This window comes from Apodemus sylvaticus, chromosome X (assembly GCF_947179515.1).
Source record: "Apodemus sylvaticus chromosome X, mApoSyl1.1, whole genome shotgun sequence".
Lineage (NCBI taxonomy): Eukaryota > Metazoa > Chordata > Mammalia > Rodentia > Muridae > Apodemus > Apodemus sylvaticus.
In genome coordinates, this window is record NC_067495.1 from 2982730 (window position 1) to 3054818 (window position 72089).

The 72089-nt window shown below is 38.9% G+C and overlaps 2 pseudogenes; both read right to left on the minus strand.

Moving 5' to 3' along the window:
* Positions 1–21462: 21462 nt before the first annotated feature.
* On the minus strand, positions 21463–23667 carry LOC127675467 (heterogeneous nuclear ribonucleoprotein A3-like; annotated as a pseudogene).
* A 21561-nt stretch (positions 23668–45228) lies between these two features.
* On the minus strand, positions 45229–46271 carry LOC127675815 (sorbitol dehydrogenase-like; annotated as a pseudogene).
* Positions 46272–72089: the final 25818 nt, after the last annotated feature.

Here is a 72089-nt window from a genome sequence, read left to right on the forward strand (position 1 = left end):
AAGGATTAATTGTTCAGAGTATATCTTAAGAGTTTCTATTGCTATGAGGAGAAATAATGATCATGGCAACTCTTATAAAGGAAAATATTTAATTGGGGCTGACTTACAGGTTCATAGGTTTAGTCTATTATGGTGGAAGTGTGACAGCAGTGTACAGGCAGACATGGTGCTAGAGAAGGCATTGGGAATTCTATATCTGGATCAGCAGACAGCAGGAATGCCACATTGGGCCTAGATGAGACCTCAAAGCCCACCTCCAGTGACACACTTCCTCTACCAAGGTCATACCTACTCCAACAAATCCACACCTCCTAATAGTTCCACTCCCTATAAGATCAAGCATTCAAACACATGAGTGTATTGGGGCCATTCCTATTCCAACCATGGCAGAGTAGGATTCTCTTTCATCTAGTAATTGTCTTGCACCCAGCATGAGGCTGATATTTGAATACCTTCTACTGGATCGGCTTCACAGATATTATACAGAATGAAAAATTGGTTTTTAGGCTAAATTTTTGTTTACTGTATTAGTCACCTTTCAATTACCAAGATACCCATGAAAATCAAGCTGTAAGAAGGAATGATTGTATCTCATAGTACAGAGGATTCACTTCATGTTTATTTGGCTCTATTGCCTTTGAGCCTGTGGTTTGGCAGTAATATATGATGGGGACCAGACTAGAGGAATCTGCTTACCTCGCGGCCAATGATAAATATAGAGAAAAAGATATTTGTGTTCCATAATCCCCTCTTGTGTATATATCCCTAGTGACTTGAAACCTATCAGGCTCCATCTCCTAAAAGCGCTACAATCTCCTGATAGTACCATAAGCTGGGAACCAAATGGTTGGAGGATACTTATATAAACTATAGATTTTATTAATTTTTGTTTTGATAACATTTTATGCTCCATAGTATAAGGATCTCCCCTGTTCTCTTCAGAGTCCCAGTTGCTCATATTTTGCCCCATCTGTTTTTCTGTGTTTCTCTTTCTGTTTTCTTCTTTCTCTGTCACAGTCCCTCTGCCTCATCTCCATTATTTTTCTGTATTAGTCAGGATTTTCTAGAGGAACAGAACTAAGGAAGTTTTAAAGAGAAATTCTGTTTACACGCAGAGATTGAGTAGTTAAGACATGGCTGTGTGCACAGTGGAGAAGTAGAGAACACACTCATGAAGAATAGGGCCTTACTTCTATACATGCTGGCTTCCTCTTTCAACTTTTTCCACTTGGGCTTCCAGCCTGTTAAATGATGTCAACTAATGCAGAGTACATCCTTCCTCTTCAGTTTCTGTTCCACATGTCAGTAGTCTCTGGAAATAGTGCTATAGAGGTGCATTTGGCTGCCCTAGACATCATTTCATCTTATTAAACTGACAATCAAGACCATTTCATTCTCTTGGGAGGATATGTTGGCAACACTGAGTCACTTTACCAGATATTTTGGTATATATTCCCTAATCACAGTGCAACAATCTAAAATCAGAAAATCTATGCTATTATAATGTTATTACTTGATCCACATTCCTAATACACAAATGACAGGTGTTCCAATAATGACCTTTGGTTTGCTTAGAATCCTGAGTCTATTCTATATCAAATAGTGCTTCTGGTCATTGTGTCCTCTTAGTCCCCTTTGACCTGGAACAATTCCTCAGCATGCTCTGGTCTGTTGTCTCTATGTCATATAGAAGAGTACATGCCAGTTGCTTTGGAAGCTATCCAAATCACTCATCAGCATGTCTGCCAGTAATATTGTATTAGAGAGGCAAATGATAATTTTGGTCTCAATTTTTATATTAGGCTTTGACTATTCAGTTAAGTTGTCATCTACCAGATTTGTCAACTTGAAAATCACCATTCTTCTCTTTGGAAGAAGTCTGTAACTTTGAAAATATATTTCAAAGCTGTTTAAGTGGCCTACTCCCCATCAAATTTTCAACAAATTGGGATTTCTAAATGGCCCTTAAAATTGTAGTCCAATTTTGAGTATTGAGAATGGCTATTTAATTTTAAAATAAGCTTTTATTTTTAACAGACACATGGTGATTGTGCATAATTATGGGGTACAGTGTGACATTTCAATACATATATAATGCATAATGATCAAATCAGGGTAATTAGTGTATTTATTACCTCAGTCATATAATTATAGAGTGATTGAAAATTCAAAATCTTCTATCTTCACTAATTTAAACTATTCAATTAACTATTATTATCCACAGTTATATTACTGTGCTTTAGATCATTATGTTGTTTTTACTGTCCAACTGCACCCCTGCACCCACTAACCATCTTTATTTCATCTTTCCTGTATATTTTTTCACAGTCTGGTAGCTACTCTTCTTTTTCTTACTGTTGGGTGTTAAATTATGCACTCACTAATAAGTGGATATTAACCTAGAAAACTGGAATACCCAAAACATAATCCACACATCAAATGAGGTACAAGAAGAAAGGAGGAGTGGCCCCTGGTTCTGGAAAGACTCAGTGAAGCAGTATTTGGCAAAACCAGAACGGGGAAGTGGGAAGGGGTGGGTGGGAGGACAGGGGGAGAGAAGGGGGCTTGAGGGACTTTCGGGGAGTGGGGGGCTAGAAAAGGGGAAATCATTTGAAATGTAAATAAATTATATCCAATAAAAAAAAGTAAAAAAAAATATGTACCTTATACAATGTATCTTATCTATCTTCCTTTTCAAACTATGTTTTTGTTAATTAAATAATTTCATTAATTTTTATGGTTAAGTAATATTCCATTGTTTATATATAACACAGTTCTTTATTCATTCATCCACCAGTGCTGGCTATTGTGGAGAGTGCTACAGTAAACAAAAGAATGAAGGTATCTTTCCAATATACTAATTTCATGTGAAAATTGTGGCACATGTGACTGTTTAAGGTCAGCCTCAGCTACATGGTGAGTTTCAAGTTAGTTGTGAAATATATTGAGATCTTCCTTAAAAACAAACAAAACAAAAACCTATACCTCAACAAATAATTTGAACCCCTGGAACATATATATTCATTCGGTGTTGAGGATCATTCATACTACTTTTTGAAGATGATTCCCACTACTTCCCATAATATCTATAGTAATTTACATTCCCAATCCACAATGTATGTGAGTTCTTATTTCTCATTGTAGAATGGCTTTTTCTATACCCCTTTACTAACTGAATAGTTCTCACATTTTGTTTCAGTCTTTCCCTATGCTTCTCAAACTCCTAGCCTATCTGCTGCTCCTCTCCTTTTATTCACTACCTTTGGTTTCTTGTTATATAGGAGCCTGTGACTTTTGCCTATTTTGCATCTATCCCCATTTTTGCCTCCTATCCACATCATCTCGCTTTTGTCAGAAATGATATATTGTGAAAAATTATATGGCCAACAATTGCCCCACATCTTTTTTTTTCTAGTGTGTTCAGTCTTATAAGGAAGTTGCCAAAATAATCATTAAGTAAATATTTATATAGTCCCCCCACAACAAACAACTACAAATAGTATTTTGTCATTATTTCTTTCTTTTGATTGGTATTATGCTGTTTTGCTCCAAGTACTTCTGTATTATATATTAGGATGAGTCCTCAATAAAAGCTAAAGAGAATCCATTTCTCTCTTTAAAACAACAAATTTTTAATCATCCTACTTCTAAGTGATCATACTTAAGAAAAGTAGCAGTAATTTCTCATCTTCATGTGTTTGACTCATAGTGTAGTTGTTTGAAAATATAGCCACAGGGTTGGAGAGATGGCTCAGTGGTTAAGAACACTGACTGCTCTTCCAGAGGTTGTGAGTTCAAATCCCAGCAACCCCATGGTGGCTCACAACCATCTTTAATGAGTTCAGGCGCCTTCTTCTGGTGTGTCTGAAGACAACTACAATGTACTTACATTAAATAAATAAATAAATAAATAAATAAATAAATCATTAAAAATATATAACCACAGATGATTTGATACTTCTCCATTTAAGGGACAGAGTCCACTTACATTCTAGTATTTCTAATAAATACAATAAGTTGGCAGCATGTGACTTTGGAACCTGAGTCTTCCTTCCTCTTTCTGTCTTAGTTTATTCATTCTGAACATCTGTCTTGTGTTGGGGAACCATCCATGGCTTTATAAAGAGAACCATATAGAGAAACCATAAACAGTTTTTTATAAGGTCCAACAGCTTAGTTATTCAAAGGTTTAACCTAGTGTAATGGCTAATCTTAACTGTCAACTTTACTACATCTCTTACTGACTAAAACCCAAAAATGGAGTGGCACACTTGTAATGAATTTTTGCTTAATTTGAAGTGGAAAAAAAGCTATTTGTAATCCAGATCTTTGAAGTTGGAAGACATACTTTTAATCCAGACCTCTTGAGCTGGGACTACCTACCTGTAATCTGGACCACACACCCCTTACTGGAAGCCTCTGTAAGGATATGGAAGAAGGAAGCTTTTACTCTTTGCCTGATTGCCCTCACCTTGTTAAAAACACATCCATTACTTCACTGGCAATATAACCTAGTTCTTTGAAAAGACCAGCTGAGATATACAGCCTTGTAGACTAAGCAACTACTATATTCTTGGACCTTAAGTTTATAGGCAACCATTTCTGGATTAGTGGACCACAGCCTGTAAATTATTCTTAAATTTTCTCTTTCTAAATATATAGGGAGATTAAATTTGTAAGTTACATTACTCCAGAGCAGTGGCTTTCATTTTCCTGGTGCTGTGACCCTTTAATATAGTTCCTTATGTTGTGGCTACACCCAACCGTAAAATTATTTTTGTTGCTGTTTCATAACATTTGCTTCCCTACTCTGATAAATTGTAATGTAGAAATCCGTGTGTTTTTCGATGGTTTTAGGCTATCCCTGTAAAAAGGGTCAGTCACCCTCCAAAAGGGATGTGACCTACAGGTTGAGAACCTAATAATCTTAGCTTGCAAAAGGCCTTTGGTTCAATGTTTCATGTCATATCACACATGTACAAGCACAGGAGGAAGATTTCATGTCATAGGAAATAGGACTCTAGTCAAAAACCATGTGAGTGAACTTGTGAACACATTTTTAGCCTTAGTCAAGCCATTAGTTGATAGCACTCCTTTATACTGTCTTGATTTCAATTATGTGGAAGATACTGAGTTAAAGAGACCAAATTCTTGACCCAAAAAACATTTTGTCTTAAAAACATGTTTTGCACATATGGTTGTAACATCTTGTTGGTATCTTTTAGAGTACAATGGTATCACATTTACACATTTTTTAACATTGACATATTGATGAGTTCAAAACAGTCCTTTCAATTTGTCTGTTAGTGTTGCCTGATTTCTTGGGCTCATTTAACTGATTCTTTTCCTACTACCTATATTATTTAAATTAGAGAGCTGCTGAGATTCAAATTAAACATAATAAGAATATTTTAAGAGTTCATAAGTAAAGACTAATAGTGTATACTACAGGCTTATAACCCCAGAACTCTGGAGGATAAAGCAGGAGGATCACAATTTTGAGGCCAACTGTATTACATACACTATGTAAAAAAACAAAAAACAAAAAACAAAAAACAAGAAACATAGGTAATATTGTGTACTTTTCATCACATCACATTCAGAATGGTAATGCCAAGTTGCCCTGTTGATTACATTTAGTGTGGTTATTTAGGCAAGATAATTACCATCAGGTCCTTCCATCATAAAGCTAGGTTTCTATTTTTGCAACACATGAAAAAAGCATGTAGTGCTTTGTCCTTTAATGAATGGCCTGTCTCATACAGTCTGTTTACCTTTAATGAATGGCCTGTCTCATACAATCTGTTTACCTGACTTTTTAAGCATCTGTTGGTGTCCTTTGTCTGAACTGATTATTACTTTGGGAGATATGAAAGTGTGATTTGTCCTAATGACATCAATTTTCTGTACTAATTAGGTATATTTATATTTATAGATCTTACTTTCCTCTTTCCTTTCCTTCTTCTCTTCCTACCTTCCTCTCTTTAGAATCTTTATGTGCTTATATACTCTCCTTGTCTTAAAGGAAAAGTTTACAGGGTTCCACCTCTAGACACAGGCTTCCAATGACTGTTCAGAGAAAGAGAATTAACCTTTCTCCAGTGATGAGCCATCTTATCTACAAACTCGGAGTGGTCAGCTTGAAATGACATACATACAAACAACAGCAACAACATCTCTCTCTCTCTCTCTCTCTCTCTCTCTCTCTCTCTCTCTCTCTCTCTCTCTCTGTGTGTGTGTGTGTGTGTGTGTGTGTGTGTGTGTGTGTGTGTGTGATGTATTTAGTAACAGAACTTATGGGGTAGTCTCTATATAGTAAGGGAATTTGTTGACTTACAGTTTATAGTTCAACTCTCCAACAATGATCAGCAGCATTGTGAATGGAAGTCCAAGGCTCTAGCAGTTGCTCAGTCCCACAAGGCAAACAGGTGAAGAAGAGAGAGCTAATCTTCCTTCTTCCAATGTCCTTATGTAGGTCTCTAGCAAAAGGTTTGACTCAGATTAAAAGTGTGTGCCACCATGTCTGGATCTGAGACTTGCTTCATACCAGATGACCTTGAACTCAGAGATCTCCCTGTCTTAATCTTCTGGGATTCATAGCAACTATGTCTCAAGATCTCCATGCCAAGATCCAGGTCAGAATCTTGTATTTCCAAGCCTCCAAATTAGGATCACAGGTGAGACTTCCAGTTCTGGATTGTAGTTCATTCCAGATATAGTCAAGTTGACAACTAGGAAAAGCCACTACAATTCACCCCTTTTCAACTTGACAAAAATAATATCTCATGTCCACATGAAACAATAACAAGATCATGAATATGCCTAACATGATAAAACTATTCCTCAGACAATTGCAAACACATTTGTAAATTTACAATGGGGCAATGTCCCTTGGGAACATTGTTTTAGTGTCTCAACTTAAATACCAATTGACTTTAAAGAAATTAGAAAAACAACAGATGTATTCTTAACAAAATGAAACAGAAGCATTCATATTATATTATAATTCTCATTTCTGCAAGGTTTCGGGTTATGTGGCCTTAGCTGGTATTTATAACTACCTTCCTTTACTACCCATTCTGTATTTCCTCCAACCTCAGAAAGCACTTCAGCAGGTCTTGGAGGAGTGACCCATACCTTCATTCCTGGTGGGTCTGTGTCCTTTTTCATGCTGCTTGGATTAAGCTGTTGTAGTCTCCTATTGACTTTAATCACAGGACATGGTAGTATTAAGAGACTCCCTAATGGATCTCCTGCACTCCAGACATAATCATGCTTGCATCTTTTGTGGAGAAGCAATCCAATTTCCCTATGGTAATCTGGATCTATCGCCCCTCCTAACACTGTTATTCCATTCTTAGCCTTTTGGTTTAAGGGCATTAGAAGCTCAAAATGCCGTTCACCATCTGTACCAAAGGAGCTGGGGCTGTTCCACAGACAGTCCTCTGTGCACGGTTTCTGCCAGGGGAGAGTTGTTCTCCATAGAGTGCTCTGCTAACCAGGCTCAGATGTGAGATCTCCATTTGCTCTACAGTGACTGTCAAAGGCAGGCCAGGCCAGGAGCACACAGGGCACAGAAATGGTGGAGCAGCTGGGACAGGGTTCTTCCACTTGCCATCTGTACCCAGGAGCTGGGGCTGAATAGCCCTCTGTGCACAGGTCCTGCCAGGGGAGATCTGGTCTCCCAGGAGTGCTAACACGGGCTTACAGACCCACATGAGGGACAAGTTCAAGCCATAAATAGCAAGACAAACTAACACCAGAGATAACCGGATGGCAAAAGGCAAGCACATGAACCTCACCAAGAGAAACCAGGCTACATAGCATCATCCGAACCCACATCTCTCACAACAGAAAGTCCTGGATGCCCAACACACTGAAAAAGCAGTATTTGGATTTAAAATCACTTCTCATGATGCTAATAGAGGACTTTAATAAGGACATAAACAATTCCCTTATAGAAATTTAATAGAACACAGGTAAGGAGGTAGGTGCCCTTAAGGAGAAAACACAAAAATCCCTTAAGGAATTCCAGAAAAACACAACCAAACAGGTGAAAGAAGTGGACAAAATCATTCAGGATCTAAAAACCAAAGTAGAAACAATAAAGGGAGACAACTCTGGAGATAGAAAACCTAGAAAGAGATTGGGAGTCATAGATGCAACATTAACAACAGAATGTAAGAGATAGAAGAGAGTCTCAGGTGCAGAAGATACCATAGAAAAATTGACACAAGAGTCAAAGAAAATTCGAAATGCAAAAAACTCTTAACCCAATACATCCAGAAAATCCAGGACACAATGAGGAGACTAAACCTAAGGATAATAGATGAAGAAGAGAACAAAGATTTCCAACTTAAAGGGCCAGTAAGTATCATCCACAAAATTACATAAGAAAACTTCCCTAACCTAAAGAAAGAGATGCTCATGAACACATAAGAAGCCTACATAACTCTAAATAGAGTGGACCAAAAAAGAAATTTCTCCCTTCACATAATAATCAAAACACCAAATGTACTAAGCAAAGAAAGAATATTAAAAGAAGTACAGGAAAAGGGTCAAGTAACATATAAAGGCGGAACTATTGAAATTAAATCAAACTTCTCACCAGAAGGGGAAAAAAGCCAGAAGATCCTGAACAGATGTCATATAGATGCTAAAAGAACACAAATGCCAGCCCAGGATACTATAACCAGGAATACTCTCAATTACCATAGATGGAGAAACCAAGGTGTTCAATGACAAAAACAAATTTACACAATATCTTTCCACAAATCCAGCCCTTCAAAGGATAATAAATGGACCCCCCAAAAAGGATGGAAACTACACCCTAGAAAAAGCAAGAAAATAATGTTCTTTTAACAAATCATGAAGAAGATAGCCACATAAACATAATTCCAGTTCTAACAACAAAAATAACAAGAAGCAATCATTCCTTTTCCTTAATATATCTTAATATAAGTGGACACATTTCCCAATAAAAAGATATAGACAACCAGACTGGATACTTAAGCAGGATCCAACATTTTGCTGCATACAGGAAACCCACCTCAGTGACAAAAACAGACACTACCTCAGAGTAAAAGGCTGAAAAACAATTTTCCAAGCAAATGGTCCCAAGAAACAAAATGGAGTAGCCATTCCAATATGGAAACAAAAATCAACTTTCAACCAAAAGTTAACAAAAAAGATGAGGAAGTATACTTCATATTCATCAAAGGAAAAAAATCTACCAAGAAGAACTCTTAATTCTGAACATCAATGCTCCAAATGCAAGAGCACCCACATTCATAACAGAAACTTTGTTAAAGCTCAAAGCACACATTTCACCTCACACAATAATATTGGGAGACTTCAACACCCCACTCTCATCAATGGAAAGATCATGGAAACAGAAACTAAACAGAGACACAGTGAAACTAATAGAAGTTATGAACCAAATGGTTTTCACAGATATCTATAGAATATTTTATCCTAAAACAACAGAATATATACCTTTTTCTCAGCACCTCCTGGTACCTTATGCAAAATTGACTATATGATCGGTCACAAAACAGGCCTCAACAGACACAAGAAGATGGAAATAATCCCATGCATTCTATTAGATCATCAGGGACTAAGGCTGGTCTTCAATAACAACAAAAATAATAGAAATCCATAGACACATGGAAGCTGAACAACACTCTACTCATTGATAAATTAGTAAAGGAAAAAATAAAGAAATTAAAGACATTTTAGAATTTAATGGAAATGAAGCCACAACATCTTGAAAATTATGGGACACAATGAGAGCAGTGTTAAGAGGAAAACTCATAGCTGTGAGTGCCTCCAAAAAAAAAAAAAAAAAAACTGGAGAGAACATACACTTGCAGCTTAACAGCATGGCTGAAGGTTCTAGAACAAAAAGAAGCAAATACACCCAAGTGGAGCAGAGGGCCGGAAAAAATCAAACTCAGGGCTGAAATCGATCAAGTAAAAACAACAACAACAACAACAAAAAATATTCAAAGAATCAACCAAACCAGGATCTTGTTCTTTGAGAAAATCAACAAGACAGATTAACCAAACTAACCAGAGGGTACAGAGACAGTATCCAAAACAACAGAATCAGAAATGAAAAGGGATACATAAGAACTGAAACTGAGGAAATCCAAAAAAAATCATCAGATCCTACTACAAAAGCCTCTACTCAACACAACTGGAAAATCTGAATGAAATGGACAATTTTCTAAAAAAAAAAAAAAAAAAAAAAGTTAAATCAGGATCAGATAAATGATCACAACAGTCCCACAACCCCTAAAGAAATAGAAGCAAACACTGATAGTTCCCCAATGAAAACAAGCACAGGACCTAATGAGTTTAGTGTAGAGTTCTATCAGGCCTTCAAAGAAGACCTAAGGTCAATACTGTTCAAACTATTCCACAAAATAGAAACAGAAGGAACACTACTCAATTCATTCTATGAAGCCACAATTATTCTGATACCTAAACCACACAAAGGCCCAACAAAGAGAGAACAAAACACCAATTTCCTTTATGAATATCGGTAAAAAAAAATACTCAGCAAAATTCTCGTGAACAGAATCCAAGAATATATCAGATCCATCATCCATCAGTATTAGGTAGGTTTATCCCAGGGACACAGGGATGGTTCAATATAGGGAAATCCATCAACATAATCCACTACATAAACAAACTCAAAGAAAAAAACTGCATGAACATTAGAGGCTTAGAAAGCATTTGACAAAATCCAACACCCCTTCATGATAAACATCTTGGAAAGATCAGGAATTCTAGGTCCATAAGTAAACATATTAAAAGCAATATACAGCAAACCAGTAGCCAGCATCAAACTAAATGGAGAGAAACTTGAAGCAATTCCACTAAAACCAGGGGCTAGATAAGGCTGTCCACTCTCTCCCTACCTGTTTAATATAGTCCTAGCCAGGGCAATTAGATAACAAAAGAATATCAAAGGGATATAAATCTGAAAGGAAGAAATCAAAATAGCACTATTTGCAAATGATATGATAGGATACTTAAAATGACCCTAAAAAGTCCACCAAATTTTACAGCTGATAAACACCTCCAACAGAGTGGATAGATATAAAATTAACTCAAACAAATAAGTGGCCATCCTCTACTCAAAGGATAAATAGGCTGAATAAGAAATTAGGGAAACAAAACCTATCACAATAATCACAAATAATATAAAATACCTTAGTGTGACTCTAATTAAGCAAGTGAAAGATCTGTATGACAAGAACTTCAAGTCTCTGAAGAAAGAAATCAAAGGTCTCAGAAGATGAACACATCTCCCGTGTTCATGGATTAGCAAGATTAACACAGTAAAAATGTCCATCTTGCCTGAAGCAATCTGCAGATTCAATGTGATCACCATCAAAATTCCAACTCAATTCTTCATAGAGTTAGAAAGAGCAATTTCCAAATTCATCTAAATGACAGCAACAACAACAACAACAACAACAACAAAAACCCTCAGGATATTGAAAGCTATTCTCAACAATTAAAGAACTTCTGGTGGAATCACCATTCCTGATTTCAAGCTGTACTACAGAGCAAATGTAATAAAAACTGCATGGTATTAGTACAGTGGTAGGCACGTAGATCAATAGAATAGAATTGAAGAGCCAAAAATGAAACACACACATATAGTCACTTGATTCTTGACAAAGGAGCTAAAACCATCCAGTGAAAACAAAGACACCATTTTCAACAAATGGTGCTGGTTCCTCTAGTGGTTAGCATGTAGAAGAATGCACATTAATCCATTCTTGTTCCATTGTACAAAGCTCAAGTCCAACTGGATCAAGTACCTCCACATAATATCAGATAAACTGAAACTAATAGAAAAGAAAGTGGAGAAGCCTCAAGCACATGGGCACAGGGGAAAATTTCCTGAACAGAACACCAATAGTTTATGTCCTAAGATCAAGAATTGACAAACAGGACCTCATAAAATTACAATCGTTCTGTAGGGCAAAGGACACTGTCAATAGCACAAAACAGCAACCAACAGATTGGGGAAAATCTTTGCCAATCCTACATCTGATAGAAGTCTAATATCCAATGTATACAAAGAACTCAAAAAGTTAGACTACAGAAAACCAAATAACCCTATTAAACAATGGGGCACAGAGCTAAACTCTCAACTGAGGAATATTGAATGGCAGAGAAGCACCTAAAGAAATGTTCAACATCCTTAGTCATCGGGGAAATGCAAATGAAAACAACCCTGATATTCCACCTTACACAAGTCAGAAAGGCTAAACTCAAAAAGTCAGAAAACAGCAGGTGCTAGCAAGGATGTGGAGAAAGAGGAACACTCCCCACTGCTGTTGGGATTGCAAGCTGGAACAACCAGTCTCAAAATCACTTTGGTAGTTCCTCAGAAAACTGGGCATAATACTACTGAAGGATGCTGTTTTACCACTCCTGGGCATATACCCAGAGGATTCTCCAGCATATAATAAGGACACATACTTCACTATGTTCATAGCAACCTTGTTTTTAATAGCCAGAAGATGGAAAGAACTCAGATGTCCCTCAACAGAGGAATGGATACAGAAAATGTGGTTCATTTATACAATGGATTACTTACTATTCAGCTATTAAAAACAAAGAATTCATTAATTTTTTAGGCAAATGAATGGAAATAGAAAATATCATCCAGAGTGATATAACCCAATTACAAAATAACACATATGGTATGCACTCACTGATAAGTGGTTATTAGTCCAGAAGCTTGGAATACCCAAGACACAATTCACTTATCAAATGATGCCCAAGAAGAAGAAAGAACAAAGTATGGATATCTTGTCCTTCTTAGAAGGGGAAACAAAATGCCCACAGGAGATACAGAGACAAAGTGTGGAGCAGAGTCTAAGGGAAAGACCAGCTAGAGACATACCCTTAAAATCCATTCTCACACATATTCATATTCTTGAATGAATTAGCAAACTCATTAAGCTCCTTAGTAATGTAGCATATTTCCTCATGGCCTACACTTTCTACGTCCCCTCTATGGGTCTGTTTTGCGTTGAGCCTCAGTATAGGTCTAGAAGTAACTATTGGTGGGCCTTGAGAAACATCTATATTGTCTTGTCTGGTATTTTCTTCAGCAAAAGTCACTGGTGGTTTATCAGATTCTGAGGGATTAAGTTCCTCATGTAAAAAGGCATCCTAGAGAACCCCCTGCACTCAGGGTATTTGGTAAGACCCCCCCACACACCCATACCTCTGTAGTCCTAGAGCTACTGATAGTGGTTTCCACAGGACTTGCTACCCAGCAACTACCCAAACCTCTGCCCTCCTGAATACCACTCCGCTCCTGTTCCGTCCTCTCCTTCTGCCACCTGTCCTTTCTGCTTGGGTAGACTTTTGCCAGGTCTGCCACAATGAAGACACCATCTCCTGATACTTCCTAGAGAACCCACTGCACTCAGGACATTTGGCAAGAATGGGTGTCCTTTTTAACTATATTGATTCTACCGATCCATGAGCATGGGAGGTTTTCCCATTTTTTGAGGTCTTCTTCCATTTCCTTCTTCAGAGTCTTGAAGTTCTTGTCATACAGATCTTTCACATGTTTGGTAAGAGTCACCCCAAGATACTTTATATTGTTTGTGGCTATTGTGAAGGGGGTCATTTCCCTAATTTCTTTCTCAGCCTGCTTATCCTTTGAGTATAGGAAGGCCACTGATTTGCTTGAGTTGATTTTATAACCTGCCACTTTGCTGAAGTTGTTTATCAGCTGTAGGAGCTCTCTAGTGGAGTTTTTTGGGTCACTTAGGTAGACTATCATGTCGTCTGCAAATAATGATAGTTTGACTTCCTCCTTTCCAATTTGTATCCCTTTGACCTCCTTATGTTGTCGAATTGCCCGAGCTAGTACCTCAAGTACAATATTGAAAAGATAAGGAGAAAGGGGGCAGCCTTGTCTGGTCCCTGATTTCAGTGGGATTGCTTCAAGTTTCTCTCCATTTAGTTTGATGCTGGCTACCGGTTTGCTGTATATTGCTTTTACTATGTTTAGGTATGGGCCTTGAATTCCTGTTCTCTCCAAGACTTTAAGCATGAAAGGATGCTGAATTTTGTCAAATGCTTTTTCAGCATCCAATGAAATGACCATGTGGTTTTGTTCTTTGAGTTTGTTTATGTAGTGGATTGTATTTTTCCAAAAGCAATATACAGATTCAATGCAATACCCATCAAAATCCCAACTCAATTCTTCACAGAGTTAGAAAGAGCAATTATCAAATTCATCTGGAACAACAAAAAACCCAGGATAGCTAAAACTATTCTCAGCAACAAAAGAAAATCTGGGGGAATCAGTATCCCTGACCTCAAGCAATACTACAGAGCAATAGTGTTAAAAACTGCATGTGATTGGTACAGTGACAGGCAGGCAGATCAATGGAACAGGATTGAAAATCCTGAAATGAACCCACACACCTATGGCCACTTGATCCTCGACAAAGGAGCCAAAAACATCCAGTGGAAAAAAGATAGCCTTTTCAACAAATGGTGCTGGTTCAATTGGAGGTCAGCATGCAGAAGAATGCGAATTGATCCATCCTTGTCTCCTTGTACTAAGCTCAACTCCAAATGGATCAAGGACCTCCACATAAAGCCAGACACTCTGAAGCTAATAGAAAAGAAACTGGGGAAGACCCTTGAGGACATCGGTACAGGGAGAAAGTTTCTGAACAGAACACCAATAGCGTATGCTCTAAGAGCAAGAATTGACAAATGGGACCTCATAAGGTTACAGAGTTTCTGTAAGGCAAAGGACACCATCAAGAGGACAGATCGGCAACCAACAAATTGGGAAAAGATCTTCACCAATCCTACATCAGATAGAGGGCTAATATCCAATATATATAAAGAACTCAAGAAGTTAGACTCCAGAAAACCAAACAACCCTATTAAAAAATGGGATACAGAGTTAAACAAAATTTCTCACCTGAAGAACTTCGGATGGCAGAGAAGCATCTTAAAAAATGCTCAACTTCATTAGTCATTAGGGAAATGCAAATCAAAACAACCCTAAGATTTCATCTTACACCAGCCAGAATGGCTAAGATTAAAAATTCAGGAGACAGCAGGTGTTGGAGAGGGTGTGGAGAAAGAGGAACACTCCTCCACTGCTGGTGGGGTTGCAAATTGGTACAACCACTCTGGAAATCAGTCTGGCGGTTCCTCCGAAAACTGGGCACCTCACTTCCAGAAGATCCTGCTATACCACTCCTGGGCATATACCCAGAGGATTCCCCACCATGTAATAAGGATACATGCTCTACTATGTTCATAGCAGCCCTATTTATAATTGCCAGATGCTGGAAAGAACCCAGGTGTCCCTCAACAGAAGAGTGGATGCAAAAAATGTGGTATATCTACACAATGGAGTACTATTCAGCCATTAGAAACAATGAATTCATGAAATTCTTAGGCAAATGGATGGAGCTAGAGAACATCATACTAAGTGAGGTAACCCAGACTCAAAAGGTGAATCATGGTATGCACTCACTAATAAGTGGTTATTAACCTAGAAAACTGGAATACCCAAAACATAATCCACACATCAAATGAGATACAAGAAGAAAAGAGGAGCGGTCCCTGGTTCTGGAAAGACTCCGTGAAACAGTATTCGGCAAAACCAGAACGGGGAACTGGGAAGGGGTGGGAGGGAGGACAGGGGAAGAGAAGGGGGCTTACGGGACTTTTGGGGAGGGGGGGGCTAGAAAAGGGGAAATCATTTGAAATGTAAATAAATTATATCGAATAAAAAAATTAAAAAAAAGAAAAAAGAATGGGTGTCCTGTTGGGTGTCCTGCAGGACTTGCTACTCAGCAACCACCAAAAACCCTGCCCTCCTGAATATCACTCCCCTTCTGTTCCTTCTGCCCCTTCTGGCACAGGTCCCTCCATAGGAGTGTGGAGAGGCCTGGGAGCACAGGTAAGACCACCCCTGCTGCTCAGTGGAACCTGTACAGTACCTTCAAGTGGGACTTTTCTAGTTTCTGTTTCTGGCTGGGGACCATCCTTTCCCACACTGCACCATATCCTGGTGGCACAGGGAGATAGCTAACCTCCCAGGACTGTGGAGAGGCCTGAGAGAGCACAATGCTGATCCTGGGCCACAGAGCTACATACACAAACACCACCACAGGAGAGCTGGTCTCCCAGAAGTGCCTACATAGCTGTGTGCACAGAGAGAACAGGAATCCCAGGCGTACAAACACAGGTTTGTAGGACAGATAAGCCACAGTCAGAGACAGCAAGACCAGCTAACACCAGAGACAACCAGCTGGCAAAAAGCAAATGCAAGAACACTACCAACAGAAACCAAGGCAACATGTGACCATCCAAACCCAGTTCTCCCACAAAAGCAAATCCTGGATACCCCAACACATCAGAAAAGCAAGAACTGGATTTAAAATCACATCTCATGATGCTGATAGAGGACTTCAAGAAGGACATAGATAACCCCCTTAAAGAAATACAGGAGAGCATGGGTCAACAGGTAGAAGCCCTTAAAGAGGAAACACAAAAATTCCTTAAAGAAATACAGGAGAACACAGTAATAGCCCAGGCTACTATACCCAGAAAAACTCTCAATTACCATAGACAGAGAAAACAAGACATTCTATGACAAAACCAAATTTATACAATATCTTTTACAAACCCAGATCTACAAAGTATAATGGGTAGAAAATACCTATATAAGGTGGGAAATTATACCCTATAAAAACCAATAAAGTACCATCTTTCAAAAAACCCAAAAGAAGATAGCTACTCAAACAGAAATCCACATTTAACAACAAAAATAACAGGAAGGAGCAATCACTTTTCGTTAATACCTCTTAACATCAATGGTCTCAATGCCCCAATAAAAAGACATAGACTAACAGACTGGATCTGTAAACAGGAACCAACATTTTGCTGCATACAAGAAACCCACCTCAGTAACAAAGACAGTCACTATCTCAGAGTCAAAGGTTAGAAAACAATTTTCCAAGCAAATGGTCCCAAGAAACAAGATGAAGTAGCCATTCTTATATCCGATAAAATTGATTTTCAACCAAAAGTTGTCAAAAAAAAGGATGAGGGGCATTTCGTACTGGTCAAAGGAAAAAATCTACCAAGATGAACTCTCAATTCTGAAGATCTATGCTCCAAATGCAAGGGCACCCACATTCATACAAATAACTTTACTAAAGCTCAAAGCAAACATTGCACCCCACACAATAACAGTGGGAAACTTCAACACCGCACTCTTTGCAATGAACAAATCATCGAAACAAAAACTAAACAGAGACACAATGAAATTAACTGAAGTTGTGGACCAAATAGATCTAACAGATATTTATAGAGCATTCCATCCTAAAGCAAAGGAATATACCTTCTTCTCTGCACCTCATGGTACCTTCTTCAAAATTGACCATATAATTGGACATAAAACAGACCTCAACAGATACAGGAATATTGAAATAATCCCATTCACCCTATCAGATCACCGCGGCCTAAGGCTGATCTTAAGTTCAAACAAAAACAACAGAAAACACTCAAACACATTGACATTGAACAATGCTCTACTCAATGATAGCTTGGTCAAGGAAGAAATAAAGAAAGAAATTAAAGACCTTTAAAAATGTAATGAAAATGAGGACACATCATACCAAAACTTATGGGACACAACGAAAGGAGTGCTAAGAGGAAAACCCAAAGCTCTAAGTGCTTCCAAAAATAAAATGGAGAGAGCTTACACTATCAGCTTGACAACACACCTGAAAGCTCTAGAACAAAAAGAAGCAAATGCACCCAAGAGGAGTAGATGGCTGGAAGTAATTAAACTCAGGGCCGAAATCAACCAAATAGAAAAGAACTATACAAAGAATCAACAAAACCAGGAGCTGCTTCTTTGAGAAAATCAACAAGATAGATAAACCCCTAGCCAGACTAACCAGAAGGCACAGAGGCACTACCCAAATTATTAAAATCATAAATGAAAAGGGAGACATAACAACAGAAACTGTGAAAATTAAAAATATCATGAGATCCTACTACAAGATCTTATACTGAAAAACATTGAAAAATCTAGATGGAATCAACAATTTTCTAGACACATATCAGGTACCAACCTTAAACCAGGATCAGATAAACCATCTAAATAGTCTCATAAGTCCTGAAAAAATAGAAGCAGTTGTTAAGAAAAAAAAGCCCAGGACCAGATGGGTTTAGTGGGGAATTTTATCAGATCTTCAAAGAAGAGCTAATAGTGATACTCTTCAAACTATTCCACAAAATAGAAACACAAGGAAAACTACCGAATTCATTCTATGAAGCCACAATAATGCTTGTACCTAAACCAAACAAAGACCAAACACAGAAAGAGACCTTCATGACCAATTTCCCTTATTAACACTGATGCAAAAGTATTCAACAAAATTCTGACCAACTGAATCCAAGAATGCATCAAAACAATAAATCACCCCCACCAAATAGGCTCCATCCCAGGTATGCATGGATGGTTCAATATATGGAAATCCATCAATGTAATCCACTACATAATCATAAACATGAATTTGGGAATTGCTTTGTTTCAGATGACCTTGAACTCAGAGATCTCCCTGTCTTAGTCTTCTAGAATTCATGGCCACTATGCCTCAGGATCTCCATGCCAAGATCCAGATCAGAAACTTGTATCTTCCAGCCTCCAGATTAGGATCACAGGTGAGCCTTCCAATTCTGGATTGTAGTTCATTCCAGATATAGTCAAGTTGACAACCTGGAATAGTTACCACACACACACACACACACACATACACACACACATATATGTATATGTATATGTATATGTATATGTATATGTATATGTATATGTATATGTATATGTATATGTATATGTATATGTATATGATGTATATATATATATAAGAAACAAAAATGTGGATTTTCTCTTTTTATTTTGTTAATTATTCTTCTCTCATATATTACATTCCAAAAGCAGTTTCCACTCCTTCCACTCCTCCCAGTCCTGCTCCCTCCTCCATGTCCACTCCTCCTCTTTCTTTTCAGAAAAGAACAGATCTCCCAAGGATATCAGCCACACATGCAATAACAAGTTACAATATGGCTAGGCACATACACTCAAGGCTGGATGAGGAAACCCAGTAGAATGAAATAAGTCTCCTTATCCTACTGTTAGGTGCCCCCAAAAGAACACCAAGGTGCACAATTATAATATATATGCAGAAGACCTAGGTGAGATCCATTTGGGCTCCCTGGTTGTCAGTTCAGTCTCTGTGAGCCACTGTACACCATGGTTAATTAATTCGGTGGTGGGTTCTTTTTTTGTTTTTGTTTTTTTTTTGTTGTTGTTTTTTGTTTTTTGTTTTTTGTTTTGTTTTGTTTTTGTTTTTTTTTGTGGTGACCTTGACTCTGCTGGCTACTAAAATCCATTCTCTCCCTCTTCCACATGATTCTCTGAGCTCTGCCTAATGTTTGGCTGTAGGTCTATCTGCATATGTTTACATCTTTTGCTAGGTGAAACTTCTCTGATTAATATTCTAGGTTCTGGTCTGTGAGTGACTATCAGCTTCTTGAGAGCTGCTGTCATGAATGATTTGAGGAAGGGCACCTATAAGGGGTTAGAAGGAAGAAAGAGAGGGGAAATTGATGTAATTCTATTTCAATTAAAGCACTTAAATTACATATGAAATAAAAATTATTTTTCTAAAAAAAGAAAAATATATGTCTTAGCCAGAACAACTAATATTAAATAGTATAAACAGTTAGAAAGCTTTAATCACTACACAGAACTTAATTAGTATGAAACCTTTTTTTGAAAAGTTGAAAATTTGTTTTTTGTGAGCGCTCCATAGCCTCAGTAATACTGTTAGACCTTGGGACCTCCTTTTGTGCTGGATCCCACTTTGGGCCTGTCTCTGGACCTTCTTTTCCTCAGGCTCCTCTCCGTTTCCATCCTTGTAATTCTTTCAGACAGGAACAATTATGAGTCAGTGTTGTGACTGTGGACCCACTCTCCCTCACTTGATGCCCTGTCTTCCTGCTGGAGTTGGGCTCTACATAAATAAGTTCCCTTTCCCTACTGTCGGGCATTTCATCTAAGATCCCTCCCTTTGAGTACAGAGAGTCTCTCATCTCCAAGGTCTCTGGTGCATTCTGGAGGATCCCCCACAAAACCCCTATCTCCTGAAGTTGCCTGTTTCTATACTTTCTGCTGGCCCTCAGGGCTTCAGTCCTTTTCCCTCACCCAATACAAGATCAAGTTCCCCACTCCCCTACCCCTTCCACTTTCCCTCCCAGGTTCCTCCCTCCCTTCCAACCTCCCTTCCTTCTTCCCTCCCTCCCCATTTATGATTGAATTCTTCTCTCTGCTAAGTGAGACTGAGGTGTCCTCACTTGGAAACTTCAGTTTGTTGACCTTTTCGATTTCTGTGGCTAATATCTACTTGTTAGTGAGTACATACCATGCATGTCTTTTAGGGTCTGAGTTATCACACTCAGGATATTTTCTAGTTCCATCCATTTGCCTGCAAAACTCAAGTTCTTTTCTGGGTCCATTTTTCTGCTGTGGGTCATCATGGCCGCACTCTGGAAGACCCAACAAGCGACTGAAAAAGTCAGATGCAGATATTCGCACCCAACCAATGGACAGAAGCAGCTGACACCTGTTGTTGAACTAGGGAAGGCTGAAAGAAGTAGAGGAGAAGGGCAATCCTGTAGGAGGACTAGCAGTCTCAATTAAACCGGACCCCTGAGCAGTCTCAAACCCTGGGCCAACAAACAGGCAGCATATACCAGCTGGCATGAGGTCCCCAACACACATGCAGTAGAGAACTGCCACTGGATCTGAGTTCATTCCGAGATGTTGCACCTAATCCTCAAGAGACTGGAGACCTCAGGTCAGGTGGGGTGGTGGGTGGAGACATCAACACAGAGACAGGAGGATAGGGAGGAGGTATGGAATGTGAAACAGTTAGAGGGTGGACTGAGGGGGGATAAAATATAGAGTGTAAAAAATTAAATTAATTAATTAAAACAAAAAATTCCTTAAATTTTTATTCCTGGTACCACTACCACAATTTACAGGGCTATATACCTGATGTAATGAAAAGAAAAAAGAAAAAGCTACAACAGATAAAAGACCTCTGGAATGCACATCTAATTGACACTACATTGCATTAATCGATAGCTGCACTTTTTTGCAAACTATGACTATGACAGTCCTGAACAGGGGGGATTTCCTGTTTAAGCTGCAGTGCCTTTTCTGACTATGGATCATCATTCTTTCTGTGGCAGATTTTTACAGTTCCTCTAATGCATTTGGGATGTCTGTCTCAAAGTAACCTGCTGCTTTCCTGACAACTCCTTGCTCACTCTCCTGCTAAGAACTATAGCCATTTCTGTTTTATTTTAAAGCCCTCTGCTACCATATCCACCACTCCACCTCCAGATCCATAGCTGCCACCATAGGGACTGCCTGAACTTCTTCCACCAAAACTGCCCTCCTTCATGGGTCCATAATTTGATTGTTGCTGCACACTATAATTTCCAAAGTCATTATAGTTCCCACAATAGTTACCTCCACCAAAATTTTCTCCTTCATTGTAATCATTATATCTTCCTCCTCCACCACCTTATCCACCACTCTGGTTTCCATATCCCAGTCCACAATCTCCATAACCTCCTCTTCTACTATAACCAGGACCACCAGCATAGTTGCCACTATCACCTCCAAATCCATTATATCCACCATTACCACCTCCATAACTACCACTTTTGCCACAACCTCCACCTCCATAGCCTCCTCTTCCACCAAAGTTTCCTCCACCACCTCTAAAGTTTCCTCCACAACCCACAAATTGGCCAGATCCATTGTGTAAATGTACCACATTTTCTGTTGAGGGACATCTGGGTTCTTTCTAGCTTCTGGCTATTATAAATAAGGGAGCTACAAACATAGTGGAGCATGTGTCCTTATTACATGTTGGAGCATCTTCTGGATATATGCCCAGGAGTGGAATAGCTGGGTCCTCAGGTAGTACTGTGTCAAATTTTCTAAGAAACCACAAAACTAATTTCCAGAGTGGTTTTACCAGCTTGCAATCCTGCTGGCAATGGAGGAATGTTCCTCTTTCTCCACATCCTCACCAGCATCTGCTGTCACCTGAGTTTTTGATTACTACACAGCCATTAAAAAGAATGAATTCATGAAATTCTTAGGCAAATACATGGAACTAGAAAGTATTCTGAGTGAGGTAACCCAAACACACATGGTATGTACTCACTGATAAGGTGTATATTAGCCCAGAAACTCGGAATACCCAAGATATAATTCACAGGTCATATGAAGTTCAAGAAGAAGGAAGACCAAAGTGTGGATACTTGGTCCTTCTTAGAAGGGGTACAAATTACCCATGGGGTGGCATACAGAGACAAAGTGTAGAGCAGAGACTGAGGGAACAACCATCCAGATACTGTCTCACCTGGGGTTCCATCCCATATACAGTTATCAAATCTTGGCACTATAGTGGATGCCAACAAGTGATAGCTGACAGGAACCTGATATAGATGTCTTCTGAGAGGCCCTGCCAGTGTCTGACAAATCCAGAGAGGGACACTCTCAGCCAACCATTGAACTGAATACAGGGTCCCCAATGGAGGAGCTAGAGAAAGGACCCAAGGAACTGGAGGGATTTGCAGCCCCATAAGAGGAACAGCAATGTGAACCATCCAGTACCCCCAGAGTTCCCAGGACTTAACTACCAACCAAAGAGTACACATCGAGGGACCCATGGCTCCAGTCGCATGGGTATCAGACTCTGCATGGGTAGCCTGGTTAGTCATCAATGAGAGGAGAGGCCCTTGGTCCTGTGAATCCTCATTGCCCAAGTGTAGGTGAATACCAGGTCAGGGAAGTAGGATTGGGTGGGTTAGTGAACAGGGAGAGGGGGATGAGATATGCGTTTGCAGAGAGGAAATGTGGGAAAGGGATAACATTTGAAACATAAATAAGGAAAATATGTAGTAAAAAAAAAAAAAAGGAAAAAGAAAGTTGCCATATCCACATCCACGACATCTCTGTGATTAAGCAGAGAATCACCTCACTATTATGCCCATTAGTAGCATGGTATTTTTGAACAACAATTTTTATCAGGTGTGTCATGATCATCAAAAATTACAAAGGCAAATCTTCTCTATTTCCCACTCTTCCTGTTTTCCATAACTTTTATGGTTTCAATCTTGCCATGCTTTTCAAAGTAGTCACTCAGATTATGTTCTTTCATATCCTCTTTAATACCACCAACAAAAAATTTCTTCACCTTTAATGGGCTTTAAAGAATCTGCTCTAGAAACAGCTCTCTTTGGTTCTACCACACGCCCATCAACCTGTGTGGCCGAGCACACATTGAAGCATCCACCTCTTCAGCACAAGAGTTAGTGACAAAGCCAAAGCCTCTGGAAGGTTTTGTTTGGGGATCTCTTGTTAATATACAGTCTGTAAGTGTGCCCCATTTCTCAAAATGTTCTCTAAGCTATCGTTTGTGTTTCAAAGCTCAGCCCACTAATAAACAGCTTCTTCAGCTGCTCTGCTTCCTTTGGATCATGGTCCTCCATTTTTATACTGGACTCACCTCTTCCAACTCAAGTTCAATATATCTAGTATAAATCTTTAAATAAAAGTAATTTCTTCTGAAAAAATAAAAGTAAAATATAATCACGTTTCATTTGTGTTCAAATTGCCAAATAATTTTATTCTACAGTATGAAAAAATCAAATCAAATCAGTTTATTGACTGTAAACTTACAAAAAAGGTGGAGACCTTAAAATATTTAGAGTGCAAGAGTCAGAGAATCATGTTGAAAATCAAGTGAAATAGATGTCAAAGTAAGAGTTATACAGAAAGAGTACCGAGAACAAGTCTCATCTTGCTATCCTTCTTCCTAGCTATTTCTCCTATTAGTTTCTATAAATGTTGCTTCCTTTGTCAATACCAGTTTGTGTGTATATATGTAAGTATTCATAAAGTTATACTTATATACCCAATAATATGGCTGCTCTGGCAACAGATCATATTTAAAAAACCTTCTAGATCTGTATGATCTGGCTGGAATATAGACATTCCCTTAATATACAGCTTTAATTCCTCTGGCTAGAATTCAGACACAGCTTTAGAACACACCTTTCATCCCAAACAAATTTGGTTTGGAAAAGGAATCAGCCATATTTGAAAGTGACAACTAATTGGGGGTGGGGGGACAAACAAAATAAAAAATCAGAGAAAATTTTCATAGAATGATTCTGATTTAGAATATGCCACAGGAAAGAGAGGCTACTTAAGTGGGAAGCCATTAGAGATCCTCACTTCAGCCCGGGGAGCTGACAGGGTAAAGGTCCTGAGTAAAACAAAGAAGAGCCTCTCCGGTAATTGCGGTGGTGGAAGGAAGTCCTGAGATAACTGCGGTAGGCTCCAGCCTGTGCAAACACCAGAAGTCTCCACCAGAGGACCCTTATCTCTTCCCGCTGAAACTGCTAAGATTGTCCTTCCCTCTTTTGTTCTTGCCTTGAGAAGAACTCTTCCTCTGAGAGCTTAAAACCTGTGTACCCCAGAACATTAAATGAGACCTCGACAATTGAACCTCCCTCTGCCTGGTCTCTGTTCTTCTCCCCCCCCCCACTTTTGACCCTCAGGTAGTGCCCCTTCAGAACCCTGGAATAACTGGACCTGCTGGACAGGTCACTTAAGAGAACAGTGTAGGAAAATTCAGTGCAGGGGATGGGAGAGAGACAGAGAGAAAGACCCACAGAGAGAGAGACAGAGACAAGAAGACAGAGGCAAGTTTGCTGAAGCAGTTTTACAGAGACAGGTTACAGGTGAAGACAGAATGAGCCTGAGAATGAGAAGGAACAAGGATATTAAAACAGATTGTCAGAGTTAGTTTGAAGCCAATCAGACCAATTCAATGATAAGCCAAGAGAAGCCAGTTTGAATAAGTCAGCCTAGAGAGCAGTTTGGGACAGAACAACTGAGTTGAACCAGCCAACCACAGTTAAGAATGAGCTAGAAAGGGTGACTTTATTTAGCAGTATGGCTCTGAGATGACAATTACATCTGGAGAATAAAAGTTACATTTACATAGACCTACATAGATTCATTTTAGAGATAATTATTTATATCATACATACATGTGTGTGCGTGTGTGTGTGTGTGTGTGTGTGTGTGTGTGTGTGTATGTATATATATATATAGAGAGAGAGATGTTCAACTTAATGATTTTTATTTCATAGCAATGCAAAAGAAAAACTGTTTTGAACTTGAAATTTTCTAGAGTTAGTGATATACAAATAATCTCATGATGTTCAATTGCAGGCTAATACAAGTTGGGTGGGGCAGGACTTATATTTTTTTCATTTATAAAATTATTTTGCCCAAGAATTTTTTGCATGACACTGGGCATCATAGCTTGGGTTATTATTGCTATGCTGAACAGCATGACTAAAAGCATCTTGGGGAGGAAATGCTGTCATTTAGTTGTTACTTCCAAGTAATAGCCCATTACTGATGGAAGTCAAGAGGAAGTCAAGGTAGGAACCTGGAAGCAGTGCTGATGCAGAGGCCATGAAGGAGTGCTGCTTAGTAGTTTCCTCCTAATGGCTCACACAGCCTGCTTTCTTATAAAACTTGAGACCTCCAGTTCAGGGCTGGCACCACCTACAATGGGGTGGGCCCTCTCACATCAATCATTAATTAATAAAGTGGCCTTTAATCTTGACAACAGACATATCTTATGGAGGCATTTTCTCAACTGAGGTTTCCTCCTTTTAGATGACTATAGCTTGTGTCAAGTTGACATTAAAACTAGCTAGCACAATTGACCCTTTGTTAGCTTGACATTATTTATTAAGGCATAATTTTCCTTTCTTATTATTCCCTAGATCTCAAATTAATATTCAATGTGAAGCATAATTCAGTCTTTAAAAGTTCCCCAATGTCCTGAAGCAGCTGGCTGGATAGAGTGGTGGAATGGCCTTTTGAAGACACAGTTGAAGTGCCAATTAGGGTCAGGGAAGGACTCTTAAGAAAGCAATGTATACTTTGAATTACCATACAATATATGATGTAATTTCTTCCATAGATAGGATTCACAAGTCCAAGAATCAAGTGATAGAAAGGGAAATAAGTCTACTCATTATTATCCCTAGTGACACACTAGGGAAATTTTACCTTCCTGGTCCTGTAACTTTAAGTTATACAGGCCAAGAAATTTTAGTTTCAGACAAGGGAGTATTCTTCAGAAGATACAATAAACACTACATTAAAAAATTAAAAAATTAAAAATATAAATAATAAATAAATAAATAAAATGCTACATTAAACTGGAAGCTCAGATTTCCTCCATGGACACTTTGGACTTCTGGTGCCAAACCTAAGCAAAGAATAACAGTGTTAAAGAGGTGATTGATCCACACTACCAGAGGAAAGTGGATTGCTTCTTCATGATGGGAGTAAGAAAGTTAGTGTCTAGAGTGCAGGAGATACTGTAGGGAATCTCTTGCCACTACCACATCCTGTGATTAAGGCTGATGGTAAATTACAACAACCTAATCCAGGCAGGATGACAATAAGCAAAGACTCATCAGTAATGAAGGTATGGGTCACTCCTCAAGGAAAAGAGTCAAGACCTAATGAGAAGTTGTTGACAGTGGAGGGAATACAGAATGGTTGACAGTAGAGGAAGGTAATTGTAAATACCTGACATGCTAAGTAGGTTCCTGGAGGTGAGATATAAAGTATATTACATGAGGAGATACTCTACTCCACTAAAGACATTGATGGGCTTTCTAATTCATTCAAGCAGAAGTCTGGGAATTATGTATGGGAAAGGATTTTAAGGGTGTAGACTAGAAACATAAAATGGTAGAAATAACATAAAACTGGATCAATTAGGCTGAGTTTATTGATATTGGCCCACTGAGTAGAGATTCTTGTTTAAGAATAGAAGCATGTACAGTTTTAAAAGAGTGTCTAATGTTTATTTGCCTGGTTGGATAAAGCATTTGTCAGAAAATGATCTGCTGAAAAGGAGCTTGATATCCCTTGGCTTAGTGTTGAAATGATTTTAAGGTTCATTGCAATGCAAGAATGGGTACTATATGTGGTCTTTCACAAAGGGAGGAGAATACAGATTATTCAATAATGTATTGTTAATAAGTCACAAATTTATATTAAAGTCAATCTTGTGTGTATAAAATGCTTTACCATTTATTAAAGAGAAATGCTAATTTCCATAATAATGAGTAGGGAGCACTTATTTACTTAGCAAAAACTGATTTTGGTTGACTGCTTAATGTTACAGAAGTAGAACATCTTTAATGTTCTTCATATTTGATTGGCACATTGTTTTTATGATGGTCAATGCCAAAGATGGTGCTTTGCATAAATTCATAGTACAAAGTGGCAGAAGCTATTTTAGGAATTTTTCAAAATTCTGTCTTAATCCAAAGCCAACTTTGATTTAAATATTCTTATGTAACTCAAGTCAGAAGCTAAACAATTTCAAAAATCAAACATTTTAAAACATAATCCAAATATATATTAATTTGATCCCTTTGTTCTGAGGCATGATGGCAGGAGAATATGAAGTCTTTTCCCTAAAGTATTAAACAATTATGCTCCTATAAGAGCAAAAAGCTTTATATATATGGAAAACATGGCAATTCATAGATAAAATAGTCTTGAATATGAGTTGAAGTGTTCCATGAAATGTTCAATGGCATTGCATGATGTGACAGTATGAATAACAAATAGGTATTTATGATATGTTTTTAGAACCAAGGCAGCAGCAAAGTCTCACAATGCAACATGAATAGTACTTCTAGAAATACCTCAGGTTAATTGCAGATTTGATTTGATTTTCAAAATTTTGGTTATTGTGTGTGCAGAAACTTTTTATATTTTGGAAGATCTTCACAGTTACCACATTTTGTCACCCCAGCCAAAATTGCAATGTTAACCACCATTTAAGGAGCCAGAGGCTAGGCTAAGCTAAGATGGTCACTATTCTAAGCATATTAAAGATATTTTCAGTTTATAATGTTTTAAAACTACAGTGGAATTGTGGGAATGTGGCCCAATTGCAAGTAAAGGAACATCTCTCTATGCATATGTATAGATCATTATTTCCCCAAATTTCCATAAGCAATATATAGAAAACCATCTAATTATTCTGCATCTTAATCTTCGACATACATCAAAATCACTCCATATTTATTCATCCAATTGAGTGGTAATTAACTGTGTGTACTTCCATATTAACAGACATGGCATCATTCTAAACATTTCATCATTATAAACAACACCTGACTAGCAACAGATCTATACATAAATCATTTAATTTTGTGGAGTTACGTGTTTGGTATTGCTTGGCAAAAGAATAAATACATTTTAAGTTTTGTTCAGTATTGCCAAATTCGGTTCCAAAAGAATTCTGCCATTTACACTGCCCACCAGCAGTACATAAGAGCATATGTTTCTGCCCAGCCTTGCCAATGGGGTGTTTAGTGGAACATTTCATTTTTGTCAGTTTGATAAGTACAAAATACATCTGAGTGACGGTAGCTTGCATTTCTATTATGAGTGATTTTAGACAGATTCCCATATGTTTAAGGGCCATTTCACTTTCTTAAATCTTTTTTCACATTATCCTAGTGGGGTTTGGTATTTTTTCTCTCAAGTTTTGATGGCACTATATATATATATATATATATATATATATATATATATATATATATATAACTCTCAATTTGTGATTGAAAAGCTTTTTTGTTTCCCATTGTCAGTTTTTCCAATCTTATTATATTTTTAAGACAAAAATGTTTCAACTTGATAAAAGGAAATAATTGTCAAGTGTCAAATGCAAGTTGTATATATTTAAAGTATATAATGGGATGTCTTAAATTTGCATATATATTTTGAAATAAATGAGTGACACAAGATAATCAGCTCCTCCATCATTTCACAGTTACCTTTTTTTCTCTTTTAGCAGAGAATATATCTACATTCTCAGTAAATTTCAATGACATGGTCCAGAACTGGTAAATAGTATGTTATTATGTGCTAACCATCCAGACTTTATTTACCTTCATAACTAAAGCTTTCTACTTTGACCACCATTTTTCCTTCCCCCAGATTTCTAGCCCCATGGTATTTTAAGAACATTTTTATTTAAATTTTTTATCCTTTTTCTTTTCATTTCTTCTTAATTTTAAACCACAGCTAGGAGTGTGTTTCTATATTCTCATATTATGAAGCATTTCATTTTTGTAGCAGTAGCTGCTGTTTTTGTTTCATTTTGCTCTGGCTGTGGTGTGTGTGTTTATGTGTGCTTGTGTTTGTATGTGTGTGTGTGTGTGTGTGTGTGTGTGTGTGTGTGTGTGTGTGTGAGTGTGTGTGAGTGTGTGTGTGTGTGAGTGTGTGTGTGTGTGTGTGTGTGTGTGTGTGTGTGTGTGTGTGTGTGTGTGTTTAAAGACAAGTTCTCACTATGTAGTTCTGGCTGGACTGGAAGTTACCATGTAGACCAAGGTGACTGCAAACTCATAGAGATTTACCTATCTTTGCTTCCTGAGTTCTGGTATTAAAGGCTACTGTTCTTGGCTTATGAATTCATTTAATACTTAAATGATGGCACATATATTTCATATATTTTCATTTTCAAATATTTTAAAATTTTTCTTCTGAAAATGTCTGAACAATCTTCCCTGTCTTAAGCTGAGTTTCCCAGAAACATACCCTACACTAAGGCTTTATAAGAATGCAACTCATTTAAAAAGTATTTCAATTTCTTTTTTTTCCAGTTAATGCCTATTAACACAGAGTTCCATGACTGACCAACATGCAGAAAAGAAGAGCCCAGACAGTACTCAGATCTAAATGAGACATCCATATTACATTTCTTTCCTTCCCATCCTCAGTGATATTGCAGATGAGGGGGGCATAAATATTCCAAGAGCAAAGGGTAGTTGATATCTACAGCTAAACAATATTTGATAGACAAGTCCACAGTCATTGCACAATGAACTCACAGTACCTGTGACTGGATACACAAGACATGAACAGTATCAAGCCAACCAAAATCTAACATGGATAGGAGGAACTGCTGAAGTCCAACCTCCAGCTAAAGAGTTACTGACAGTTGGTGAATGCTGGAGGAAGAACAATTCATTTTCTTTGGGGATGAGGGCCCTAAGAAATTCCCCATGCTCCAGGAGACAGTCTTACACCATGAGCATAGTAGAGTGAGTTGGTTTCAAAAGAGAGCACATGAAGTTAAAAAAGTGGTAAGGAGAATACAGAGGCATTAGAGGTGAGGAAGTGTGGTATGAATTTGATGACAGCACATTATATGCATATATGAAATTCTCAAAAAATAAAATATTTAAAAATAAATTTAAATGTCTAAAGAGAAACTAACAAATTGGAAAGCACAATGGGGAGGGGGAAAAGGTCTAATTGGAGGGCAGTTCCAAGTAAGATCTAAGAAAGAGAGGATGCAGCCTAAGCCCTGGGGTCAATGCTGAAACATAAGTTATGCTTCCTATTGGTTGGACTTAAGACAAAGAAACTGAGCTTTCTCATTGCTACATCCACCAACCTCTGGAGAAATGTGGTTTCAAGGCAAAGAGCAGTCATCATAAAAATGACGTTGGCATGTGATCTTTGGAGGTAAATTCACACTGAAACCAGGAGAGGGGTATGCAAAAACAGGAAAGCGCTGAGGGAGGCTGAATACCAGTAACACTCTCACTGGAGCTGGCAAAGAACAGGGAAAGCAGAAGGCAGTGGGAGGAGCATGACTAGTTGTAGGAGGGAAGGAGAAAAAAAGTACCCAGAGACAGAATCACTTTGTATCTTCAATCTTCTTGTTTCCAGACCTCAGAGAGCAAACCCTTGCTAAAGTATTTTGGCTTACTTCACAGTAGAATTCTAGGGGCAAGTGTTTGCCTAGACTCAATTAATCTTGACCTTGTAATTAATTCTCTTGTCCTTTCTCTGAAGGGACAGAAAAATATCCTGTCCACTTTCTTTAGGAACTCTGAAAATAAGCAGCTTATCCTGGTCAGGGTTTCTGATACCAAAAGGACTCTTTGAGCCTGTGGCTATATCTTGACTTGTCTCAATCAGTCAGGTCTCACACTCTATCTTCACAGGTGCTTTTCTCCATTAATGTACCTCCTTTTCTTATGTTCTGTCAGTCCAATTCTCTTTAAAACCTTGCTCTTTTTTTCTAGATATGTGACTTAAAGGGAGTTTCAAAATGTTCTCAGGGCCAATTTATTCATATATTAAATGACACCTACATTGCAGAGTAAGTATAGTGATTAAATTTGATGTGGTAAGCCTTTGGCATGGGGGCTTGATATGCATCATTGCTATCATGCATCATTTCATTCCGCCTGAATGTTCTCCACACTGCTGATTTTTCCAGTCATTTCCTCAGAAACCCTTGCTTCATTGTAAATAGCCTTCCTTATGTCCTCAACCACTATTCACAACTTCTCCCCAGAATATACTGGGAAGAATATACTGGGAATATATATTCTGCATCTTCTTCCCAGAATATACCTTTCCTGCAATATCTGTGAGTGAGACTGTTTTTGTGGTTGTTATTGTCCTTCTTGCTTGAAAACCAGTGTATCATGAGTTTGATCAGCTTTCCTTGCTCTTCATTACAATTGCAAGATGGACATTTTTCCATCCTGGAGCAAGAAATACTCCACAATTAAGATCTGTGCTAGCTACAAATACTCCATTTAATACTTCTTCAATTTGTCTTTGGAATGCTACCTCTTTCTCTTCTTTTCCATCAAAACTAAGGATAGCAGTTCACTGTTTCTCTTTATGTGCTATATTCACACCACCTAAGTAGTATCTATATCTAAATGAATTTTCAAAAGCAACAACAAGTCATCAGCACCAGACTCTATACCTGTAATCTCCTCAGTGATCCATTGTAATACCATGATCACCCAAGATCTTTCTGCCTCTCAGGCTCTACTTTATTTTTAGTGTGTGTGTGTGTGTGTGTGTGTGTGTGTGTGTGTGTGTGTACACGCATGCATGTGCACATTCATATGGAAAGTCAGAGGACAACTTATCTCAAGGAAATCATTCTCTCCCTGCTGTATCCTGAGAGTCACTTGGGTCATTAGGCTTGACAGCAGGCATGTTTACTCACTGGGCCATCCTACTGGCACCTAAAAAATATTTGAATACATTATAGCAAGTGTTATCCTCTTTTTCCAGCCGTTTTGTTCCATTAATTCTCATAGAGAAATATCTCAAAGCCATTTCATTTTCTTCCCACCAGACTGGTTTGAATTTGCTTCCTTGCCTTGCGAACTTGATATGTCCCCCTACCACCACTATACTGAGACATTAATAATATTGCATTTAAAACCTAAAACTGAGTCCACTGTCCTTCTGCTACATCTCTTCTACAGTGTCCTATCTTCCATAAATTCCATCTGCTGCCTTTGTTGATTCTCCCTTAGCTACTGGCTGCTGCTGAAGACAACCACGTTTTTAAATGGATTAGGGATCAGGGACATCATATACTTTTGATATCTCTCTCTCTGTGTATGTGTGTGTGTGTGTGTGTATGTGTGTCTGTCTGTCTGTCTGTGTGTGTGTGTGTGTCTGTTTGTGACTGTGTCTGTGTGTGACTGTGTCTCTGTGTGTGTGTCTTTGTCTCTCCCTGTTTCTGTTCTGTCCCCATTTCTGTCTCTCTCTCTCTCTCTCTCTCTCTCTCTCTCTCTCTCTCCTCCTATGTATTTCTTTTAATCTTCTTTTTATGAAAAAAAATTCATATCCAAGATACAAACTTCTGATTTCCTGCTGTGATTTTGTGTCCATACTTCCAGTCACTCTAGTCAGACTTCATAAGGCTGTCTTTTCCAAGTTTTCCAGCAGCTTTATTGATTGCCAAGTCTATTGATGTTTTTTCTCACTTCCTCATGAATAGTTTGCACAGAAAATGTTGTGTTGGTTTCTTCTCTTCCCTTTTCTCTCTCCCATACCACTAATGTTCACCTGCTTTCTTCATTATCTGCCCCTTATCATATTATTTTAATGCACCATTTGCAGTGGCTTGGATGAATACCTTATGAATTATGTATTCCAAGGCTTTGTTCTCAGGGTGGTACTTTTGGGAAATTATGGAACCATGAGTTAGAGCATTGCAGGTCATTAAAGGACAATGTCAACCCTCTGTCTTTCTTTTGTTTCATGGCACATGATAAGAATGGTTAGCACCATGTCATCATTGTCATCTTGTGTCACTTAAGTTTAAAACTCCCAATGCTGAGAATGCTGTTTAAAAGTGTAGAAGGTTTCAAGAGATGGATTATTAGCTAAGAGTTCTTGTTGCTCTCTTGTAGCTGACCTAGATCTAGTTCCATGTTCTTTTATGGTGGCTCACAACTGCCTGTAACTCCAGTCCCAGGGGATCTTCTGGCCTCTGCAAGGTCTAGGTGCACAATAGGCACAAATATCAATGAAGACAAAACATCAACATATACAGTAGAAGAGTAATCATCTTTAAATTAAAACACACACACATACACCACAGAATCTCAGAAATAGTCTCAGAGTCATATCAGGAATTTTAGATAAATTTCTTCTAATTTCAAACTTAAATTCATTTAATGATTTTCTTTATGAAAGAATTATCAGCAATTCAAATAGCATTTTAAAATCAAATAATTCTAACACTATACAAATATGATATACTAATTGGATCTTTACATATTGAAGGATGATGGTAGGAAAATATTCTTTGTTTTCCATAATTAAACTATTATGTTTTCATGACAGCAGAAAACACTATGTGTACAGTAAAAACATGACAATTTCTAACACAATATTCCCAGCTCCAAGCCAAGGTGCTTTAGGAAATACTCATTAGGGGTGCGTGATATGACAACATGCACTGTGCAAAGTGCATTTGTGTGTTCAGAGGCAAGACTGCAGGAAAACCACATAAAGCAGCAAGAGTGAGTCCTGCCAGAAACAACTCTGATTCATTCCGTTTGCTGGGAATATGGAGCCAACATACTACAGAGATACTTGCATATTTGTATTTATTGATGTACTAGTCATAATAGATAAAATGGAACCACTCTTGATACCCATCAACAGATGAATGGATACAGAAAATGCGGTATATGTACATAATGCAATTTTGTTCAACTGTAAAGAAAAATGAAAAACAGATGGAACTGAAGTCATTGTATTAAGCAAAACTAAGCCAGTCTCATAATACAAATACAAGTTTATTTTCACTAATATGCAGATTCTAGACTAAAATACCCCCGTGTGTGTATGTGTGTGTGTGTGTGTGTGTGTGTGTGTTTGTAAGCCTTAAAAATAACTAGCATATCATGAGAAAGGAGATCTTATGGAAGAAGGAAGAAGGAAGCAATAAAAGTGGAAGGTATAACATAAAACAAAAATGGGTAGTACTTGGGAAATGCAAGAAGTCAAGGGAAAGGAAAGAGGCAGGAAGGGTGAAAGTCATAGAAGGATGAGTAAGAACAAATTATAATGACCTACACATGAGAGTGCCATCATAAAATCCACTATTTTGTGTTTGACTTAAAAACCTAAAAAGAAGCTGAAGAGAGGGCTCAAAATTTAAGACCATTTGCTATACTTGCAAAGGACCTGCATTTGGTTCCTAGTATCTATGTTAAGCAGATCACAACTGCACGTAATTCAAACCTGAGGATACAATGCTCTCTTCTGGCCTCTATTTACATTTGCATGTACATGCACATATACACACAGGCATACACAAATAAATAAAATAAAATAAAATAAAACTTAAAACACATGCACACTGTACTATATTACACTGGTTGGATAGAACTGAGATCTCCAAAATAAGCTAACACATCTATGACTAACTGGTTTTCAATATGGTTATCTAGACAATTCAGTAAAAAAAAAAAAAAGTCTTTAAAGTATATGCTGAAACTGAATACCCCATGTAGAATAAAGACATTATTTTTTTTCAATTGTATTTTATTGATACATTTTTTATTTACATTTCAAATGATTTCCCCTTTTCTGGGTCTCCACTCCCCGCAAGTCCCATAAGCCCTCTTCCCTCCCCCTGTTCCTCCATCTACCCCTTCCCGCTTCCCTGTTCTGGAATTCCCCTATACTCTTGCACTGAGTCTTTCCAGAACCAGGGGCCACTCCTCCATTCTTTTTGGACATCATTTAATTTGTGGATTATGTCTTGGGTATTCAAAGTTTCTAGGCTAATATCCACTTATCAGTGAGTGCATACCATGATTGATCTTTTGAGACTGGGTTACCTTACTTAGTATGATGTTCTCCAGCTCCATCCATTTGTCTAAGAATTTCATGAATTCATTGTTTCTAATGGCCGAATAATACTCCATTGTGTAAATATAACCACATTTTGTATTCATTCCTCCGTTGAAGGACACCTGGGTTCTTTCCAGCTTCTGGCTACTACAAATAGGGCTGCTATGAACATAGTGGAACATGTGTCCTTATTGCATGCTGAAGAATCCTCTGGATATATGCCCAGGAGTGGTATAACAGGGTCCTCAGGAGGTGTCATGCCCAGTTGAATAAAGACATTATATTCCTAGTTTAATTCATATACAAAAAGCTCTATTTAAGTGGGTGAAAGATCCAAACATAAGAGCATAAAGCACAAAACTCAGGAGAAAACAAGAGTTTAATCCTCAAGTATTTATATTTTAAAGATACTTAGTTATGACATCAAAAGCATGAACTGAAGAGGGAACTTCTAATTCTTTTGGAAAGGTAGGTGTGCCAAATTGTGTTTTGCTGGGGCACACAGGTGAAGGGATGTCTTGCTAAAGCAAGCATCCAAAAAACCAACTGTTTTCCTGAAATAGACACAGGTGAAAAGATGTTTGGATATATGACAGGTAATAGGACTCTTTATGAAAGAGTATAAAGATGATCCCACTGACAGTGGGAAATGAATACTGAGCATTGGTTTGGTTTACCCCACTTCACTATTATTTGCTAAAGACACATGTATTGATTGGCCTTATGTAGCATTGTTGAACTCAACTTGTGGTAAAGCTGCCATTGAGAGAAACTTGCCCAAGAACTACTCCTGAGATTCCCAAGACAGTTTGCTGCTTCTGTGTCCTCACCTCAGGCTGGTTGGTGACCCTGGCAATTTCCTCAGGATAAAATTACAGCTGTTTGGTGTCTGCTTGCTGAAAGGGATAGACTGTAGCTGGTGGCTCATGCCAGGTGTCTGCCTGCCTAGACGACTGGTCTGCAGCTACTGAATTGTATTTGGTATTTGCTACAGGACTGAACTGCTGCCAAAGAAGATCAAGCTCTCCCCTAAAGAACTATTGCTAAACAGGTCCACTTCCCCCATATTCTAATGACCTTTCTCTCCTACTATCTCTGATGGGTGATGGGCTGGAGAAGTTGAACCATTATTCAAAGTAGGTTGTAAAAATGTTTGTTCCTACAATGAACAATAAAAGCAAATAAGTCCTCTTCCAATTAGAGACTTAGTTTTAATATTTACTTTATTTTAATTATGTGTGTGAGTCTGTGTCTATATCTGGGTATATATGTGCATGAGTATGAGTGGCAGCAGAGACCAGAACACAATGTTGGATTGCCTGGAGTTGGAGGTATAAGCAGTTGTGAGCCATCTGACATGGGCTCAGGAAAACAAACATTAATTCTCTCCAACAGCAGAAAGTACTGTTAGCTGTGGAGCCATCTACTCAGTCCCCCAAATTAAAATTTTTTTTCATCAAATGATATAATCAAGAGAATAAAAAGATAGCCCTCTAAGTATCAGAAAATATTTGCAAATCATATATCTGATAAAGCTCTAGTGTTCAGAATTATAACATGAGGAGCTCTTAGGACTTGACAAGAAGTCAAATAACTCAATTAAAGTGGTCAAAAGACTTCAAAATCAATTTCTCAAAAGAAATATATACAAATGTCCAAAAAGAATATGAAAACATACTCACCATCATTAGTGCCTAGGGAAATACAAGAGTGAACCATTATGAGCCATCACCTCACACTTACTATGATATCTTTAAGAAAAATATATACAAAATGAGCTAGAGAGAACGTAGTGCTCCAAACTTTATTGGTAGGAGTGACTATAGAAAATACTTTGACAGTTACTTTTGACATAATGTAAAATTACCATATGACCCTGCAGTGTTCCTCATATGCATACCAAAATTAACATATATGCCTCCTCATAGCAGTTCTCTTTACAATAGCAAAGCAGTGGAAATGATTGGCCATAAATAGATGAACTGATAACCAAACTGTAAGATACATATGGAATGGAATAGTTCAACCATTGAAAGAAATAACATACTAATATATGGTCCCAAATGGATGAGATTTGAATACACTATGCAAAGGCAATATAGTCAAATGCAAGATTTGCTTAATTTGCCTGAAATATTCATAATAAGTAAAATTATATAGTGATAACGCAGATGTTTGTCAATGGGCTAGTAAAGAAAGTCTGTGGAGAAACTTCTCAGTGGGCACAGAGTTTTATTTAAGTATGGTACAAATATTTTGGAATCAGACAGAGATGCCATCCAACCTTGTGAATGTACAGAATGCAACCAAATTGTTCACATCGAAATGAATAACTCCAGATTTCCCCTTAATAAACTTACAAATTTGTTTCACTTATATTTTTAAGGCTTTGTTAATAACATCACTAACCTTACATTCATCCTAGTCAGAAACATGGAAACAATTCAGAGAATCTTCTTGGGCTTTTTTTTTAATCTTCTTCTTCCTATTGGGAATACCCTGTTGAGGATGTCAGTATCATCTTAATTTAGGTCATATACTATTTTTCAGTTTTGTCCTAGATACACATTCCTCCTTCAAATTTCAACTCTTCAAGTCTCTTATACCCAGTAAGAATTAGTGGCTCTCAAATCACCATGAGATCCTATTCTCAAAATTTTTCATCCAGTAGATCTATGCTTGTAATAAGCTCCCCTGTGATGCTATTGTTACTAACATAGAGCCCAGTCAGTCTATGGCTTCATTGATCAATGACATTCCCGTTTAAAATTCTCTTGTCAACAAAGTGCCATATGCAGGTTGCGCAGGGAGATAGGTAACTACCCACAAGTGCAGAGAGGCCTGAGAGCACAGGTAGGACCACCCCTGTTGCTCAGAGGAACCTGTCTGGAACCCTCAGGCAGGATCCCTCCAGTTTCTGTCTCTGTCCAGGGATCATCCTCTGCCACAGAGCACCATAGCCAGGTGGTACATAGAGATAGCTAACCTCCCAGGAGTGTGCAGAGGCCTGATAGTACAGGTAGGACCATGCTTTCTGCTCAGAGGAACCAGCCTGAAACCCTGAGGACACAAGAGCCCAGGAGCAGCCTGGGACAGGAGTCTTCTGATTTCCATCTGCACCCAGAGCTGATCCTAGGCAACAGCTACATATACAAATACCACCAAAAGAGAACTGGTCTCCCAGGAGTGCCTATGTACCTGTGTGCACAGGTAAGACCACAAAATCTCTTCAAATTACTGGCCCAAGAGGGACTTGCCCAGAACCATCAGGACATAGGAAATAATGATCAGCTCGGGACAGGATCTTTCTTGTTTCTGTCTGCACACCTGAGCTGACCCTGTACCACAGTTCTCCATACATAAATTTCTCCCAGAGAGAATGGGTCTCCCAGGAGAACAAGATAAACAGGCTTGTGGGACAGATAAGCCATAGTCAGAGAGAGCAAGACCAGCTAACACCAGAGATAACCAGATGGCAAAAGGCAAATGCAAGAACATTACCAACAGAAACCAAGATGACATGACATCATCCAAATCCAGTTCTCCCACAACAGTGAGCCCTGGTTACCCCAACACACAGAAAAAGTGAGATTTGGATCTAAAATCACATCTCATGATGATGATAGAAGACTTCAAGAAAGGTATAAATAATTCCCTTAAAGAAATATAGAAGAACATGGGTCAACAGATAGAAGCCCTTAAAGAGGAAACACAAAAATCCCTTAAAGAATTAAAGAAAAACACAAACAAACAAGTGAAGAAACTGAATAAAACCATCAAGGATCTAAAAAATAGAAGTAGAAAAAATAAGAAATCACAAAGAGAGACAACTCTGGATATAGACAATCTAGGAAAGAAATCAGGAGTCATAGACGCAAGCACCAACAAAGCCAACAAAAACAAGAGATAGAAGAGAGAACCTCAGATGTTGAAGATACCATAGAAAACATTAACTCAACAGTCAAAGAAAATGTAAAATGCAAAAAGATTCTAATATAAAACATCTAGGAAATCCAGGACACAATGAGAAGACCAAACCTAAGAATCATAGGTATAGAAGAGAATGAAGATTTTCAACTCAAAGGGCCAGTAAATACCTTCAACAAAATCATAGAAGAAAACTTCCCTAACCTAAAGAAAGAGTTGCTCATGAACACACAAGAAGCCTACAGAACACCAAATAGACTTGATCAGAAAAGAAATTCCTCTTATCACATAATAATCAAAACACCAAATGCACTAAACAAAGAAAGAATACTAAAAGCAGTAAGGAAAAAGGTCAAGTAACATATAAAGGCAGAGCTATCAGAATTACACAAGAGACTAGGAAAGCTAGAAAATCCTGGGAAGATCTCAAAAACACCCTACGAAAATACAAATGCCAACCAAGATTACTATACCCAGCCAAACTCTCAATCATTAATGTCAAGATATTCCATGACAAAACCAAATTTACATAATATCTTTCCACAGATCCAGCCATACAAAGGATAATAGATGAAAAACACCAATACAAGGAGGGAAACTATACCCTAGGTAAAACAAGAAAGTAATCTTCTTTCAACAAACCCAAAAGAAGATAATCACATAAAAAAAAAATAACAGAGAGCAGCAATCACTATTCCTTAATATCTCTTAAAGTCAATGGACTCAATTCCTCAATAAAAAGTCAGAGACTAACAGACTGGATACATAAACAAGAAATTAAAAGGGAGATATAACAACAGAAATGGAGGAAATTCAAAAAATCATCAGATCCTACTACAAAAGCATATACTTAACATAATGGAAAATCTGGATGAAATGGACAATTTTCTAGACAGATACCAAATACCAAATTTAAATCAGGATTAGAGAAATGTCAAAACAATCCCATAACCCCTAAGGAAATAGAATCAGCCACTAAAAGTCTCCCAACCAAAAGAAGCACAGGACCAGAAGGTTTTAGTGCAGAATTATATCAGACCTTCAAAGAAGACCTAACACCAATACTCTTCAAACTGTTCCACAAAATAGAAACAGAAGGAACCCTACCCATCTTGTTCTATGAAGCCACAATTACACTGATACCAAAATAACACAAAGATCCAACAAAGAAAGAGGACCTCAAACCAAATCCCCTTATGAATATCAATACAAAAATACTCAATAAAACTCTTGCCAACTGAATGCAAGAACACATCAAAATTGTCATTCACCACGACCAAGTAGGCTTCATCCCAGGAATGCAGGGATGGTTCAATATATGGAAATCCATCATTGCAATCCACTATATAAACAAACTCAAAGAGAAATACCACATGGTCATTTCATTAGATGCTGGAAAAGCATTTGACAAAATTCAGCATCCTTTCATGTTACAAGTCTTGAAAAAATCAGGAAGTCAAGGCCCATTCCTAAACATAGTAAAATCAATATCCAGCAAACCAGTAGCCAACATGAAACCAAATGAAGAGAAATTTGAAGCAATTCCACTAAAATCAGGCCCTAGAGAAGGCTGCCCTCTCCCCTCATATCTGTTCAATATATTACTTGAAGTTTTAGCTAGAGCAATTAGACAACAACAGGAGGTCAAAGAGATACAAATTGGAAAAGAAGTAGTCAAACTACTACTATTTGCAGATGATATGAGAGTATATTAAAGGACTCCAAAAACTTCACCAGAGAACTTCTACAGTTGATAAACAACTTCAGCGAAGTGGCTGGATATAAAATTAACTCAAACAAATCAGTAGCCTTCCTATACTCGAGGATAAACAGGTTGAGAAAGAAATTAGGGAAATGACACCCTTCACAATAGTCACAAACAATATAAGGTATCTTGGTGCAACTCTAACTAAACAAGTGAAAGATCTGTATGACAGGAACTTCAAGTCTCTGAAGAAAGAAATTGAAGAAAACCTCAGAAGATGCAAAGATCTCCCACGTTCATGGATTGGTAGGATTAATATAGTAAAAATGGCCATCTTGCCTAAAGTAATCTACAGATTCAATGCAATCCCCATCAAAACTCCAACTCAATTCTTCATCGACTTAGAAACAGCAATTCTCAAATTCATTTGGAATCACAAAAAATCCCAGGATAGCTAAAACTATTCTAAACAATAAAAGAACTTCTGGTGGAATCAGTATTCCAGACCTCAAGCTATAGTACAGATCAATAGAGATAAAAATTGCATAGTATTGGTACAGTGACAGGCAGGTTGATTAATGGAATAGAATTGAAGACCTCAGAAATGAACCCACAGACCTATGATCACTTTATCTTTGACAAAGGAGCTAAAACCATCTAGTGGAAAAAAGATAACCTTTTCAAAAAATGGTGCTGGTTCAAATGGCTGTAAGCATACAGAAGAATGCAAATCGATCCATTCTTAGTTCCTTGTACAAATCTCAAGTCCAAGTGGATCAAGGACACACTGAAACTAGACACATGAAAGTAATAGAAAACAATGTGGGGAAGAGCCTCTAACACATGGACAGTGGAAAATTGCATGAACAGAACATCAATAACTTATGCTCTAAGAACAAAAATTGACGAATGGGACCTCATAAGATTATAGTTTATGTAATACACTGTCAATCAGACAAAATGGCACCCAACAAATTGGGTAAAGATCTTTACCAACCCTACATCTGAGAGAGGGCTAATATCCAATATATACAAAGAATCCAAGAAGATAGATTCTAGACAACCAAATAGCCCTATTTTAAAAATGGGGTACAGAGCTAAACAAAGAATTTTCAACTGAGGAATATTGAATGGCTGAAAAGGACCTAAAGAAATGTTCAATATCCGTAATCATCAAGGAAATGCAAATCAAAACAACCCTGAGATTCTCCCTCACCCCAGTCAGAATGGCTAAGATCAAAAACTCAGGAGACAGCAGGTGCTAGAGAGGATGCGGGAAAAGAGGAACATTCCTCCACTGCTGGTGGGATTGCAAGCTCGTACAACCACTCCGGAAATCAGTTTGGTGGTTTCTCAGAAAAATGGATATATTACTACTGTAGGACCCCACTATACCACTCCTAGGATTCTCCAGCATATAATATGGACACATGCTCCACTATGTTAATAGCAACCTTCTTTATAATAACCAGAATCTGGAAAGAATTAAGATGTCCCTCAACAGAGGAATGGATACAGAAAATGTGGTTCATTTACACAATGGATTACTACTCAGCTATTAAAAACAATGAATTCAAGAAATTCTTAGGCAAATGGATAGATCTAGAAAATATCATCCTGAGTGAGATAACCCAATCACAAAAGGACACACATGGCATGCACTCACTGATAAGTGATTATTAGTCCAGAAGTTTTGAACACCCAAGATACAATTAACAGACCAAATGAAGCTCAAGAAGAAGGAATATACGTAACTTTGCTGTCTTTTTTACATCATAGGAACTAACATGGGCATGTTTAAGGAAAATGTAAATTTATTAAAAGTTTTTTCATAGACTTGATAAGAACATCAGAGAATCAGACCGAGCTAACAAGATTCAAAAGAGATCCAAGATCTAGCCAGGAATGACTAGACAGCAGAATGTGACCATTTTACCATTTTCCCCAGAAGGCAATTTCGGAATGAGTAAATTGTTTTTGTTTTCCATACCTGAATTTACTAATATACAAAATACTTGGAGGAAGACCTTGCATCATATCTTAGTTTCATCCTTTCATATGCACATGCTTGTTCGTACAGAAAGACACTTATGTGTCTTTCACAATCTCTCTGAAGCAACAGAGAAGAAGAAAATGCCCACAGAAGGCAATCAGGCTATGGTTACCAGATTACAATGACAATCTACCCAGAAACACCCCAAATCTCCACCATTGTTTTCTTCTTTGTGTCCCTCTGTGCTTTGCACAAACTTCCATATTATTAAGGCTTTCAGACAAGTTTCCATGTGTGTTTTTCTACCCTAGGAGTTTTTTGCCAACCATAACCACTTTTCTTTCTTTTCTATTTGTACAACTTAGAATAGCATGTGGCATTAAGTGAATAGCCAATAAATGTTTGTTGATGGGTGGATAAATAAACAAAGGAAGTAAATCAAATGCCTCTAAAATATAGCTGAATTAGATGAGAGAAGCAAGCAAACCCTGAAGACAGGCTAAGAAGAAAGGGAGTAGTTTTACAAAGTTGGGGCACACTAAAAGCTGATCCAGAATATGAAAAATTAAAATCACCTTGGTTAAAATTGTTGGTTTTCACCAGAATCATCAATGTTTAAGAATAGAAAGTGTGTATGCATACATGTGTTTGTGTGTGCATGTGTGTCTGTGTGTGTGAGCTCACCTGGAAGGGTGTGTGCATGTGGAGGCCAAAGTCATTGATACTGGGTGTTCTCTATTGGTCTCCACCATTTATTATTGAGCTAGAAGCTCACCATCTCAGCTACGCTGCCGGGCTGGACAGCAAACCTTAGGATCCACCTTTCTCTGCCCACCCAGCACCCTATCTGGATTTTTGTGTGAGTTCTGGGGCTCTAAATGCAGGTCCTCATGTTTGCATTGTGAGCGCTCTGCCCACTGAGCCATCTCTTTAGTCCAACAATAAATATTTTTAAATAGCTTAATTGAGGTATAACCAGCATACAACAAAATTCTCCTGTTTTAATGCTAAATTTGAGGGGGGGGTTGGAGTCCAACACAAGCAACAGAATTTATTGTGCGAAACAGTTTGAGAAAGCTCAGGTTTTGGCCATGATCTTCTCCAGCAGAGTCTTTTTTTCCCCACATATCCCCTACTTGTAGCTGAAGAGGTGGATTACAGACTGCAGGCCAAGTAACATCACAGTTACTGTGCACTTCTTGATTATCTTAAGATCACAAAGGGTGTGATTTGGACCCAAATCTTACAAAGAAAAGCCCTATGATGAAATTATGCTCTGTGATACCCATCCAACGGGTACCACCAGCCTTATCCAACTGAGAAGGGGAACATCTTCTGATAGCCAGAACTGAGTGGAATGGGATAATAATTGCCTATGAGTGAGCCTGAGAGAGTAGTCTAATCCTGTGAGTGGGAAACTCAAGCCCTCCTGTGGCCCTCTTGTATGAGTTAGGCAGGATTTAAGATCTTTGGATGGAAGTCTCCTGGTTGCCTAGCAATCCTGATCCTGAATGAGCTGTGTTGGGAAGGCAGGCCTCCACTTTGCAAATGTAATGACAGAATTCTTAGGAACTGAGGCAGAGGTGGTCTTTGGGCAGAACTGGGTGCCCTTATACTTTCCACATCTGGAAATGAAAGCTAGTGTACCTCATCTGGCATTTGTATTATTCTTTCAATCAGTTCATTGCCTGGATCCATAAGGCAAGTTTTTTTTCCTCATTCCCCTCAAATAAATGACACTTAGCTTGAGAAACACTGTGCCCTGAACAGCTGACTGAAAGGTTAGCCCTGGGGCCACTTCCATGTTAATGAAGCCGTTTCTTCCACTCCCTGGTAGCCAAAGTAGAACAGGGACAAAGGCATGCTTCCTCTCTTCACCCAAAGAAGAAGGTACTAGAGAAAGGGCATTCCTAGGATCTGTCTGGCAGACTCTGCTCTTTGTGCTAGACTTTCCTCAGTATAAGCATCTCTTTCTGGCTACAAGGTCCCCCAAGGTGTCCCTACTTCTGTCTTTAAGGCACATACTCCTCTAAGGCTCTCTGTTTATGAGTTTATTATTTTTACCATTCAAAAGAAAGTTCTGCATCAATGGCCTCCCCTTCTAGCCATTTAGCCCTTAGATGCTCAGAGGGTGGGCTGAGGGCATAGATCAATTCACATTTAGGGGTTCTGGTCACTGGGGTCACACTTGATAATAACTTTCAACCCCACTACCTTTTGGGCTGTTTGAAAGTCTTCTACAGCTTTCCCTGGAAGGAATCTGTAGGTAACTAAGGGCATTACATTCAAAATCTTTGATGCAAGGATGGAAATTGTCATCGGCTTCATGTTGCAGTATCGAAACACACCTTTTGATATCCACCTCCCACATGGCTGCATGCACTAGGGGTAAATTGATCATCTCGGACCCCATTCCCACAATCACCAAGGTCCCACCACAATGAGTAGCATAGATGCCCGTGTGAATGGAAGACTCAGCTCCTGTGCATTCAGTGGTGACCTCTGGCTTGTTTCCCAGCAGACTTTCCACCTTACTGGCAATTTCATGAGGGGTCTCTTTGGCAACCTGGATGGTAAAGTTTGCTCCAATTTCCTTGGCTTTGGTCAACCGAGAAGCAGATAGATCATTCACCACCACTTGAGCAGCTCCCATTGCTTTGGCCACAAGCAAAGTGACTATCCCAACTGGTCCAGCTCCACACACCCTAGGACCTTGTTCCCCAGGAAAACTGAACCTCGACTGCAGGCATAGATCTCCACAGAGAGAGGTTCAATCAGAGCCCCTTCTTCAAAGGTGACTCCATCATAAAGCTTGTAGCAGAAGTCAGCACTGTGCTTGTAGAAGCGCCAGAGGTTCCCATCATCCCGGGGGGTGTGGCACAGAAGATCAATGGCGTCACAATGTATCAGCAGATCTTTCAGTATTCATCTATTTCTCGGGAAATGCTAGGCTCGATGGCAATCCGATCTCCTGGTTTTAGAAGTCTCACTGATGCTCCTACTTTTGTGACTATTTTTCACAACGAAATCCCCAATTCGGCCATGTTCCCAGTAGTGAACATCCAAGCTGCAGATCCCCACTGAATGCATCCTTCGTAATATGTCATTTGGGCCCAGTCAGGGATTGGGTACTTTTCCAGGAGAATGTCTTCAGGTCCGTGCACCACCAGGGACAGGTTCTTGCCCTTACCTGGAGCTGCCATGTCATTCTCTTGCTTCAAGGTGTTGGCTGGACCTGGTAGGGAGCTGCTGGTTCTCTAAATTTGATGTTTTGATGACACCATAATGAAGCTTATGAACACAGCCATCACTCTTTAAAATCACATTTCTTTATAATCCATACCTCCAAACCTTCCCCAAATACTCCTTCGCCAGTGTTTTCTCTCATTGTGAATTACTTTATATTTTCTATAAGTTCATAGAAAAGAAATACTACACTATCTGGGTTATTTTGTCATGCATTTTTTCTCTACTCAGTATAATGATTTGAACCCATGTTGTTTGGGTATGTTTATCAATTTAAAATTCACTCCATTTCATCATTGTCTGATATTCTGCTATGTAAATATACCATGGTACATTTATCAGTCCATGAATGCTTAGCTTATTTTTAATTTGGAATATTATAATTTTTAAGATAAGATCTTACTACATATCTTAGGCTTGCCTCAAGGTTACAATCCTTCTGCCTCAGCCTTTAGAGTGCTGGGATTATAAGCATGTGTCATGAATGAGGAGGTGAATGTGGTGATATATGGATGTAGTGACTGGAAGTTCAAAGCTACATATATTCTGTCTCAAAAAATCAATCAACAGACAACAAAATCAAGTAAGTCTGTGGGGAACATTTACATATGAATCTGGGAATGTACATAGTTTTCCTCTAATACCTAGTTGGTGTGGAAATGGCTAAGTCTTACAATGGGTATATTTTTAACTTTAATAACAACTTCCAGATTATATTTCTGAAATGATAAAACAAGTAATCAAATAAACATTAAAAATTAAAAGAGGTCTTTCAATACCCAGAGCTGAGAAGATGTTTTTTTAAGATGTCTAGTTTCCAACATAAAATGGAAAGAAACAAGAAAGACCAAACACTTTAAAAAGTCAAGCATCAGAAACTGTATGAGATGGGTATGAGTTGTTGTCTTTAACAGACAAATTCTAACAAAGAAGCACGTTCAATGAAACATGAAAATGAAGTGAAGGAATACTGGGCTTGGCATCAGAGGCCTGTAATTTCAGATGGTAGCTAACAGCATCATGTCCAGTGATTTTAAATCCAAATCTTGTTTTTCTGGTGTGTTGGGGTATCTAGGACTTGCTGTTGTTGGAGAATTGGGTTCAGATGCTGCCATATTGCCTTGATTTCTTTTAGTAACATTCCTACGTTTGCCTTTTGCTGTCTGGTTATCTCTGGCATTAGTTACTCCTGTTGTCACTGGCTGGTGCTTGACACCTCCTGTGAGCCTGTAAGTCTATTTCCACACCACTGGATGACTGGGTTTCCCCTGGCACAGATTGCTGATGTGCTGCCCTCCTCTTAGGTGCTGTTGGAGGCCTGGTGTGTCCTGCCCCAAGCAATGTTATACTCGGGTTATCTCTGTGAACCTGGTGCTGCCTGTCTGCTCTGTCAGGGAGTGAAGATGGCAGTGGGGAGCCTCTCCAAGTGCCAACCACCCCACAGGGCACAGGGCCCATGCCTGGCCTGGCACACAGACAAACCACGGATCTGCCCAGGTCCTGGGCACAGGCAGCAGCCCGGCGGTCTGCGTCCCCAGAGATCTTTTTTTTTTATTCAATATATTTTTATTTACATTTCAAATGATTTCCCCTTTCCTGGCTCCCCACTCCCCAAAAGTTCCATAAGCCCCCCTCCCTCCCCCTGTTCCTCCATCCCTGCTTCCCACTTCCCTCTTCTGGTATTGCCCTATACTGCTGCACTGAGCATTTCCAGAACCAGGGGTCACTCCTCCGTTCTTGGACATCATTTGATATGTGGGTTATAACTTGGGTAATCCAGACACACTGAAACTAATAGAAAAGAAACTGGGGAAGACCCTTGAGGACATGGGCACAGGGGAAAAGTTCCTGAACAGAACACCAATAGCTTATGCTCTAAGATCAAGAACTGACAAATGGGACCTCATAAAATTGCAAAGGTTATGTAAGGCAAAGGACACTGTTAAAAGGACAAATCGGCAACCAACAGATTGGGAAAAGATCTTCACCAACCCTACATCTGACAGAGGGCTAATATCCAATATATACAAAGAACTCAAGAAGTTAGACCCCAGAGATCTTAAACTCGGGATATCACAGTACCTGGAGCCAATTGCCCTGTCAGACTGGGAGCGAAGATGGCGGCGGGGATCTCTGCAACATCTAAGCTATTGTTATGGTCTGAATGTTTGTTCTCCCACCATTTGTATGATTGTGCTTTAGTCCCCAGTGAAATATTATTAAGAGGTGGGGTACTCAAGGGATTAATTACTCTATGAAGCAAAATTCTCAGAAATGGAATTGGTGCCATTACAAAAGGGGCCAGAGGGACCATGATTGCACTGTATGCCAAATGAGAACATAAAGAAGGCACAATCTGACAAATAGGCCCCTACTAGACCCCAAATATCCTAGTGTCTTGATTGACGGCTTCATTGCCCCATGGATCTGTAAGCAGCACAATTCCCTTATTCATAAACTTAGTTTACTATATAACATTACAATGTCCTGAGTGACTTAAGATGCATGCCATATCCAGCATGGGACACAGGCTGTTTGAGCAGGATGTCTGGTTTCACCTTAAGAGAAAATGCTACTATTATTAAGCCTCTCAAACCTCAATTGGTTGCCTTATAAAGAGGCACTGGTCTTAAATTATTGGAAGGCCCCACTTCTGCAAGGGCCAAGGCCCAAGAGAGACCAAATTAATTATTCTTATGAAGAACAATGTGCCTTCTCTATGCAAGAGTTATCTAATTTCCAGTAATAAAAATTGAATGCCATATATCCTGGGAAATGAAACCTCTCAATTGCCACCAAGGATATGGATGAGGAAAATAAGGCAGCAAAGCTTGTAAGGAGGGGCAAAAGTGGAGTGGGTCAGAGTTAAAAAGGAGTGGGGGTGGTGGGAGAAGGCTCCTGAACCTGAAGACAGGCTACAAACAGGGCTAAGGCAAGGAAGGTGTAGACAGAAAGCCACCAACAACAAGGATGATGCCCCTGGGTTATTTTTAAAGTTAAGACTTAAGTATCTAATTTCACATGCTTTGGGGAGAGAAAATGTTGTGCAGACAATCCCTTGAGCTTTTGAGACTTGTACTACCTAAATTCTGTGCCTGTCATAGGTTTGGCTTGGAAATAAAAACGACGATGACGACAACAACAACAATGTAGTCATCTAAGTAAACATTTGAAATTATAATGCAGTTGTCTCAATCCTGTGCTGCTGCTTTTTTTTTTATAATCACGCACTTCTTGATTCATACCTTTTTTGTTTTCATTAGACATATTCTTTATTTACATTTCAAATGTTGTCCCCTTTCCTGGTTCCCCCTCCCCTAAAAATCCCATAAGCAATCTCCCTTTCCCCAATTAACCCTTCCCCACTTCCCTGTCCTAGTATTCCTCTACACTACAAAATCAAGTCTTTCCAGGACCAAGGACCTCACCTCCCTTTGGTGTCTAACAAGGCAATCCTCTGCTGCCTGTGTGTCTAGATCCATGGGTACACCACGTGTACTCATTGGTTGATGGTTTTCTCCCTGGGAGTTCTGGGGGGGGGGGTACTGTGTGACTCATATTGATGTTCCTCCTGTGGTACTGCAAACCCCTTCAACTCCTTGGGTCCTTTCTTTAGCTCCTCCATTGGGGACCCTGTGGTCAGTTCAATAACTGGCTGAAGGTGGCCTCTTCTGTATTTCTCAGGCACTAGCAGAGCCTCCCAGGTGACAGCTATATCTGCCTCCAGTCAGCAAGCACTTGTGGGCATTGATAATAGTGTCTGGGTTTTGTAACTTTATATGGGATGGATCCCTGGGTGGGGAGTCTCTAAATGGTCTTTCCCTCAGACTCTGCTCCATCCTTTGCCTCTATATTTCCTTCTGTGAGTATTTTGTACCACTTTCTACAAAGGACACAGGTATCCATTCTTCTTCCTCCTTCTTGGGCATCCTTTGATATGCAAAATGTGTCTTGCATATTCCAAGCTTCTTATCAGTGAGTGCATACCACATGTGTTCTTTTGTGATTGGGTTGCCTCACTTAGAATATTTTCCAGTTCCATCCATTTGTCTAAGAATTTCATGAATTCATTGTTTTTATTTTATTTTATTTTATTTTATTTTATTTTTTATTCGATATATTTTTTATTTACATTTCAAATGATTTCCCCTTTTCTCGTCCCCCACTCCCCAAAAGTCACATAAGCCCCATTCCCTTCCCCTGTTTTCACATCCACCCCTTCCCATTTCCCTGTTCTGGGTTTGCCCTATACTGCTACACTGATTCTTTCCAGAACCAGGGGCCACTCTTCCGCTCTTCTTGTACCTCATTTGATGTGTGGATTATGGTTTGGGTATTCTAATTTACTAGGCTAATATCCACTTATTAGTGAGTACATACCATGATTGATCTTTTGAGACTGGGTTACCTTACTTAGTATGATGTTCTCCAGCTCCATCCATTTGTCTAAGAATTTCATGAATTCATTGTTTCTAATGGCTGAATAGTACTCCATTGTGTATATATATCACATTTTTTGCATCCATTCTTCTGTTGAGGGATACCTGGGTTCTTTCCAGCATCTGGCAATTATAAATAGGGCTGCTATGAACATAGTGGAGCATATATCCTTATTACATGCTGGGGAATCCTCTGGGTATATGCCCAGGAGTGGTATAGCAGGATCCTCCAAAAGTGACATGACCAGATTTCTGAAGAACCGCCAGACTGATTTCCAGACTGGTTGCACCAATTTGCAACCCCACCAGCAGTGGAGGAGTGTTCCTCTTTCTCCACATCCTCACCAACACCTGCTGTCTCCTGAATTTTTAATCTTAGCCATTCTGACTGGTGTAAGATAAAATCTCAGAGTTGTTTTGATTTGCATTTCCCTAATGACTAATGAAGTTGAGCATTTTTTTAAGATGCTTCTCAGCCATCTGAATTACTTCAGGTGAAAATTCTTTGTTTAGCTATGTACCACATTTTTAATAGGGTTATTTGGTTTTCTAGGGTCTAACTTCTTGAGTTCTTTGTATATATTGGATATTAGCCCTCTATCTGATGTAGGATTGGTGAAGATCTTTTCCCAATTTGTTGGTTGCTGATTTGTCCTTTTGATGGTGTCCTTTGCCTTACAGAACCTTTGTAATTTTATGAGGTCCCATTTGTCAATTCTTGATCTTAGAGCATAAGCTATTGGTGTTCTGTTCAGGAATTTTCCCCCTGTACTGCTGTCCTCAAGGATCTTCCCCAGTTTCTTTTCTATTAGCTTCAAAGTGTCTGGCTTTATGTGGAGGTCCTTGATCCATTTGGAGTTGAGCTTAGTACAAGGAGATAAGAATGGATCAATTCGCATTCTTCTGCATGCTGACCTCCAGTTGAACCAGCACCATTTGTTGAAAAGGCTATCTTTTTTTCATTGGATGATTTCAGTTCCTTTGTTGAGGATCAAGTGGCCATAGGTGTGTGGTTTCATTTCTGGATCTTCAATCCTGTTCCATTGATCCACCTGCCTGTCACTGTATCAATACTATACAATTTTTAACACTATTGCTCTGTAGTATTGCTTGAGGTGAGGGATTCTGATTCCCCCAGAATTTCTTTTGTTGTTTAGAATAGTTTTAGCTATCCTGGGTTTTTTGTTATTCCAAATGAATTTGAAAATTGATCTTTCTATCTCTATGAAAAACTGATTTAGGATTTTGATGGGTATTGCGTTGAATCTGTATATTGCTTTTGGCAAAATGTCCATTTTAACTATATTAATTCTGCTGGTCCATGAGCATAGGAGATTTTTCCATTTTTTGAGGTCTTCTTCCATTTCCTTCTTCAGAGTCTTGAAGTTCTTGTCATACAGATCTTTCACATGTTTGGTAAGAGTCACCCCAGGTACTTTATACTGTTTGTGGCTATTGTGAAGGGCGTCATTTCCCTAATTTCTTTCTCAGCCTGCTTATCCTTTGAGTATAGGAAGGCTACTGATTTGCTTGAGTTGATTTTATAACCTGCCACTTTGCTGAAGTTGTTTATCAGCTGTAGGAGATCTCTAGTGGAGTTTTTTGGGTCACTTAGGTAGACTATCATATCATCTGCAAATAATGATGGTTTGACTTCTTCCTTTCCAATTTGTATCCCTTTTACCTCCTTATGTTGTCTAATTGCCTAAGCTAGTACCTCAAGTATAATATTGAAAAGATAAGGAGAAAGGGGGAAGTCCTGTCTAGTCCCTGATTTTAGTGGGATTGCTTCAAGTTTCTCTCCATTTAGTTTGATGCTGGCTACTGGTTTGCTGTATATTGCTTCTACTATGTTTAGGTATGGGCCTTGAATTCCTGTTCTTTCCAAGACTTTAGCATGAAAGGATGCTGAATTTTGTTGAATGTTTTTCAGCATCCAATGAAATGACCATGTGGTTCTTTTCTTTGAGTTTGTTTATGTAGTGGATTGCATTGATGGATTCCGTATATTGAACCAACCCTGCATCTCTGGGATGAAGCCTACTTGATCCTGGTGGATGATTGTATTTATGTGTTCTTGGATTCGGTTGGCAAGAAATTTTTCTTTTTTTTTATTCAACATATTTTTAATTTACATTTCAAATCATTTTCCCTTTTCTGGTCCCCCACTCCCTGAAAGTCACACAAGCCCCCTTCCCTCCCCCTGTTCTCCCACCCACCCCTTCCCACTTCCCTGTTCTGGTTTTGCCTTATACTGCTACACTGAGTCTTTCCAGAACCAGGGGGTTGGCAAGAATTTTATTGAGTATTTTTGTATCGATGTTCATAAGGGAAATTGGTCTGAAGTTCTCTTTCTTTGTTGGATCTTTCTGTGGTTTTGGTATGAGCATAATTGTGGTTTCATAGAAGGAGTTGGGTAGTGTACTTCTGTTTCTATTTTATGGAGTAGATTGAAGAGTATTGGTGCTAGGTTTTCTTTGAAGGTCTGCTAGAATTCTGCACTGAAACCATCTGGTCCTGTGCTTTTTTTGGTTGGAAGACTTTCTATGACGCCTTCATCGAAAGAGACATGGAAGGACACTTCTTGCTGGTCAAAGGAAAAATCCACCAAGAAGAACTTTCAATTCTGAACATCTATGTGCTAAATGCTAGGGCACCCTTGTTCATAAAAGAAACTTTACTAAAGCTCAAAGCATACATTGCAACTAACACAATAATTGTGGGTGACTTCAACAGTCCACTATCCTCAATGGACTGATAAGGAAAACAGAAACTAAGCAGGGACACAATAAAACTAATTGAAGCTTTGGACCAATTGGATTTGACTGATATTTATAGAACATTTCACCCTAAAGCAAAAGAATATACCTTTTTCTCAGCACCTCATGGTACCCTCTCCAAAATTGACCATATAATTGTTCACAAGACAGACCTCAACAAATATAAGAAGATCAAACTAATCCCATGCCTCCTATCAGATCACTATGGAATAAGAGTGGACTTCAATAGCAACAAAAACAAGAGAAACCCCACATACACATGGAGGCTGAACAATACTCTACTCAATGACACCTTGGCCAAAGAAGAAAGAAAGAAAGAAATCAGAGACTTTTTAGAATTTAGTGAAAATGAAGGCACAACATACCCAAATCTTTGGGACACAATAAAAGCAGTGCTAAGAGGAAAACTAATAGCACTGAATGCCTCCAAAAAGAAATGGGAGAGAGCATACACTAGCAGCTTAATGGCACACATGAAAGCCCTGGAACAAAAAGAAGCTACTTCACCCAACAGGAGAAGAAGACAAGAAATCATCAAACTCAGGGCTGAAATCATTCAAGTGGAAAAAAAGAGAACCATACAAAGAATCAATGCATCCAGGAGCTGGTTCTTTGAGAAAATCAATGAGATAGATAAACCCTTAGCCAGTCTGACCAAAGGGCACAGAGACAGTATCCAAATTAACAAAATTAGAAATGAAAAGGGGGATATAACAACAGAAATGGAGGAAATTTAAAAAATCATCAGATCCTACTACAAAAGCCTATACTCAATACAACTGGAGAATCTGGAGGAAATGGACAATTTCCTAGAGAGATACCAAATACCAAAATTAAATCAGGACCAAATAGATCATCTAAACAGTCCCATAACCCCTAAAGAAATGAATTCATTGTTCTTAATGGCTGAAAAGTATTCCATTTCGTATATATGCTACATTTTCTGTATCCATTCCTTCGTTGAGGAACATCTGGGTTTTTTTCCAACTTCTGGCTATTATAAATAGGGCTGCTATGAACATAGTGGAGCATGTGTCCTTAATACATGCTGGGGAATCCTCTGGGTATATGCCCACCCAGATGTGGTATAGCAGGGTTCTCCAGTAATATTATGCCCAGTTTTATAAGGAACAGTCAAATGATTTTCAGAATGGTTGTACCAGCTTGCAATTCCACCAGCATTGGAGGAATGTTCCTCTTTCTCCTCTTCCTCTCCAGCACCTCCTGTCCCCTGAGCTTTATATATTAGCCATTCTGACTAGTGTGAGGTGAAATCTCAGGGTTGCTTTGATTTGCATTTCCCTGATGACTAAGAAGGTTGAAGATTTCTTTAGGTGCTTCTCAGGCATTCGATATTCTGCCAGTAAAAATTCTTTTTTAGCTCTATACCCCATTTTTAATAGGGTTATTTGGTTCTCGGGAGTCTAACTTTTTGATTTTTTTATATATATTGGATATCAGCTCTCTGTAGGATGTAGGGTTGGTGAAGATCTTTTCCCAATGTGTTGGTTGCCATTTCGTCCTATGAGCAGCGTCCTTTGCCTTACAGAAACTTCAACAAAGTGGCCGGAAATAAAATTAATTCAAATAAATCATAGCCTTCCTATACTCAGGATAAACAGGCTGAGAATGAAATTAGGGAAATGACACCTTCAAATATTCATAAACAATATAAAGTATCTTGCTGTTACTCTAACCAGACAAGTGAAAGATCTGTATGATAAGAAATTTAAGTCTCTGAAGAAAGGAATTGAAGAAGACCTCAGAAGTTGGAAAGATCTTCCATGCTTGTGGATTGGCAGGATTAATATAGTAAAAATGGCCATCTTGCCAAAAACAATCTACAGATTCAATGCAATCCGCATCAAAATTCCAACTCAATTCTTCATAGAGTTAGAAAGAGCAATTCTCAAAATCATCTGGAATAACAAAAAAGCCAGGATAGTGAAAACTATTCTCTACAGTAAAAGAACTTTTGGTGGAATCAGTATTCCAGACCTCAAGCAGTACTAAAGAACAATAGTGTTAAAAAAAAAAAAAACTGCATGGTATTGGTACAGTGACAGGCACATAGATTAGTAGAATAGAATTGAAGACCCAGAAGTGAACCCACACACATATGGTCACTTGATATTTGACAAAGAAGCTAAATCCATGTAGTGGAAAAAAGATAGCCTTTTCAATAACTGGTGCTGGCTCATCTGGAGGCTAGTATGCAGAAGAATGAAAATTGATGCACTCTTATTGCCTTGTACTAAGCTCAAGTCCAAGAGAATCAAGAACCCCCACATAAAACCAGACACACTAAAACTAATAGAAAAGAAACTGGGGAAGAGCCTTGAACACATGGGCACAGGGGAAAATTTCCTGAACACCAATAGCTTATGCTCTCTAAGATCAAGAATTGACAAATGGGACCTCATAAAATTACAAAGTTTCTGTAAGGCAAAGGACACTGTCCATAGGACAAAATGGCAACCAGAAAATTGGGAAAAGATCTTTATCAACCCTACATCCAACAGAGGGCTAATATCTAATATATACAAAGAACTCAAAAACTTAGAATCCTGAGAAGCAAATAACCCTATTAAAAATGGGGTACAGAACTAAATGGGGTATAAAGCCAATATCTGCTATTCCCTTTTTTATGTCATGCAGCAGAGAGCACTTTCATCAGAGATCATATATGGAGATTTCTTTGCTTAACTTCTAAAGTTCTAAGATATACTTTTTAGTCACTTGGGGCCAGTTGGATGGCTCAGCAGATAAAGGACTTGAGTCATGAAGCTTCTAACGCCATCAGAGTTAGGGTTTTATAAGGAATATTATTACATTTTCTTCTCTTTAAACCCAAGCATAATTTTAAAACTTCCAAGCAAATGAAGTGTTCATCTTTTTTTTCCACCTGTGACAAACTACCTTAGTCCAAGCTACTCCAATTTGTTAGCTCAGCCAAATAGTTTCCTCAATTTTGTATGTTCCATGCTGTTGTCTGTGAACAAAGTTGGGTACTTCCCTTCTAGATCCTCATCCTTGCTGCAATGCCTCATCTTACTTGCTCATTATTTCAGCTGTATTCTTGGTATTCTCTCATTTCTCCTCCTATGTGTCCACCCACATCTCCACCTACAGTCTCTATAATGTGCTTTCTCTCTTCTGTAGCTTAATAAAAAGGAAATTATGCTAATTTTATTCAAACTTTTAAAAGTAAAACCTGTACCAGTATTATTCTACCTCTCTCTCCTTTTATTCATTCATTTCAGAAGACAAGGTGTCTAATAATCTCAGAAAATTATACTTGTGGAAGCTTACCCACTTTCCTATTTTTCTTTGCAAATAAGTACATTTTCCCAATCAAATTTATATAGAGTAAGAAAGCCAGCCTTCTGAAATTTTTTTGTGGAATTAGAAGCCTGGATCCAGAAAAATTCTGGCATCAATTCATGATCTTGGTGACCAAGAAGGACCACAGTTTCTGGAAACAATGCTTTGATACTTAATAAATAGGCAAGATGTTAGAGCCAAAACAACAGCACATCAGGTGAAGCCTTTGATGGGCTAGATATCTCTACCTGTGATTGATCTCAGTGTCTAGAAGATGTATTTTTAGAAAAGACAGAGCCAAGTTTTGTTAAGGAAATACTTGGGTAAGGATATAGAAATGGAAAATTTTGGGTCCAAAACCTATGGCTCTCACTAAAGGAAGAATCTACTCTATAGCAAAACAAGTGGCAAGACCTGTTTGAGAAAAGGCTTAAAAGGAAGATAGAACCAGGGATTAGAAACTCAAAGAACAGACTCAGAAAAGGCATGGTTACAATTGAGAACACTGACACCAAATCTTGTATGTTGTCCAACTTCATTCTTCCCTGTGGTTCCACAAAATTCTCCAAAACACTTGTACTATTTGGTGTGACTGCTTCTTGCAGATATCTGTTAAGGGGATAAGCATTTCCCAAGTGAAGCTCAGGATAAAAGCACATTTGAGATTCAAGGATGAGTACTACAGTTGGCACCTTCATTGGTTTTTGTTGTTGTTGTTTGTTTGTGTCATTTTCTAGGAGTCAAGTGACATCACTGTCAAAAGATCCCTCCAAGGTTCTTTTGAGCAAAATTGGTGGAGAATGTTATATTCCAGACTTCACAGATGAGTCAGGTGAATTTATACAATATCTACATAATGCGGAGACAAACTGTCAATTATATTTCCATCTGAGAAAAGAGCAGTCACATAAACTACTGAATATATCCCAGATTTGAAAATGCATGCATGTCTAATTGACAACTTCCCATGTTCATTGATTGCATGTTTCTTCTTCTATTATACCCATCACCTTCATCTTTCTAGGCATTTAGAGCTGAGAGATTTTTTCATTTCTTAGAGGATAAAGGCTGAAGAATTGGCATAAGAGTAAGCCACTGGCTACTGTTGGACTAAGGTTGGACTTTGCTTCCCACTGCACTTCCTACACATATACACAAGTCTTCTCTTTGTGTAAGTCTTTGCAGTTAGTATTGGGTAGAAAGTAAATACAAAGTCCAGATTCAAATAAACTGAAACTTACAAGATAGAAGAAGGCTTAAAGAAAGGGAGAAAAGAGGGGCAGAAGGAAGGAGAAAGCATGTTTTAAATATCTTGTGTATCTCTGTCATCAGTGTATTGGAAAAGCAGACCAAGGGGTAAGCATAAAAATGCACAGTTGGAAAGTTCTGATCATTGCATCCCAGTGTTGAGGTTTTGTCTTTTACTGTATATTGTAATGCTAAGTGCCCCCCAAGACCTGGAGTCTCCATGTAGACTTATGATCCTGTCCCCCAAGCTATTTCTGATAGGTAAATAAAAATGCCAATAGCTAATAGCTGGGCAGAAGAGAGATAAGTGGGGTTTAGGTTTCCCAAGGTTAAGTTTTGGAAAAAACCATGAGTAGAAGAAGAAGGTGCAGAAGGAATAAAGAGATGCCACCATCGGTTAGGTGAGCTCTAAAAATATGGCCCTGGGGGCTGTCCCTTTGGAGTTAAGAGCAGCTCAAATAAAATATAGTAAGTAGTAAATAATAATGGGTTATTGATATAAAAGTAGATTCTAATAACACAGAGGGTAGGCATCTGCACAGCTCTTGTGTTATTTAAGGCTTATTGTAAACACAAAGGATGTATGTGTCTTCTATAAAGGAACTAAGGAGTCAAAGGCAGGATAGAAACCCTTGATCAAGATTAAATAATTTCTACAACATCCCAGACCCAACTTACCTTACACCACAGACACATCACAATCTACCAAGTACAATCACACTGTAGGAGAGATGTTCTATACATAACAGAACTAAGGCCTCAGTGGACAAAGACACTTACCACCAACTCTGCCCATCTGAGTCCAATCTCTGGGACCCACAGGATGGAAAGAGAGAACTGACTTCTGCATATTATATTTCTAATGAGCACCAGAGCACATATGTTTGTGAATTCTCTTGCTCCCTCCCTCTCTCTCTCTCCCTCTTTCCCTCCCTCTCCCTCTCTCCCCTCCCTCTTGCTCCCTTTCCCTCTCTCCCCTCCCTCTCCCTATCCTTCTCTCTCCTCTCTCCCCTCTCCCTCTCCCTCCCTCTCCCCTTCTCCCTCCCTCTCCCTCCCTCTCCCTTCCTCTCCCTCCCTCTCCCTTCCTCTCCCTCCCTCTCACTTTCTCTCTCTCCCTCTCCCTTCCTATCCTTCTCTCCCCCTCCCTCTCCCTTTCTATCCCTCTCTCTCCCCTCCCTCTCCCTCCCTCTCTCCCTCTTTCCCTCTCCCTTTCCTTTCCTATCCCTCTCCCTCTCCCCCTCCCTCTCCCTCCCTCTCCCTCTCTCCCTCTCTCCCTCTCTCCCTCTGTCCCCCTCTCTCTCTCTCCCTCTCCCTCCCTCTTCCTTTTCCTCTCTCCCTCTCTCCCCCTCCCTCTCCCCTCCATCTCCCTCCCTCTTTCTCCCTCTTCCTTCTCCTCTTTTCTTCTCTCTCCTTCTCCCTATCCCCCTCTTTCCCTCTCCCTCCCTCTCCCCCTCCTTTCTCTCTCTCTCTCTCTCTCTCTCTCTCTCTCTCTCTCTCTCTCTCTCTCTTTCTCTCTCTCACACACACACACACACACACACAGAGGTGGGTGGGGGAGAAAAACAAACTATTTTTACATGAAATATAATGATCTATTCTAATGGTTGGCATGCTTTCTGTAATGTTGGACATAGTGTATCAGCCCACTATAGCTTCTCCCTAAAGAATAAATTAATGACTCATGGGTGCGATATACAAAATATCCAAAAGGGTTCAGAAAATAACAGCATATACTCCTGTAACCCTGACACTAAGAATTAAAGTTGATTTTGCTATCATAGTACATAATTTAAAAATGTTAAAAGAAAGGAGGACATGATTCAGTGCTTATGAGTACTGGCTGCTTTTTAAGAGGATCCAGATTTGATTCCTAACACTCACATGATACTAGATAGATGCTAGCGAGATAGCCATCTATAATTCTAGTTTCAGAGAATCTGACACTGTCTTCTGACTTCTACAGGTACCAGACTATATAAATGGTGCACAGACATACATGTAGGCAAATCATCTATACACATAAAAAATAAAATAAAATAAAAGTTAAGGATACTGTTGGTGTTCAATTACTTTATATTTTCTTATATCTCCCTCATTCTTTGGGGATTGTTACTATCCCTGAATTCACATATAATATTGCATGATAATTCAGACTCTCATTAACTACTTACATGTGTGTAAGCTATGCTTTTTTGTGTGTATTTGAAACATATGGTTATGAATAGAATTCTGTTCCCCTCTTCAATTAATACGTTGAAGTCATAACTTCCAATAGCTCAGAATGTGAATGCATTTGATAATATGATTGCTACAGATGCAATGAGTTAACATGAAGGACATAGTGAAGAAAAGTGGATTTCTAAGCCATTGCAATTGTCTTGTTTATAAAAAAAAATTTAGATAAACACACACACAAAGAAGTAATGTGATGCAAAATTAAAGACCAATATGTACAAACCAAGTAATTTCAAAGACCAAACACATGGTGGAAGGGAAAGTCAAGGGATGAATTCTCTGTCATAGCTCTCAGTGAGTCCTAACCCTGATGATATCCTTTTAATTTTTTCCTTACAATTTCAATCACATTTTCTCCTCCTTCAGATCTTCCTTGCCTCCCTTCCCACCCAATGTCATATCTTTAACTCAGTTCTTTAGCTTCTCAAGTTGTAAAATGAGAGACAGTGTTTACACTGTTAGTTTGTGATACTTTATTACACCAATGCTAGCAAATAAACACAAATGGGTATATAGCAGTGATCAGCTAATATTTTTTTGTAGTTATGTCGCAAGAATTTGGAACTTTGTGGATCACATACAGCCTCCATGCTGAACCTCTACTATGCCCTCTAGCACAGTGATTCTCAACCTTTCTAATGCTGCAGTTCTCATATTGTGAAGACTCCCAACCATAAAACTGTTTTTGTATCAACTTCATAACTGAATTTTGCTAGCTATTAATTGTAATGCAAATTCTGTGTTTTCTGGTGTTCTTAGGCAACCCTTATGAAAGGATTGAGAACCTCCACTCTAGCTCCTCCTCCTTCTGTTTCAGCTCCTTTTCATGGAATACACACACACACACACACACACACATACAGCTTAGTTTTTTAGACCATACAAAAACAGTTGAAACTGATTTGACGTAAGATTGTGAGGCCCTGAGAATATATTTTTTGCACACTGTGTTTTGTTTTTTTCTTGTTTTGTTTTACTAGATTTTTTTCTTATATTTTTTGTCAGTAGTTTAGCTCTTCAATAGCTGCTTTATTATAGAAAGAATACATGATTTTTATCATTTTATTAATGAAAAATTAATTTATTTTCAATGATTTTAAAACATACAATTTCTATTATATCTTATATTCCTCAAGGGTTGCTATACAAAATTCCCATGCACAATATGATACTAAAAACATATTTAACTATAGTAAATATATGTATGTATATTTCACTATTTTAAATATATATCACCATCAAGAATATATTGTTTTTAATATAGTATTTCATAATATAAATGCAGTTTTTTTTTGTCTTTTTTTTTATTTGATATAATTTATTTACATTTCAAATGATTTCCCCTTTTCTAGCCCCCCCCCACTCCCCGAAAGTCCCGTAAGCCCCCTTCTCTTCCCCTGTCCTCCCTCCCACCCCTTCCCAGTTCCCCGTTCTGGTTTTGCCAAATACTGTTTCACTGAGTCTTTCCAGAACCAGGGACCACTCCTGCTTTCTTCTTGTATCTCATTTGATGTATGGATTATGTTTTGGGTATTCCAGTTTTCTAGGTTAATAACCACTTATTAGTGAGTGCATACCATGATTCACCTTTTGAGTCTGGGTTACCTCACTTAGTATGATGTTCTCTAGCTCCATCCATTTGCCTAAGAATTTCATGAATTCATTGTTTCTAATGGCTGAATAGTACTCCATTGTGTAGATATACCACATTTTTTGTATCCACTCTTCTGTTGAGGGATACCTGGGTTCTTTCCAGCATCTGGCAATTATAAATAGGGCTGCTATGAACATAGTAGAGCATGTATCCTTATTACATGGTGGGGAATCCTCTGGGTATATGCCCAGGAGTGGTATAGCAGGATCTTCTGGAAGTGAGGTGCCCAGTTTTCGGAGGAACCGCCAGACTGCTTTCCAGAGTGGTTGTACCAATTTGCAACCCCACCAGCAGTGGAGGAGTGTTCCTCTTTCTCCGCACCCTCTCCAACACCTGCTGTCTCCTGAATTTTTAATCTTAGCCATTCTGACTGGTGTAAGATGAAATCTTAGGGTTGTTTTGATTTGCATTTCCCTAATGACTAATGAAGTGGAGCATTTTTTAAGATGCTTCTCCGCCATCCGAAGTTCTTCAGGTGAGAATTCTTTGTTTAACTCTGTACCCCATTTTTTAATAGGGTTGTTCGGTTTTCTGGAGTCTAACTTCTTGAGTTCTTTATATATATTGGATATTAGCCCTCTATCTGATGTAGGATTGGTGAAGATCTTTTCCCAATTTGTTGGTTGCCGATCTGTCCTCTTGACGGTGTCCTTTGCCTTACAGAAACTCTGTAACCTTATGAGGTCCCATTTGTCAATTCTTGCTCTTAGAGCATACGCTATTGGTGTTCTGTTCAGAAACTTTCTCCCTGTACCGATGTCCTCAAGGGTCTTCCCCAGTTTCTTTTCTATTAGCTTCAGAGTGTCTGGCTTTATGTGGAGGTCCTTGATCCATTTGGATTTGAGCTTAGTACAAGGAGACAAGGATGGATCAATTCGCATTCTTCTGCATGCTGACCTCCAGTTGAACCAGCACCATTTGTTGAAAAGGCTATCTTTTTTCCATTGGATGTTTTCAGCCTCTTTGTCGAGGATCAAGTGGCCATAGGTGTGTGGGTTCATTTCTGGATCTTCAATCCTGTTCCATTGATCCTCCTGCCTGTCACTGTACCAATACCATGCAGTTTTTAACACTATTGCTCTGTAGTATTGCTTGAGGTCAGGGATACTGATTCCCCCAGATTTTCTTTTGTTGCTGAGAATAGTTTTAGCTATCCTGGGTTTTTTGTTGTTCCAGATGAATTTGATAATTGCTCTTTCTAACTCTGTGAAGAATTGAGTTGGGATTTTGATGGGTATTGCATTGAATCTGTATAGTGCTTTAGGCAAAATGGCCATTTTAACTATATTGATTCTACCGATCCATGAGCATGGGAGGTTTTCCCATTTTTTGAGGTCTTCTTCCATTTCCTTCTTCAGAGTCTTGAAGTTCTTGCCATACAGATCTCTCGCATGTTTGGTAAGAGTCACCCCAAGATACTTTATACTGTTTGTGGCTATTGTGAAGGGGGTCATTTCCCTAATTTCTTTCTCAGCCTGCTTATCCTTTGAGTATAGGAAGGCCACTGATTTGCTTGAGTTGATTTTGTAACCTGCCACTTTGCTGAAGTTGTTTATCAGCTGTAGGAGCTCTCTAGTGGAGTTCTTTGGGTCACTTAGGTAGACGATCATGTCGTCTGCAAATAATGATAGTTTGACTTCCTCCTTTCCAATTTGTATCCCTTTGACCTCCTTATGTTGTCGAATTGCCCGAGCTAGTACCTCAAGTACAATATTGAAAAGATAAGGAGAAAGGGGGCAGCCTTGTCTGGTCCCTGATTTCAGTGGGATTGCTTCAAGTTTCTCTCCGTTTAGTTTGATGCTGGCTACCGGTTTGCTGTATATTGCTTTTACTATGTTTAGGTATGGGCCTTGAATTCCTGTTCTCTCCAAGACTTTAAGCATGAAAGGATGCTGAATTTTGTCAAATGCTTTTTCAGCATCCAATGAAATGACCATATGATTTTGTTCTTTGAGTTTGTTTATGTAGTGGATTGTATTGATGGATTTCCGTATATTGAACCAACCCTGCATTCCCGGGATAAAGCCTACTTGATCATGGTGGATGATCGTTTTGATGTGTTCTTGGATTCGGTTGGCAAGAATTTTGTTGAGTATTTTTGCATCGATGTTCATAAGGGAAATTGGTCTGAAGTTCTCTTTCTTTGTTGGATCTTTGTGTGGCTTTGGTATCAGCGTAATTGTGGCTTCGTAGAAGGAATTGGGTAGTGTTCCTTCTGTTTCTATTTTGTGGAATAGTTTGAAGAGTATTGGTGTTAACTCTTCTTTGAAGGTCTGGTAGAATTCTGCACTGAAACCATCTGGTCCTGTGCTTTTTTTGGTTGGAAGACTTTCTATGACTCCTTCTATTTCTTTAGGCTTTATGGGACTGTTTAGATGGTCTAGTTGGTCCTGATTTAATTTTGGTATTTGGTATCTGTCAAGGAAATTGTCCATTTCCTCCAGATTCTCCAGTTGTGTTGAGTACAGGCTCTTGTAGTAGGATCTGATGATTTTTTGGATTTCCTCAGTTTCCGTTGTTATGTCTCCCTTTTCATTTCTAAGTTTGTTAATTTGGATACTTTCTCTGTGCCCTTTGGTCAGTCTGGCTAAGGGTTTATCTATCTTGTTGATTTTCTCAAAGAACCAGCTCCTAGTTTTGTTGATTTTTTGTATGGTTCTCTTTGTTTCTACTTGATTGATTTCGGCCCTGAGTTTGATGATTTCCTGCCTTCTACTCCTCCTGGGTGAAATAGCTTCTTTTTGTTCTAGGGCTTTCAGGTGTGTCATTAAGTTGGTAATGTATGCTCTCTCCATTTTCTTTTTGGAGGCACTCAGGGCTATGAGTTTTCCTCTTAGCACTGCTTTCATTGTGTCCCATAGATTTGGGTATGTTGTGTTTTCATTTTCATTGTGTTCTAAAAAGTCTTTAATTTCTTTCTTTATTTCTTCCTTGACCAAGGTGTCATTGAGTAGAGTATTGTTCAATCTCCACGTGTTTGTGGGTTTTCTGTTGTTTCTGTTGCTATTGAAGACCACTTTTATTCCATAGTGATCAGATAGGAGGCATGGGATTAGTTCTATCTTTTTATATTTGTTGAGGTCTGTCTTGTGACCAATTATATGGTCGATTTTGGAGAAGGTACCATGAGGTGCTGAAAAAAAGGTATATTCTTTTGTTTTAGGATAGAATGTTCTATATATATCAGTTAAATCTAATTGGTCCAAAGCTTCAATTAGTTTCATTGTGTCCTTGTTTAGTTTCTGTTTTCCTGATCGGTCCATTGAGGAAAGTGCAGTGTTGAAGTCACCAACAATTATTGTGTTAGGTGCAATGTGTGCTTTGAGTTTTAATAAAGTTTCTTTTATGAAAGAGGGTGCCCTTGCATTTGGAGCATAGATGTTCAGGATTGAGAGTTCTTCTTGTTGTATTTTTCCTTTGACCAGCAAGAAGTGTCCCTCAGAGTCTCTTTTGATGACTTTGGGTTGAAAGTCAATTTTATCTGATATTAAAATGGCTACTCCAGCTTGTTTCCTGAGACCATTTGCTTGTAAAATTGTCTTCCAGCCTTTTACTCTAAGGTAGTGTTTGTCTTTGACCCTTAGGTGTGTTTCCTGTAAGCAGCAAAATGTAGGGTCCTGTTTACGTATCCAGTCAGTTAGTCTGTGTCTTTTTATTGGGGCATTGAGTCCATTGATGTTAAGAGATATTAAGGAATAGTGATTGTTACTTCCTATCATTTTTGACGTTATTTTTTAAATTTGATTGCTTAACTTATTTGGGTTTGATGAAAGGTTACTATCTTGCTTTTTTCAGGGTGGAGTTTCCCTCCTTGTATTGGTGTTGTCCTCCTATTATCCTTTTTAGGGCTGGGTTTGTGGATAGATATTGGGTGAACTTGGTTTTGTCGTGAAATATCTTAGTTTCTCCATCTATGGTGATTGAGAGTTTTGCTGGATATAGTAGTTTTGGTTGGCATTTGTGTTCTCTTAGAGTCTGCATGAGATCTGCCCAGGACCTTCTAGCCTTCATAGTCTCAGGTGAAAAGTCTGCTGTGATTCTGATAGGTCTTCCTTTATATGTTACTTGGCCTTTTTCTCTTACTGCCTTTAGTATTCTTTCTTTGTTTAGAACATTTGGTGTTTTGATTATTATGTGACGGGAAGTATTTCTGTTCTGGTCCAGTCTGTTTGGAGTTCTGTAGGCTTCTTGTATATTCATGGGCATCTCTCTCTTTAGGTTAGGGAAGTTTTCTTCCATAATTTTATTGAAGATATTTGCTGGCCCTTTAAGTTGTAAATCTTCACTCTCATCTATGCCTATAATCCTTAGGTTTGGTCTTCTCATTGTGTCCTGGATTTCCTGGATATTTTGGGTTACAAGCTTTTTGCACTTTGCATTTTCTTTAACTGTTGAGTCCATGGTTTCTATGGAATCTTCAGCATCTGAGATTCTTTCTTCTATCTCTTGTATTCTGTTGTTGATATTTGCATCTCTGTCCCCTGATTTCTTCCCAAGGCTTTCTATCTCCAAAGTTGTCTCCCTTTGAGTTTTCTTAGTTGTTTCTACTTCTGATTTTAGATCCTGGATGGTTTTGCTTAGCTCCTTCCCTTGCATGTTTGTGTTTTCCTGTAATTCTTTAAGAGATTTTTGTGTTTCCTCTTTCATGAGCTCAGCCTGTTGACCAAAGTTCTCCTGTATTTCTTTAAGAGATTTTTGTGTTTCGTCTTTCATGACCTCAGCCTGTTGAGCAAAGTTCTCCTGTATTTCTTTAAGTGTTTTTTGCATTTCCTCCTTGTTGGCTTTTGTATTCTCCTGGATTTCTTTCAATGATTTTTGTGTTTCCCTTGCAAGGGCTTCTAACTTTTGATCCATTTTCTCCTCAATGACCTTCATGTGTTCCTGTACCAGCATCATGACCAGTGATTTTAAATCCAAATCTTGTTTTACTGGTGTGATGGGGTATCCAGGACTTGCTGGTAGAGGAGAATTTGGTTCAGATGTTGCCATATTGCCTTGATTTCTGTTAGTGACGTTTCTGCGTTTGCCTTTTGCCATCTAGCTCTCACTGGTGTTACTTGGTCTTGTCAGTGCTGGACTCACCAGTGCAAGCTGCCCCTTCCCCGTTGGCCTCTGGTGCACAGCTTACACTCTGCACTGCCTATAGACAGGGTGCTGTTTTCCAGGCTGTTCAGATCCCAAAGCAGGCACCTGAAGGCTCCCGCTGGGGCCCGCAGGATTTATCGGAGCACACCGACTTTTCCCAGCTGGCCGCCCGGAAGCCCCCACTAGCCTCTTGAGGGACCTGGAGATGTGGCGGCCACCCAGGCTGATCTGAAGCGGAGAGATTTGAGCTGGGGGCTTCTGCCTGAGGCCTTGCCCCAGATTGTGTCTGTGGACCAGGTGGAACCCGTGTGCACCCCCAGGGAGCTCCGAAGGTGAATGTTGCTGTGACCTCCCCTGTGCTCCGCTCACTCCGCTGGGCAGCCGATTTCCCCAACCGGGCTGGCGCACACTAGGTTAGCCTTGTCGCCTGGGCCCTGAGTCCAGGCAAACGCCTGGGAGGCCAAGGTCTGAGCAAAGTTCCCCTAGGGCTATGTCTGTTATTTGGGTCCGCCAGGTGACCCGGATGGCGGGCGTGCGCGTCCGCGCTCCGCGAAAGCACCGGGAGAGTCTGTTGTGCTAATAACCTCCTGGGCTGGTTGACACACAGATGGCCCACCAAGCCGCCCAGTTCTTGGGGTCAGTCCTGTGCCTTTTGGGGCCTAGACCCCCGTTTTGTTAGCCTCAGGCTACGCTTGTTAGCAGTCTCTGCCCTCCCGAGCACTCTGGCTCCTGTAGGCAAAATGGCGGCGCGTGCACCGGCCGGGGCAAAAAAAAAACTCCTGGCTGGGTTGGCGCCCCGATGGCCACTCGAACAGCCCAGGGCCTGGGTGCAGGCCAACGCCCGTCTGGCTCAGACCCCTGCGGTGTTGGGCCTAGGATTATGTTTGTGTACCTCAGTCTGACCGATCTCTGGAGCCCGGGATCAAGATGGCGGTGAGTCTCTCCTGACTGGCGGGCAGCCGAGTTCTGAAGTGGCTTCCCTGCAGCGAAAGGCTCCGCAGAACCGCAGTTGCTTGCCGCCCGGCTGGTCAGCGAAGGTCAGTGGTCGTGGGCGCAGGGCCTAACTGGACCCTGTGTCGCCTTGGTTCCACTGCTGATGGCCCTTCAGCTGGAGCAGCCACTGCTACCGCCGCCGCCGCCGCCGCCGCCCCCAGGTGATAAATGCAGTTTTTTACCATTATATGATGCATAGTGTTTCAGTTGTACATATAAATGATAATTTATTTGTCACATTGTAAGCTTAGATTTTTCAAAACCTACTTTTACTAAAGGTTCACCAAGACTTTGAACCCCCTTATAACCCACCATCCAAAGGTAGGGAAGAAAAGTTAGGACAAGGGGATGTGGACCTGTTTAGAAGTAGTTCGTTGGGGTGATTCCAATCTCTGTTTGTCAGGATACCAGCAGTCCAGTTCAATAGTGTCAGGATACTGAACACAATCAACAGTGATGGTACAATATAACAAAAACAGCTGGACCTCTGTCACATCAGCACAAGTCAATGGGAATGACCAGAACCAGCCCAGATGCCAGAAGTTTTCTGCAGTGTCTCTCTCTAAATGAAGCAAAAATCAGAAGATGTAAGACCAACAAAGTGTGCAAAGCTAACTACAGACACTGCATCACTGTCCATTGAGTCCTATTTATACTCTCTCCAAACACCGTGTGTCCTCCCACAGGTCTTGCCTCAGCAAAACACCATGTGAGTCTTCATCACATGACATTACCAAAAACTTACATTTCATCACATACTGTAACAAGAGGAACAGTTCATTTATCTAGTTCTCAACAAAGGTTGAAGAAATATCAATCAGGCACTGAGCACTGTCTTAAATGCCATGGAACCAGCAGAGAAAAACATATTCTGTCTTCAAAGATCTTATATTCTAATGGAAAGACACAGTAAACCAACACATTTGTATTGTATCAGGTGGCCATAGAGGTTGCAACATTTATTCTTCAGAATGATATGTACTTCCCATTCGTTCAATCAGTTGCTTTGCGTATTTCTCTCAGTCTTTGCACAAATTTGACATTATCTGAAAAATCTTCCCCTGCTTTGTTTAAAACAACTTTGTTTCTCAAAAGTTTTATTATATTTCCACAACTGTATGGATATCTGATACAATACAAATTAGTTGAACAGTTTATATAGTATTTACAGAAAATACATTATCAAAGCACTAGAACTTATTTCCAAAGTGTAAGTGGTTTTAAAATAGAAATGAAAAACTGCTCAATTCTTGCTGGTTTATGGCTTTGTCATCCAGAAATCTCCAACTAGATATGTATTTGAAAACCGGCAGAACTGACTATAACTGGTTATAACTAAAACTATACCTCCTTCAATGAGATGGACAGAAAAGAGATGTTAAGGAATTAGTTCATGCATTTGTGGAAGTTTGGTTAATGCAAAATATGAAAAGTAAGGTTGTGGCAAGTTGGATATCCACAAAAGGTTCATAATTCTGAGTACAAAGAGTCTTTGTTTGGAGAATTCTTATTTTTTTATTTTTTTATTCGATATATTCTTTATTTATAGTTCAAATAAGTTCCCATTTCCTGGATCCCCCCTCCATGAAAGTCCCATAAGTACTCTTCCCTCTCCCTGTTCCCCAATCTGTCCCTTCCCACTTCCCTGTCCTGGTATTCCCCTACACTGCTGCACTGATACTTTCCAGGACCAGGGGCCACTCCTTCCTTTTTGGGCATCATTTGGTATGTGATTGTGCCTTGGGAATTCCAAGCTTCTAGGCTAATATCCGCTTATCAGTGAGTGCATACCATGAGTGTTCTTTTGAGACTGGGTTACCTCACTTAGGATAATATTCTCCAGTTCCATCCATTTGTCTAAGAATTTCATGAATTCATTGTTTCTAATGGCTGAATAATACTCTGTTATGTATATATACCACATTTTCTGTATCCATTCCTCCATTGAGGGACATCTGGGTTCTTTCCAGCTTCTGGCTATTATAAATAGGGCTGCTATGAACATAATGAAGCATGTATCCTTATTACATGCTGGGGAATTCTCTGGGTATATGCCCAGGAGTGGTATAGCAGGGTCCTCCGGAAGTTTCATTCCCAGTTTTCTGAGGAACTGCCAGAGTGATTTCCAGAGTGATTAGTACCAGCTTGCAACCCCACCAGCAGTGGAGGAGTGTTCCTCTTTCTCCACATCCTTGCCAGCGCCTGTTTTCTCCTGAGTTTTTGATCTTGGCCATTCTTTCTGGTGTGAGGTGAAATCTCAGAGTTGTTTTGATTTGCATTTCCCTGATGACTAAGGATGTTGAACATTTCTTTAGGTGCTTCTCAGCCATTCAATATTCCTCAGGTGAAAATTCTTTGTTTAGCTCTGTACCCCATTTTAAGGGGGATATTTGGCTCTCTGGAGTCTACCTTATTGAGTTCTTTGTATATCTTGGATATAAGCCCTCTGTCCGATGTAGTGTTGGTAAAGATCTTTTCCCAATTTGTTGGTTGCCATTTTGTCCTTTTGACAAAGTCCTTTGCCTTACAGAAACTTCATAATTTTATGAGGTCCCATTTGTCAATTCTTGATCTTAGAACATAAGCTATTGGTGTTCTGTTCAGGAACTTTTCCCCTGTGCCCATGTCCTCAAGGGTCTTCCCCAGTTTCTTTTCTATGAGTTTCAGTGTGTCTGGTTTTTTGTGGAGGTTCTTGATCCACTTGGAGTTGAGCTTAGTACAAGTACATGAGAATGAATCAATTTGTATTCTTTTGCAGGCTGACCTCCAGTTGAACCAGCACCATTTGTTGAAAAGGCTATCTTTTTTTTCTACTGGATGGTTTTAGCTCCCTTGTCAAAGATCAAGTGACCATAGGTGTGTGGGTTCATTCCCGGATCTTCAATTCTATTCCATTGATCTACTTGCATACTTGATATACTTATCACTATATCAATACCATGCAGTTTTTAACACTATTGCTCTGTAGTACTACTTGAGGTTTGGGATACTGATTCCTCCAGAGTTTTTTTTTTTTTTTTTTTTACTGTTGAGGATAGGTTTAGTTATTCTGGATATTTTGTTATTTGCTTGGAGAATTCTTTATTCTCAAGGGAAGATATTCTTTGATCAAAATGGATTATGTACACTCATAAATGGAAGATGAAAGCTTTGCTCCAAATCTAAAATCCACTTTCATAGAAATATCAGAATTGATTTTTGAGGGATGAGAGATGGCAGGTTAGGAACACCAAGCACTTCATCGTGATTCACATACAAAATGTAAAATGTCAGAGGACTAGGTACTTCACAAGTATGTGCACACTTGTACATATGCACCTACACATACATCAACACACAGACACACATAGGAACATTGTGTACACATACATACACACACATATACTCCTGCTTTTTATGTATGTTCTAGGAACTGAACTCATGTCCTCATGTTTACATGACAAATATTTTACTAAACGAGGTATCTATGCATTTGAGATGTAAAATTTCTTTGTTTCTACTATAAGTCATATCACTGGAAGTACAAATATAGGATTAAAGTTTACTTAGGAATATGGAAGAAGCCATCAGAGCACTAGTCTATCCTACACTAATAAAATGACCAATCTAAATGAAAGCTAAAAATCTTTTTATTGTTTTTATCTGTTATGCATAGTTGTGGATGTGTATATACTGTTTGTCTTCATGTGTGCTTCCTTATACTCATATACTCTTCAGATAATATAAAATTATCTTATGTGCTCACATAAAATTAGCCAAAATTCTTTTCTCTTGCAGGGCTTAAATGAATTCTTGACAAATAAGTCCACTTCTGCATATCGATAAGAGCAAACAAAAATATCTCCAGAATTTGAAACATGCTTTGCCTAAGTTTATATTTATGGATAGTACTTAAAATATAAAGTCTATGTTTTCTATGCTTCAACTATACCTCCCCTCATTTTCATTACATTCAAAATAACTTCATTTTTTTAAGGAAAAATAATTGTCTTCTATATTCAGAGACTTATAATGAAA